This window comes from Cryptomeria japonica, chromosome 5 (genome assembly GCF_030272615.1).
Source record: "Cryptomeria japonica chromosome 5, Sugi_1.0, whole genome shotgun sequence".
In the NCBI taxonomy this organism is placed as follows: domain Eukaryota; kingdom Viridiplantae; phylum Streptophyta; class Pinopsida; order Cupressales; family Cupressaceae; genus Cryptomeria; species Cryptomeria japonica.
In genome coordinates, this window is record NC_081409.1 from 67,482,828 (window position 1) to 67,554,916 (window position 72,089).

A 72,089-nucleotide genomic window follows, 5' to 3' on the forward strand; every position below is an offset into this window, starting at 1 on the left:
TAAGTATGTGAATTAGAATTGAGGGGCCTCGACTTACAGGAAGGCCAACAACCTAGAGCGCACTGCTCATTACAAAAGGAGCCTCACTGACTACATAGAAATCTAGACTACAATCCATAGAAGTGTTGAACTGCAAAAGATAGCATCTCCTATGCTTGATTATAGTTCTGGTTAAGCTCAATACCAGAGGACTAAATCCTCTTACATAAACCCAATTTTATCTCCAATGATCAATCAAATCCTCTACTTAAATGATATTACATTATTCCCACATTACATCCCTAGACCATGACCTCTAACATAACCATGATGATCTACAATGAGATCTTCAATATATATATACAAACCCTCGACTATAAATAATTAGGCCGACCACTAGATAATAAACCAATTACATAGCTACAAACCATGTCAGCCTTAGACCAAACAAATAATATCCAACACATAAGTCATCCTGGAAACACATCAAGAGGTCCAATTCATACACTTCATTAAGGTCGATCCATAGCCTAGATCAATTGGGACCCAGTATAGGTCCACACGCTATAGCTATGATCTCCATCCGCCAAGTCTCGAACATGATCACCAACAACATCCTGAAACTCCACCAGAAGCTGCACCAACACCACTTATGTAATTCATCAAAGATCTTCATCAAAAGATCTGCCGGTGAAACTCTCGACGGAACTAGAAACCAAGCTTCTAAGCAAACAGGATATCATCCTATCACCAGACCAAAACCAACTTACTGAATATGAGCATGAGTATCATGAACAAGCTAATTCCATAACCAAACTATACCGGAGCCTACCGGATCATGCCGGATCCAAATCAGCCAGAAACCACTCAACCTACCGGGACTAGAAGGGTGTCAGTAAAGCATCCAAACAGTTATTGTTTGCATCAATGACAAAGCATCAATGCAACACATAATCAATTCCACCAAATGCCCAACAACTCACAACCCCTTAAGATGTCAACATAGCCCTATGTTGATGTCTTAAGGAAGATTAGAAATAAGGTTACCAACCTTCAACACCAAGGAGATATCCTTTAGGCAAAAATATCATAAATCCAAGCTAAAGAGGGAATACTCTTCAAGAAAGGATAAGATAGTTGAAAAAGAGATATCTTGCAACAAGTGTAAATAATATTCTTGGAGGAGAAGAGATCTTTTCTCAAAAGACATCTACCTCCAAGAGGAGTTTCTTGAACAAATATAACATCTTCTACCAAAAGAAAGGAAGGAGAACATGAATTTATATCTTCCTTCTATTGCTAGGTGAAAGAGATTCTTGATGAAGGATGACACACTTTTGACCCAATGAGAGGGGTAAGTTTATAATAGATATACATTGCCAAGTGAAGAAGAGGTTATAGCCAAGGACTTACACCTCTTACATAAGAGAGAATCCTTGAGAAAACAACAACTTCACACAAGGACTGACATCAAATCATAAGCAAACACTGCTCAATAAAGGAAAAATAGATCATCCTTGAAAAAGAGAGAGAGAGAGGGAAATCATTTCCCCCAAAGTTAAAGGACAATGAGAAGAATTACACAACCTCCAAGGAGAAATTAAACATAAGCAAATGCACAATGTACTCACATGAATAAATATCCAATGTAAGAAAAGACATTATTATATATAAAATACAACTCTAAAGAAGTGGTAATATTCAAAGAGAGAGAGAGAGAGAGAGAGAGAGAGAGAGAGATCATTGATCCCCCAAAAGAGGGATTAGTCATAAGAGACATACCTTTCCATGTAAGAAAGGATATCAACACATGAAAAATGCAACCCTTAAAAGGAATAGTGATACTTTAGATAGCAAGGGAGAAAGGGGAAAAAAAAATCCATCCTTGCCCCCCAAAGCAAGAAGACAAGAATAGATTATGAGGAAGAATCATGCATTTCCTTAGGAGAAATTACTCATAAGAGATGTGTCATTTCAAACAAAGAATAGGTCCTAACAAGGAACACATGTGTACTCACATGAAGGATAATTCTATGAAAGAAAGGACATCAAGTTATGAAGAATGCAATCCATAAAGCAAACGGTAAAACTTTTAAATAAAAGAGATGGGATATAGGTAAGAGATAATCATGTTGCTACCCCAAGATGTTTGAAATTGAAAAAGCACCACCTCTAATGACAAAGACCCCCCAATTAAGTGAACTACTTGTGCCATAGGGTGGGGAGCAACATGAGGGTTAAAGGAGTGCTAAGGCACTACCTTTTCATCAAGAAAGAAATCAAAATTTGTTGAAAGACATATACGAGCAAGATCGTATTGTTCTTGAACAAATTCTTTACACTTTCTAAGAGAATGAGAACCACCATGATGAAAAAAGACAATATCCACTTCCTTCTTTATGCTTAGTGCTAAAATTTACAAAAGGAACAACAACATTCTTGTCATACTTCAGTTTCCAAAAAAAATTAGTTGCTAATTGTTCTTGATAACCAATAGGTGTAGGCTTATTAGTTTGAGATTTAGGAAAAGGGTTGTTACTAGAAGAAGAAGGATTGTCATCAATGATTTTAACTTAACCACTTTAAATGTCCTTTCATTGCATACTGAAAAGGGAAACAATCATTAGCATGATGATCATGAGTTTGATGAAATGAACCAAAAGGAGTTCTAAAAAGAAGAAGCACTTTTACGAGAACGAATGGCTTGTTGTCTTGCAAGATGGTCTTTGAAATCTTGAACCCTAAGGAGGTCATCCATAGGATATTTATTATAATTTCCTAGGTCTTCTATGGTAATTTGTGTAGAAGGATTTATAGGGACTAAATACTAATTGGATGCCAAGTGGTGAATTTGTTTGCCCTATTTTGTGAGTTGAATTGTTGAAATTAGGGTAAAGTGTTAAAAAATGAAGGTAAAAATTCAAAAACAATCAACTACAATCGTTAGAGTGAGGCATGCACCTGGATCTAAGTAGTATAAGCATATTTAGTTCTGATCCTTGAAAAAGCTCCAAAAATGTCAAGATCGGAATTCTTGTCGCTCTAGTCCTCGGAACTTTTTGCAACCAAAGGGGGATGGATTCATCATTGTAAATAATGCATATTTTGAAGATCGCAGCTCCATACCTATTTCCTACACACAAAAAGAAAGGGAAATAGGTTGGGAATAGGGGTTTTCCTAAGTCAAACCCCAGTTTAGGAATTAACCTTGATTGAAATATTGCAAATAGTAAAATATATAATGGAAAGATGTACCTCAAATCTGCAATGACTGATAATGATGCTTTTCTTCTTAAATGTAATCACATATGTTGTATGAAATGACATGCACATGACAATACCCTAATCACATGCATATTCTTTCATATGAATGATGTAATGTTGCTCCACAATTGATGAATGACGAATGTAGCTTTGACGACCTCTAGAAATTCTTGATGATGAACACTTCAATGCTTGAATGCTTGATGATTATAATTTCACCCTTATATGCTTATGATGTCCTCCTCAAATGACAGGGGAAAACCTCCTTATATACTTGCCCATCAAAAAATGTATTAATTTTCTGACATAAGCCAACACGGGGAGGGGTTTCCCGCCCAAATTTGAGAATGCAAGAGGGGATCAAAGAGGGGCCCAATTAAGGGGGACCAAAGTGCCAAGCTCTAGTCCCACCCTATTTTGGGGCCAACACAAGGGGCTATGCAGTGAATGAAGTGAATACAAGGACAAATTTGCATGGTATAAGCATAATCAGACCTTAATTAAGCATTGGGGGATGCACACTAAGGTGAGGGCCCAAAATGTGGACTAAATTGTAATGGAGTAAAATTTAGGATGCTACACCAAATAGTCAAATATTATTGAATGAAGATACAATTAATATAAATAATTAATTTATAATACTCATGCCATGAATACACAAAATAAATATCTATTTTGTTACACCTAATATTAATATTTTTCAATTATAATTATATACTTTAAATTATTTAATACCATCTCATTTTTATTCTCATAAAAAATATAAAATAGATAACATAAACTATATTAATGACCATAATCTCCATGAACATTAGACTAAACAAAAACTTATTGCCATGACCCTTAAATTATTGTAATATGGAAAACATAAAAGACATATCAATAAACTTAGGAGCATACTAAAGGTAAACCATAAAATACAGATAAGTATGCTATAACTCTCGTCGCAATAAACAAATATGATAGAAATAATGTTGTTTAAATAGACGGCTCTTGTAACTCATTTGTTAGAATACATGCCACTTGTGGAGGAAGGTGTCATCCATCAATTTTATTTTTTATTCTAATTTCATTATTAAGAGTGTTTGAGTAGAAGAAGTTTGAGGTGAATGACTTTTTTTTTATAGGTAAAGGCAGGGCCAGATTTATATTAATTATGCAAAAAATTACAGAGCTGACATAGCTAGTAGATAATTAACAAAATTCATGTTGGAAGCATCTATGTGCCTTCTGAGAAATCAAGAAGGAAAGCAACCAGGCAAGCAGACCATAGTAAACATATAGTGTCCTTCCGAGTATAACATATGAAGTCTTAAGATTTTTTTAAAAAACTATAAGAGTCTGAATGGCAGATTTTTTACTGCCCTATTAGCATAGATTATACTTATTAAAGCCAAAATTACTCGCTCGAGAGTCTAAAACAGTAAAAAACTTTATACAGAACTCAGTGAGGAACCTAGCTTGCAGTTTCATTGTTGGCATCAGATTGAATGGTCGCATTCCTCGCTCTCCCATGACCTCTGCTCAGAGGGCAGCCCCTACCACGGCCACATCTAGACCCACAATGACCCCTGCTAGCTCTGCCCCTGCATGCCTACTCTGCCTGAGGATTCTCATCTTCTTCTTTCATAGGCAGAATGTCGTTGAGTCTAGAAAATTGAATTAGGTCATCCTCTCTGCCATGGTCTTCTGAATTTTCCCCCAGAAACCGCCATTTAAGGTAACCAAGGCCAACTCTAGCAAATACCCTATGCCTATCCAGATCCTTTCCTTTCAAGTCAAGCAAGAAAGGATAGTAGTTAATTAGTTCGCCATGAGAATTAAATAAGATTTTGTTGCCTGGTCGGGGAACCCCTGAATCATGCATTTCCTTGTTTAGGATTTCTTGGAGCTCTTGGGTAACCTCTTGTGGGAATAGCTTCTTCGTAAGGCTCCAAACTGCTTGCTTTGCAAGTTTTAAATCCAGCAATGAGGCAACAAACCTGGAGAAAATGCTAGTGTTGTCTCATGGATACTCATCTCTATTCAGATGCCCACTACCCAAGATCATCTTAACTGCCAATATGACAGGGAAATCCGAGTAAAGGAGAAGGTGCTTGAGTCTCAGGTCTGTTATTTTTCTAAATGAGACTTGGCACGTCGAGGCCGAGAGAGAAATTGGATTATTTGCACCAAAACAGGAGGTGGGCCTAGGATAAACGCTCATTATGAATCTAAAAGGAGGCTCTATCGACATGATTGGCAATGCAGGCTAGCAAACAAAAAAGGAAATGAAAACCAGAGCTCTGAGATTAACTGGCAAGAGATTGATATTCAATATGCAGAAGGCAATACAGAGAAATAGGCAGGCACACTCTTTTACACCAAATGATGGACAGATTTGCATTTAATTCGCCAGCTAAGGTGGCGAGGGATTTTTGTCCTCAACATGCCAAATCTCCCATTCGGGCCACGCGAACCATAATTGGATTTGACAGTTTGCCAACTAGGTCTCATAAAATGATTCAGGGAAGGCTTAGTTTATATCTGTGATTTGGATGACATCACTGAATACGGGCCCACTCTACCCAAAATAGTTAAGTTTTGAATTTGAAATTGAGGTAGCTATTTCACTTGACTGCCAAAGTTAAAATTTAATGTTTGCCCTGTTAATGAAATATTTTTAACTAGCTTTCGCACTTTCCTGAGAGTGTCTCTTGCATTTGAACTTGGTATCCTTTAGGGCCTTTACCTGTCAAGTGAAATGGTATGTTAGGGTAGTAGGCAGATTTCCCTGATCCCACCTGTAAATGTAGGTTCCTTGAGCAACAATTTTCGAAAGAGCATCTACCTCTGAGTTTGATTCTCTATATATGTGCTTTGCTTCATAGTTTTCAATTCTATCTAGGCTTGCAATTATATTATCTAAGATTCCCTGCAATCTCCAATTTGGAGTTTTTTTCCTCTTGATTGCATTTATTGCTAGCTCTGAATCACCCTCCACTAATTTTTTTTTAAGCCATGCTTTATGCAATCTATCAATCCAAATTGCAATGCTTTGAACTCTGCTATGTTGTTTTTGTCCAGAGGGATCGGCTTTGCCATTTTCCCTAGAATTTCTCTTGTGTGATCTCTAATTATATATCCTATGCCTGAAGGACCCAGATTGCCTCTAGAAGCACCATCAAAATTTAGTTTTAACCAGCCAGGATTTGGTGGGGACTAGGTAGCAGCCTTCCTCATGTTGTCTTTTTGCCCAAAGGAGGGAGGAATCATGATTCCATGCCAATTTTTCCTGATGCTTTCATCCCATGAGGAGAAAGCTTTAGGCGGTTCCAAAGAAAAGGATGTCTTGCAATTGACTGTATCCACTATAACCGATTCAATTGAATTTAGGATTGTTTCTAACCTTCTAGATTTGTCATCAAATAACCTGCAGTTCCTCTCCTTCCAAATTTCCTAGACTACACATGATGGGGATACTTCCATAATTATGCTCAAGGTGTTCTCCTTACTTGGAAAAGGCCAACTTTGAAAAAGGGATTTAATATCATTTGGTAGGGTTGTGATCAGCCCAAGTTTAGCAGAGAGTCATCGCCAACATTTAGATGCAAAGGGGCAGTTGAGTAGTAGATGGTCCACTGTCTCTGACTAAGCTTTACACATGATGCACCTAGAAGGTCCTGCATACCCCATTTTTGTGAACTTTTCTGCAGTTAAGATCTTCCTTTGATAGGCTAGCCATGAAAATATCTTTGTCTTAGGAATGACTTTAGAGCTCCAAACAACTTCTTCGGAATATCTAGTTGATCTTGAACAGTGTTGCTAACTAGCACTCTATAACCATCTTTAAGATTATAGTGCCCTGTTTTAGAAGATGCCCATATTAAAGAATCATTCCCTCTTCTCAGATTGATATTTCTTGCTTTTAAGGGCTCTAACAATTGATCTATTTCATCCCTCGAGGTTGGAATTCCTTCCAATGATTTCCACCTCTAGCTTTGAGAATTGGGTGAGCCATCATCAATCAGATAATCTCTCACTCTGACACCCCAATGATTCTTAAGCTAGTTCTCTGTTATAGGTATGTTAAGGGAACTCGCAATAGATGGGTAGCCTCCCCAAGAATCCTCCCAAAAAAGGCTTGATAATCCATTTTGGATGTCCCATGTGATATGTTCTGAAATCAGATTTATACAAGAGATTATAAAATTCCAGGTTCTCGATCCCTTAGGGAATATGTCTGCTCTTAGAAGATTGAGAGAATCTTGATCAAGTAAATACCTGGTTGCTAGCATTCTAGCCCATGTGATGTTGGGATTCTTAATGAACTTCCATACTAGTTTGGCCCCTAAAGCTTTGTTTTGCAATTTGAGATCCTTAATGCCTAAACCCCCTAGGATCTTAGGATTGATTATTTTTTCCCATGCAATTAAAGCAATTTTATGTTTCTCCTCAGTATTTTGCCAAAAATCTTTCTCATCTTCTTAATTAAAAAAGAATTGGCACTTGCTGAGAGGGATAGGATGGATAATAGATAAATGGGCAAAGTCGTGATCACTGCTTGAATCATCACTAGTCTGCCCTCCCAATACAACCATTTCCCTTTCCAAGAATTTGAGGTTTGTTCCACTTTTAGCTTAAGAGGATCCCACGATTTAGTATTCCCTATGCCTTGTTCTATTGGGATACCCAAATGGATACAAGGAAGGGATCCTTTACTACAATCCAGAATTCTAAGTATTTTAGACGGCAAGAGTTTAGAGGTAGAGAAGAAATAGACCTTTGAATTATCCTTATTTCTTATTTGGCCTGAAGCTTTCCCGAAGGTATCTAGAATCTGTTTTAGATGGGTTGCTTCTTTGATTTTTCCTGCCCCCAGAAGGAGATTATCATCTGCAAACTGTTGGTGTGTGACTACAAAGTTTCTAGTTACTTTGATTCCCTCTAAAAAATTGTTCATATGGCTTCTTTTAATTGTCCTTCTCAATACCTCCCCCATTATAATGTAGAGAAAAGGAGAGATAGGATCTCCTTGTCTGATTCCCCTTGAAAAGGAGAAAAAACCTTCTGGTTTCCCATTTACCAAGATTGAAAATTTTGGAGTGGAATGCATTCAAATACCCAGTCAATCCAATGTTTTGCAAAGCCAAAAGCTTGCATAACCTTGCAAAGGAAGAACCAATCTACACTATCATAAGCTTTTGATATATCTACTTGAATCATCATACCTGGTCTTTTTGTGCTTTGGAGAGTGTGGATTGCTTCTTGTGCTATTATAGCTCCATCAAGAATTGAGCGACTTGCTACAAACCTTGTTTGTTCGTCTGATATAATAGATTCCATGGGGGGCTTCATTCTGTTCATCATGACTTTTGAAATAATTTTATAAACTGTATTGCAAAGAGAAATAGGTCTGAAATCTCCTAGGTTTAATGCATTCTCCTTCTTTGGGATGAGGGCAATAAACGTGTTGTTTACTTCCTCAAGAATTCTTCCTGATATTCTTGAGCATTCCAGAGCTTCCACAAGATCCTGACCTAAAATATGCCAACACTTCTTAAAGAAGTCCGCAAGGAAACCATCTGGGCCAGGAGCTTTACCCGAGGGCAGTTGATTAAGGGCTTGAAATACTTCATCCAACTTTATTCTCTCATTAAGATGTTGATTCTGCTCATCTGTGATAATCTTGGGGATCACTTCCAACGTCTTTCTTTGTTTTGACAATTGAGATCCATCTAGATTATTTAAAAGATTAAAGAAGAAAGTGGTAATTTCCTTCTTAATCTCATCAAGGTCCTCTGTGGTTTGGTTATCCTTAGACTCTAGTTTTGGTATCCAATTCTTACCCCTTCTAATCTTTGTTACATTGTGAAAGAACTTGGTATTTTTGTCTCCCATTCTAATCCAATTCTCTCTAGATTTATGTTTCCAAAATATTTCTTCTTTAAATAAAATATCCTCATATTCCAATAGGAGCATCTTTTCTTGTTGGAAGGATTCCTAGTCCATTCCTTCCATGATGATCTTATCATTTAGTGTTGCCATTCTTTCTTCTATCGATCTTTTTGTTGAGAAGATATTTTTGAAGTGTTGGGAGTTCCATTGAAGCAATTTCTACTTAACAATTTTTAACTTAGCAGTAAAGCAAAAGAGTTTTGAGCCTTCAACTAATGCTTCCTTCCACCAGTTTTCTATCAAAGTGAGAAATTTTGGGTCCTTCATCCACATGTTCTCAAACCTAAATGGGGCTCTGTAGCTTTCCTTGTTGGCAAGCAAGGAGAGCAATATGGGATAATGATCTGATCCTGAGCAGGGAATAATAGAGTAGGAGGGGGAGAATGGAAAGCGCCTCAGATCTCCTTGCCAAAAGAATCTATCTATTTTTTTCGCTATGTTGCTAAATCCTTTCCTTCTATTTGTCTAAGTGAATAAGTCACCTGAGTCTATTTCTATCAGACCATTCCTATCAATCAAGTCATTGAAGTCCTGCTGAGATCCACCTAAGAAGATTGATCCTCCCCTTTTATCAGAAGCTCTTCTAATAGCATTGAAGTCTCCTATAAAGAGTTGTTCCTTAGTTAATGAAGACAAGACTTCGTCTAAGGAAGACCATAAGATTCATTTTTTGATGGGGGAAATTGGGCCATAAGTGTTTATAACAAAGAAGGTTGTATTAGACTAAAGATGGAAAACTTTAGCCAGGATCCAGTTTCTATTTGAAGCAATACTGTCAACTTTAACTTAGGAAGGCTTCCAAATTATCATTAAGCCTCTTGAAGCCCCTTCTGAATCCACTATCACTTGTGAGGACGTATGAAATAGGGAGCTAATTCCACTTCCAAATGCGACTGCTTGCATACTATCCAGTTTAGTTTCTTGCAAAAAAATAATATCTGCACTGACCAAAAGAATCCTCCTTTTGATCACCCTTTGTTTGTTAGGGGCATGGCCTTCCAGGATAAGATTTTCATTGATGTTTAGGAAGGGGATTCCCCTTCCCTACTTTCCAAAGATCTTGAAGTTTTGAATGGTTCTCCACAGCACCATCTAAAGATCTGGCTTCAATAAGATATTTGCGACCCTTCTTAGGAGGGGAAGAGCCAAAGTTTGGTTTTACCAATCCCTCTTGATTCTGATGCAGGCCTAGTTTCCTTTTTTCCTTGAATTGATAGTACAGGACTGCTAGGGGGGCATCTAAAATTGTGTCTGGATCTTCATCCCAAACCATTAGATCCTGAAGAAGTTTCTTAGCATTCTTGTCTAAAGAGAAGCCCAGATCTTGAGGAGCTAAAGTCGGGGATAACATGAATGGGTTTGGACTATCCGTCGATAGATTAAGAAACTTTTCTACAGAGGATAATTCTGAGGGAGAGTAAATCTCACCATCAGATAGAAGAGGCTCGTGGTCCTCTTCTTGTAGGATTTTAGCAATTTGCATGGGTTTTTTGTTAGGTTTAATTTGCTGAAGGGAACCTTTATGCTTGTGTGAATCATTTTTGTTAGTACTAAGTGGATCATTTTTATTTTCAATGAAAGATGTGTTTGTGTGAACCATTATTCATGAAATATGGGTCAACAAGTTTAACTAAAAAATTATACACTTTAATCCTTATTTAATAAAGCATCATAATCTAATGCACTATGTGAGATATACTTCCTATTCATGAAACTATTAATGATGACATCATTAATATTTATGTAAAATTATATTTTCACTTTAATCAAGCATTTCATCTATACAAGGACTTGTCTTTGTATTCTCAACTAGCTTTGACGATTATGTCAAACTCTAAATCTTTATAGACACAATGAGTCTTTGGTCTATTCGTAAAGTTGAAAGGTTCTTAATGAGCTCGCCAAGAATTAAGTATTAACGATGAGGTCTAAATTGTGTCACGGACAAATTATGTGCTTCCATATCAGATATATGTTCTGTCAAAATTGCATTTTTTAAACCAAGCATTTTCTGTTTTTTTTTTCTTTATCATAAAGTTATTTTTATGATATCGATTTTAGTAATTGGATTCATTTCTAAAATCTGATAGTAGAAATATAGGCTAAATTGAAACAAACTTGAACTATTATTCATGCATTAATTAAGCGAAGGGGTCATGTTGCAATACAAGACAATTTTACTCGCAATCTTTTCTAAGGTCCAAACCAAAACTAGGCCAGATCTTTCGAGGGTCCGAATCTTTTCTAGGGTCCAAACATCTATACAAGTCAGATCTATGGCCACTCAAAACAAAAGCAAAAATTCTACTACTGTAAAGAATCGGGACAATGGAGAACAAAACTTAGGCAAGCTTGACCAAAGGAGGCCCATTAGCTATATTCTTAGAACAGTTATATATATGATGGGTGTAAAAAGACCAAAAAGAGGAAAAGAACACTCTGACAAGATAACTTGCAGACATTTTTATTACAGCAATGGTGATACATGAGCCCATCTTTCTCACATTATTGAAAATGAATCATGTCTGATATCACTCTCTAAGGGAATATACAATGAGAAAGCGGGGCAGAAAAGCTCTAACATTTGAATAATATGCTTCTTCTGTCATACAATGTGAATAAATCCCCACCTGCATCCAACATGACTCTTGGTTATGTAAGTGCCCTGCTATCACTCTACAAACCAGCATAACCCTCCTTTTCACAGCAATGGTGGAACCTGCATCATCATGACTGTGGATATGAATACAATCATGAGCTAGTCTACTACTAGCTGTAGTGTATAAAACACTTAAACTTGTTCTACGCTTGTAGTAGAACAGAGTTCTAAGAATTTTGCAGACATTGCAACCCTTTAATGAACAAAGCTCCACTACTCCATTGATAACATTCAGAGAACACATGATGGAGAAGCCATGAAATCTCAGCATTTCATTCCCATCAGCCATACAACGGCTACATTCCTTACCAGCTTTTCTCTTGGTCATTTCTCTGTATTCTTCAAATCTGCATAGAATATCTTCTCTGTGATTTATCTTGACAACTCTTTCAACTTTCACATTCTTCATTTGAGGCTTGAACCAGCTTGATTTGAATATCGTCTCTACTATTTTGCGAGATGAATTGCCATGAGGAAGCTCTTTCGACATCACTGCGAATGACCCACATATTTATTGGTTTACAAATCCTATTGTACTGTTAATTTTAAACCATACCAATATTATTATGAACTCTGGAAATGATATATGTGAAAATATATAGATATATTGAAGAATGAATTGTTTCTATATTTGTTCTTTTTCTAACATATTTAACTGTGGAAATTATACATATGCGATAAAAAAATGTTGAATAGAAGCATAAAATACAAACCATACCAGAATAATTGAGAGATCTGTGGCAAACATTGAGACTAGATTTTGCTTCAACTACATCCTTATCCGCTGGTCTGCAGAAACTTGGATATAATTTGCACAGAGAAAAGGAGGAACTCTTCTGTTTTAATGCCTTCTTAGCCATAGAGCTTGTTACCCAATTCAGAACTCTTATAAAAACAAACAGAATTGCTATAAAGAGATAAAATCCGAGCAAATTCTTGACGAGCTTGATGTTAATCAAATAAGGCCAAAAAAACTAAGGGCACGTGTTTATCAGACATGAGAATTGAAGAGCTAAGGATAGTTTTGAAAGGCTGGCTTGCAGAGAGAGTAAATGGGAGTGGGAGAAAGTTTAGGGCAAAAGACAAGGGTAATTTGAAGTCATGCAGATCCAGAATATTACTCAACAACGAGAGTATTTAATGGTGACGCCGAGATATCGGGAAGCGACAATAGGAATTTAAGTCATGTCACAATGTTTGCCGCATATCTCTATCACATATCTTTCCATAAAATACAAATTAGTAATTGTATCAAGGTCGAATAGGTGTGGAAGGTTAATTAAAAAAAAATAGTCTGTTTTATCATTTGTGCAGTAAATGAGGTCAATTGATTGGCTATTTAGCAAATAATGTCATTTCTGCAGCAAATGTATCAATAGAGAAGTGATAGTTTCAAATCAATATGGATCAAAACACAAGTAAAATAAAACCTCTGGACCAAGAAGATAATTAGGCTCCATTACTAACAGCCTCATGTTATGTTTGCAATAGGGAGAGCGAGAGAATGAGGGGATGGTGAGATAGAAAGATAAAGATATAGATAGGAAGTAATATAGGGAAGTGAGATGAAGAGATAACAAAATAGAAATAAAGGGGGAGATGAAACAAGAAATATGGAGAGATAGTGATAGAGAGGGAAAGAGATTGATATAGAGGTATAGGAAGCGGGTGAGGGAGAGAGAGAGGGAGACATGTCAAGAGATAGAGGGGGAGAGAGGAAGATATAGGTAGAGATGAAGATACAGAAAAATAAGAAGAGGGAGAGAAATAGATAGAGTATAGAGAGAAGTAGACGGGGAGGTAAAGATAGAGAGATAGGGAGATGGAGAAGAAGAGATAGAGAGAGATGGCAGAAGAGATAGAGGGTGACAGATGGTGAGATGGTGTGAGAGAAATAGAGATATAGAAAGATGTAAAAGGATGAGGGAGAGGGAGAGATGAGGGAGAGGGAGAGATAGGGAGAAAGATAGAGGAAGAGAGAAAGAGGGAGAGATAGAGATATGTGTGAGAGAGAGAGAGATAGGGGGGTCGAGGGGGAGAGAGATATGTAGAGAGGGAGAGAGAAGAAGAGGGTGGAGACAAAGGTAGCTCAATATATCTCTCTTTCTATCTTTCTATATCTATTTATCTCCCTCTATATCTCTCTATTTCTCTTTCTCTACCCCTATCTTTACCCCTCTTCCTCTCTCCACATCTCTCTGTCTTTCTTTCTCTTTTGTCTCATTTGCTTGAACCCCTCTCTCCCTCTTCCTTTCTCTCTTTTTGCCTCTCTATATCTTATCTCTATCTCCCTCTCTCTTATCTCTTCACGTCTCTTCTCTTTTTTTGTGTGTATCGATCTCTCTATAGATTATAAACAAAATTAATATTAATTAAATGATAAACTCAATATATAAATTAAAAAATTATTATAAAACTAAACATAAATATAATTAAATTCTTAAATAAATTAAAGTTTAAAAATTAAAACGATACAATTATTGAAAATAAAAATAAACTATATCAAAATTGTTAATGCTGAAATTTCAACTTCTATATTCAAAGTCAAAATAAAAACCAAATTCAAAAAGTTCAAAATAAAATGAAACCTTTTAGAAAGTAAAGTATAATTTTTTTATTTTGATTATTTAATTTTTTTATCATCTTTGAATATAATAGACTTTGAAGTTTCATGTTTTTAATGTAAAATATTATTGAAATTGTTTTAAATAAAAATTAATCAATTTTTAAAGAAAAAATTATAAATAAAAATATTAATTATAATAATAATAAATTAATGCTATTTAAATTAATATAATTTTTAAATATTATTACCTTTTTTAATCAAAGATCAAATTTTAAAAAAATTTAAAAAAATCATTTATTGAAACCAAGAGAAATAAAATTATTTAATATTTTATCTTTTCTCAATGATCTAAATTATTTTATATAAATTAAAAATTATTTTTAAAATTGATTTTAATATATTATTTTGTGTAAATAATTTTATAATAAAAATACAATATAAAATATGAAACAAAATAAAAATAAAATAAATATCTTTAAATATCTTTAGTTGAAATCAAATTTAAAATCAATAATGATAGAAACAAAAAAAAAATAGAGAATAATAGGCCACCAATTTTTGTACTTTGAATAGCAAGAGAGTGCATTAGTGGAGGACAAAAGGAAAAAAGAATCATTGAAAAAATACATATTTCAATCACCCTTAGTTTTTTTTGGCATTTCATCTACGGGCCTGCGGCAATAAAATTAAACGGAGTAACAACTAGCAGTTGCACGCTATTGTGCGCACAACAGGAAGCCGATAGGCAAAGGTTTGCTAAATTGGTCAGCTAAAAATAATTCTCCCCTGAAATTTGAAAAAATCCTTTAGAATGTAATTGAAAGCATCCTTGTTGAGCAAAACCATTGGAAGAGCAGAAATTGAAAGAGCCAAACAGCTCTGAAATATTACATCATACAAAAATAAACGACTTTTGCCAATTGAATGAAAATTTCGATTGGATAGCTATTTACTGAAAATAACAAGAATGGACAAAAATCAGCAATATTTGTGTCAATAAACAACACGAAAGAGAAGAATATTAGAACTTTAAAATTGGAGGACTGGAAAGCGGTAAATGAATCGGACTTGAAGCAGAAATATCTGTAGAAATTTTCACACTACGGTTAATCAAATTGAGCTGTCAATATTTAAGAAGCATTTAGAAGGATCAATTTGTTAAATTTATTTTACCCGTGTTTGACCAAAATTGCTTAAAAATGCATTGTAGAACAATTAATAAGAATGTATACAAAATAATAAAAATTTAATGAAAAATTTGAGAAACGGCTAGGAGAAAGCACCAAATTTTTTAAATTTAATAAGATTTATAACTTAATGGTTAATTATTGCTCAAATTGAACCCAATTAATTGAGAGCACAACTAAAATTGAACAACATTGGGGAAGTTTTTTGCACAAGAGCTAAAATTTCATAAATTATACAACATGCTCACCCAAATAGAAAAAGCTTCAACAATCTATGAAATTGAGCACATCAATCTTAAGAACATAGCTAAGCTTGTATTAAATTTGCAGCTTGAAAAGGAAACAAGATTTAAAAGAGAAAGCTTTATATGCCTTTCTTTTACACACAATGGCCATTCATTGGGTCCAGCTGTTAAACACAGTGCAGTTCAGCGAAGCATAACAGTGACTTGTGTGAAGTTGATGGTCTCTTTTTGTAGTTAAAAGACCATATCAAGATGAAGACCATATGTTCATATATATAGTTAAAAGACTATACGAAGTTAAAGACTATACCAAGTTAAAGGCCATACCAAGTGAAGTTAGTGATATAGATGAATTAAATGTAGAAAGAATGGAAGAGAGAAACAGAACTAAAAAAAAGTGAGTGTCACAACCTTAATAATTGTAAATAGTAGTTGATTGAGTCTAGATTTAAACAACTCCTCTAAAACAAATTGAATGTTAATGACCAGATGATTATCAACACCTTCATGTATCAGAACAACCTGTTCTTACATGTTAAAAAACATTTCTTAAAGAATCAAATATTTAGAGAGCTGCTAAAAGCCATAAGATATGTAATGGCTTATGTCCAAGTAATTTGCACTGCAAGGAAAGCAACCAACTACATTTGTCATCAATAGTAAAAGTTATGGTCAACCAAATATGGAAGGGTTAAACCAAAATTAGAACAACTTACTTCTTGATGAGTAACAACATGAAACTAACACAATCAATTTTGTTTAAATTACAACCCTTGCTCAGTTTTAAAGCCTGCATATTTCAGAATGTGGTAAATTTAGAAGTTAACACAAACTATTGCACTATGGAAATGAAAATATCTTGCAAATCTGAAATTTATAACTTTAGGATATAGATGGAGATTTAAATCAGCAACATAGGATATTCACACAACACAATGTGCAGAAAAACGCGTTTGGGCAAAAACTTCCCAAGAAAAGAGGTCAAGTATGTATTATCTTGATAGAACGTTACAATAGATTCACTTCCTTCAATTTGAGAGCAGTTGTGTATTCATGCAACTTCTCATAATGTTTCCATCTTAAGCCCGCAACTCATGAAGGCGTAAAATACCATCATAAAATATTCGCGTGAGTGAAAACAAGTTTCCAAAATACTATGGTAAAAATCCATATAATGCTTGCATGCTAAACATGTCTGTTAATTTGTTTCACCTTATGAAGATAAACACATGCTGGATTTCTTCACATAAATACATTCGAATGCATGCATAAATCACCAAAGTATTACAATTTCCAACATGGTATCAGAGCCATGGGCTTTTTCTTTGTGGTTTATTTTTCAAGATTTTGTGATCAACATGTTTTGTTTTGTATTTTGTGTTTGTGTTTTTGATCCCATTTTGGTGATTGCATGCCATTCAAAAGAACGAGTTGCAACTTGGACAGAAAGTTTGGAGGCAGAATTTTTAAACAGATATTGCCAAAGCACTGGTTAGTTATTTTTAAATTTGAGATTTGATCTTAAAACCCATTTGGGCCAAAATAAATCTCTGACAAATGTATTTCGACTGCGACAACCTTGAAAGAGTTCAGGATTGAGGGTTTGAAGCTCCTCCAATGGCAAAAGCAGGTCGTTGTACTAATAAATTTTACCAGAATTTAATAATTTTGGTGTGGTATTTTGGTCCTCTTTAATTTCAGATAATGATTGATGCCTATTGTCTAAATCTATATGCATCATGCATGGCATCTTTTTGAGCAGATGGCCTTTTTGAGGTGGTAGGGGTGTTTAGTTTACATACAGTGATCTTCAAATCTATTGGATCTGTGGCATCTTCCTGAGAAAAATGCATTTTATGGTTAGATTTTACCTTAGAGCTAGTTTATGTTCACAAGGTTGAGCCTTTGACCAAACAGCCAAGGCGTTTCGCTCTTACTCCAAATGTTAAAGGTTCAAATCTTAGCAGTGTATTTTTATACAAGAGCATTTTGATGTTTTTATCACCTTAGTGCATAGTTATAGGTATGCTTTTGAGTCGTGTGGTGTTTTTCCAAAAAAAAAAAAAAAAGGTCTGGGATCATGAAATAAAACTTTCTCAAGTCAAATTATTTATTTGTTGAAATGTCTAGAGGTCCTTGTGAAAAGTGTTATTTGTTGAACTTACACCCATCGAAATTGCAGAATTGTGTATAACCCATAATACATGGATCAACAAAAGTGAGCACAAAAATTAAAATGAATGAAGAGTTAAATCTATTTCTTACCTCTTGTTCAGTACTACAAAGTGAACAGATGACTTGCCAAAGTAGAATAAATACAGATTAAAATTGCACTGTAGAAGGAGTTTTAAAACTTGCAACATAGAAATATTTCAAGTGTTACTTCTACTCGATACTATAATACTATAATCTATAAAATAATTTAATAAATACAAAAAACATTTGGCATGCGAAAATTGGAGTAACAAGTAATATCTGACAAGAAAGGGCAAAAGATAATATACATTTTGCACATCATGGTGAGGAATGTCATCCCTGCCAAGTACATCAACCTTCATAGAATTCTAAGAGGCAATTTGTAATTATTGTAGTGTGTATGACATGCAATCCTGTAGAGAAGAGTATGTAATATGAAAAGGTGCGAAAAACATGGAGCTGTAAGAAATGCTAATTGTAGAGATTAGGTGGTGGAAAAATAGCAAAAAATAGAAAAGAGGAACCTTAGAAAATGCACAGGAAGAATTGAATGCAGGAAAGAATTATCGTGGAGGGCGCATTAAGAAAATTTCCCAAGGACAATTGTTCCTGCAGTGAGAAGCGAAAATAAATTAATGTTAGCATTTAAAATGGAGGAAAGGAATTGGAAAGCAATTAATTGTTTGAGTGAAATGGGAAAGATAACAAGAGAGAAAATGAGAGCAATGTAAAATATTTAATTGAAATTTGTAACACACATAATTAGTGTGATAAATCTGGAATGCAGCGAAGTTTCAAAACATCTTGAAGTTGTTTTTTTGTTGCCTGCAAATTTTGTAAGGACAACATAGTCATAGGTTTGTGATATAGATGGACGAAGTACATGTTGCAAACAAAGTGTTTTGAAATGTAATGATGATTAAAAAGGTGTAAGCAATAGAGTTGAAAATAAGAGTGTCTACTGTAAAAGTATTATGTTGACGGAGGTGGCCAGTGAAGTTTGGATACGTGTGAAATGCAAAGTACCTATTTTGTGTATTTCAGTGATAGAAAAACAAATTGTATAAGGATGAGAATGTAGGCAATTGATAATCAATGAGAAGAGGAGTATAGTATCATAACGAGACAAGAGAAATAATGATGCAAGAGGAAAGAAGGTGCGAGGAAAACTTACAATGCATGAGAGCTGAGGCTTGAAAGTGCAAGGTAACCAATGGAATATATTAGCAATCCTGTCTATGAGATTTTTGGTATAGCAACGTATAGGGCATGCAAAAAAAGTGGATATAGATGTTAGTGTTGAAGATGCAAGCTAATATATTTAAAAATAGAATATTATAAAATGAAATGCACAGAATAAGAATCCAAGTAAATTAAGTAAAAGATATATAATAAGGAATTCACAGTAAAATTTAATTATATGTCTAAACTGTGAATGTTTGATACGTATGTATACCTGCATTGTGTAGGAAGAAACTGCATTGAACGGTTGATTGACAGTGATTGAAGTGGACAGGCAATAGGTTGCAGCTATCTTATAAAGAGGTAACTAAGATTAAAGCAAGACAAAGTAGTTAGTGAGTGAAGTGGATGGTAATGTGTTGCAAGTGTGTTATACCTGAGATAGTTTTATACTTACAGGTGTAGAGGCCTAGAGAATAGGAGACTTTTAAAACTGTATGTCGCCATGTAATGCTTTTTGAATTTGATGAAGAATTGAACAATGTCAATGGAAGGGATAAAATAAAGTGCAGAGGGCGAAATAGGAACAGTGCAGAATTAAGGAAATGTTGAAGGAAAACAAAAATTAAATCTATTTGTAATGGGGAGATAAAACACTAGAATAAAGAATGCTAAAAGTGGTAAATAACTATAATGAGCAATTTTAAAATATTTTAAGAAAGTAAAACGAATACGACCTAAAATATGTGGAACAAAATGAAAGGATATTGGTGAAATAGAAAAACTCATTTAGTTTGGTTGGTCAAAAGATTTTGCCTGCATTGAAGGAGGGGGGCATTAGAAGGATTAATTTTGTAAAGTTGCAAAGAACATATGAAGTATGAATTTGGAAATGACTTGAAACTGTTTGCGTGTAATTGGTACCGAATGGAAGCATGGGTATGTTGTTTTCTATTAATAGCTATCTCTGCAAGAAAAAGAAGATATATGTTTAGTATCTCAAATTCAACATATATACAACTCATGTGCTAAAACAACTATAAGTGGTGTGGCAAATGTAACTATGATTATTAATTAATGTAGACAGAAAAACTGAAAAGAAATTTTCTAGTGAGCATTGAATATGCCTTGAAAGAATTACATGGCCACATAAAACGAAGAGAATGCAAATTTTGTATGTTTGATAGGTATGTATACTTGCATTTTGCAACAGAAATGTGCATTGAACAGTTGATTGACAATGAGTACAGTGGAGAGGCAATGTATTGTAGCTGGCATACAAAGAGGCAAGTTAGATAAAACTGAGATAAAGCAATGTTAGAGTATAAAAATTTGTCAACAGAGTATATTCGAGGAAATAAAAGTAAATATCATACCTGAGATAGTTGTTTATGTTGGAGCAATGAGTTTTGAATGTAACAGACACTTTTGTAACAAAACTTATCACAAGTATAATACACAGTTCCTCTAACAATGGCATTAATAAAAGCTCTTAAAGTTCGCATAGATGTATAATGTTGGAGCAGCAGCACAACCACGATGATGTTTCAAATTAGATTGTATCACAAATGTTTGATTAGTATAAAGTTTAAAATTGATTAGAAATATATTCATTTTAGTGTCAAAAGAGTTACAAAGTTAATTGAGGGTTGAGGAAGACATGTTTTGTAGACAAAAAGAACAAACTAAGCATATTACTGATTTTTTTGTGTATAACTTTGTATAATTTATATTGACAACACATTTCAGCTACAACCAATGATAAGTTCAAAAGTGAGAACGAGAACATGAAACTAGGCCTCTATGATTTAATATGTACCAAGGGTACATTTAAAAAACATATGTTTCAGTAACCTCAAAACAAATGACAGATAACAGGGTAAAAGTAGTTTTGGAGCATAGAAAATCATGAACAGAGTATATTTGAAGGAATAAAAGTAAAATATTATACCTGTGATAGTTGTATATGTTCGAGCAGTGAATAATTGATGTTGTAAAAAGCTATTGGAAAGGGTTTGTAATTTTTTTTTTGCATATTTCTCCGTATTTTTTGTACTAGGTATTAATGTATATAGAGAAACTGAAAAGAAATGTTGAAGTGAACATTGAATATGTCTTCAAAGAATTACATGGCCACATAAAAAGAATTACATGTAAACTTTGTATGTTTAATAGGTATGTATACCTGCATTGTGCAGGAGAAAACTACATTGAACGGTTGATTGACAATGAGTGAAGTGGACAGGCAATGTATTGTAACTATCTTACAAAGGGGCAAGTTAGATAAAAGTGACATAAAGTAATGTTGGAGCATAAAAATTTGTTAACAAAGTATATTTGAAGCAATAAAAGTTACATACCATACCTGAGATAGTTGTTTATGTTGGAGCAGTGAGTGATGTGAATAGGCAATATGTTGTAGTTGTGTTATACCTGATTTAGCTTTAGACAATCATTGCAGCCTGTATAGATAGGAACACTTATATGTAGTGCTCAATGCAACATGGAGGATGTCTTAGAATGAATGCAATCTAAAATGAACAGTGAGGTCAAAAGAATTAGTACCAGGGATGATTAAGAATGCACATGTTTTGAAGAGATAAGACCATGTAAAACTATAATTACCTTGTTGAAAGCAGAGGAATGTAACAAAGATGGTTCTGGACTAGAAGATTTTAAGTTGAATAGATATTTGTTTGTGTAGAGAGCAGCTGCAAACGAGTTTCCTCTTTCTTTCTAATGGTTGTATAAGCATTATTTTGCAGTTTGGAATACCTTTCAAAAGAGAATGGTGGTTCAATCCATATCCCATCAATTGTCTTCACTCTTGAAATAGCTGTGAATGTGAGTCCTTGCTTTTCAGTATTACCTATGTCTATTGTAGCTTTGTCTAATGTAAGTCCTTGAGATTTGTGAATAGTGATGGCCCAAGACATAGTCAAAGGTACTTGCGTATGCCTGCCTCGTGTTATTGGCAAAATGGGTATGTCTTTTGGATGAGCTATATCCCATGGAGGTCCATTATAATCCTTGAATTGCACGGCCACATATTTTGGCAAGTCTAGTGGTTTTGTATTGTTTTCATATACAATTGTTTTTATGAGACCAATAGCACCATTGACAAGGCCAACTTAAATCCACAAATTAGCTATTAACATCACTACCTGATTTATAGAAAGTAATACTTCTAATGGTAGTTGTTCATCATTGTCATATTCAATATTTGTTTGCTTACCAACTTTAGCTAAACTTAGAGCGACAGGAAAATTCAATTCTTTGAGCATTTTCCTGTTATGCAACCGTGCAGATTCATTTGTTGCAAATAAATGGATTGATGAGTTGAAATCCTTCTTTTGTTGAATAGTTAATGTTGCATTTTTCTGGCACATCAGAAACTACCAATCATGTTGCAGTGCTTGAGCATTTCTTAAGTTCTGAAGGATTGTTCTAAATTGTTGTTGTCTTATAGATGCACCTTGTTGGTGGAAAATAGTGTCCAATGTTACGACAATAGTAAAAGAATGCCATAAACTAAGGGCTGTAGAGTGTGATGCATATATAGGTTTATCCATTACAAGGGGAAGCTGAGCAAAATCACCCTACAAGAATTATGGACACCCCACCAAAGCTTTCATGTTGATTGTTAGGGAATGCTTGGCGCAAACGACTATCTATCTTTAGCAGTAATTTTGGGCCTAAAAAGCTCATTTCGTCTATCAGAATATATTTAATATGTTTCAATTGTTCTTGTAATGTCATTAATGACTGCCCTGTCAAAGGATGCATTTCTCATATAGGTATGCGCAACCCTGCATGGATTGTTGTTGCTTGTATATTAAATGCAGCAACACCTGTTGGTGCTAAAACAAGTAATGGGTTTGTCGTGACAGCTAGAGATATGTTCAATTGTTTCCTAATGCAATCAATTAAAAATGATTTACCAGTGCCAGTGGTGCCTTGAACAATCATTCGTAGAGGTGTTGTTGTAGATTGATTATTATGATGCTGTAGAATAATGTCAAGCGCAACTTTTTGTTTAGGCGATAGCTGAATTTTTTGTGTGTCCTAAGTTGAGATTTTCATGCTAGTGTGTCTGAATTGTATCTTGCTTGCAGCTATGAATTGAAGAGCAGTACAGTCTAATTGATCATCCACAATAGTTGCTCCCCACAAGTAGTTAATATCGTAATCACCACGACCTAGCATTTGCAGATCATTTTGGGCAAAGTTATTTGTAGCTCTCATTTGTGAGATTAATTCCCACTCATATAGATTTGTATCATCTTGATGTTGAGAACCATTATTGTCACTGACATCTTCATGTGGAGGGTTGCAATCATCTATAATTTGTTGATTGTGCAAACAGTTGTAATTAGTCTTTTTAAAGTTTTTCCAATTTTCTATAATTTGTTCCTTTGAAGTTCCTACTTCTGTTGGGATGTCCCAAAACGGTTTGTATAGCAGCAGTTCAAACCAACAGAAAACCTCGAACTCATTGGTATCTTCATCTGGAGGCTCTCTAAACTGAGGATATACAGTCACAATTGCTTTTTTATCCCTGATGTGCCATTTTGATTTTTTGCATTGAGAATTATATGAGAACCCTTGTGCTGATTCTAGCAGACTTGTTGCATTTTTCAAAAGGGCGCTGCATATAAGCATGGACATAAGTTGTGGAAAGGTCAGTTCCATTATTTGATTTTATGACACGATGCAGTATTTTTCTGCCAACAAATTGTCGGCTACAACTTAAAAGAGGCAATTTCTGTAACATATGGCAAGTTTCTTGTGCACTGATATCACGGTCTACTACCATGCCCATCATAAATTTCTGATATGTTAGTAAGATGGTATCTTCAGATTTAGTTGTATTCACTATCGTTTTTAGCATTTCAATATAGGATTGCGATTTGTTTTCTGATTTGGAAGCATACTTTGAAATGTATTGGAGGACAACTTTTTTTGAAGTGACTGGTTGACAATCAATATTAGCTCTCCATAGTGAAAGCATCCAAGGATTATGAATATTCAAACGATCATCATTTCTTGTAGGTTTATAGCATGGGTTGTTGTCATTGTCAACTGTCAACGTAGACATCTCTTGTTGAACCCATGGAGCTTTGTAACGACATTCAAATGTGGGACCCTTTTTCTTGAGGCATGTATGTTCTGTGCATTTTGTGTGTCTCTGTAAAGTATTAAGTAATGCGTCATAATCCAATGCAGGGTCTATGGTGAAGATTTTTTTTGTATCAGCTAGGCATGGATCATCCAATGTAGTGTAGTGTATTGCATTCATCCGGTCTGCTGCGTTGCGAGGATTCCAAGCAGAAACATATTTGTCAAAGAAAGCTTTTGCCATTTGGACCTCATTATCATCTGTCCAATCAATGGTTTCCATATTTGGTGCTCCAGGGAGCCATAAGAAGCCATGAATATGCCCTGAGCCATGGTGTTGCCATTCATACCTATACCAATGATCCTTTGCTTGGAACAACTTTTGAATAACTTCTTGACGAAATATTGTAAATCTATTGTGAAGGTATAATGATGTTATATGTGGATTGCAAATCACATGGTCTATAAGTTGTTTTCTTGTAAACTGTGTGTTTTGGCCATCATTTCCAGAGAAAAGCCTATGCAAATTAGGCCATTTAGTATCAGTTGAGGTCAATGTAAAGAACAATGTTGGGATCCCCAATTGGAAGATCATTGCAGTAAGCTCTTTTCTAGATTTACTCCAATATGCACGAGTGCCTCGAAGTGTTGCACCAAATCGCAACAATTGATTTGGCAACTGATCATCAAGAGTGTTTTGCAAGCGTTCATGCAGCGCTTCCATAGTGGTTGGGATAGGTTCTCCCAAATTAGTTCTAATGAAGATAGCTGCAGATTGTTGCAAACGATGTCTCATAATTAGATTGTAAATGTAATATCGAAATCTAACATGTTGTCCAAATCTTTGATTAGCATATCTCATTAAGTGGAGAGCATATTCATGTAAATGAACATGTTTGATATGTGGCTGAAGTGGAAGTGCAACTCCAAATGGGAAAAGCATTGGGAATGCCATGCTTAACAAGCCTATTGTATTATATTCATTTATCGGAGACAAGTTTATTTCAGGCCAAGGCACATTATTATTAGTATCAACATCTAACTACAAGGTTCTCTTAATTGTATCTAGTTCACGGGTTGGAGCAAGTAGTTTTGGAATAAAAGATGATGAAATTTCTGCATCATATTCATTGCAATTGTCAAGAAGGTCTTCTGTTGGTGGAATAACTGTCACATCAGTATCTTCTTCTAAAGAGTGCAGCATATTTGATATATCTGTTGTAGTATCAGGAAGCAAGTTGACAGCATCAAAGTCTATGACAACATCATTATAGTACTGGTCATGTTGAATTTTATAGCTCAATGCATCCATAACATGGAATTTATTTACATAACAATCATATTTTTTGCCTTGTATATTACTTCGATGGACAATAAGAACTTCAAGGTCTTTTAGTTTTCATGGCAAAAGCTTTGCTATTTCTGAAATATCTTGGGGAAAACTTATAGTGTGACCAGTGTATTTGTATTGGCCACCTCTTGCATGTCTAACTTGCAAAACAAGAGCAACCCTAGCTATAAGCATCTCCTCTACTTGGGTAAGTTTTTTTAACACAACGGGTTGCTCGCCTGGGTCTAAGTTATTTGCCAAAGAGAAACGATGAACGCCATTTTCAGAAAAGCATCCGGAACAGATAATATGCTATTGGTTCCTACCTATTACTATTCCAATAGATCTTTCCTTACAAATAGTACATGTTTGAAGCATGGACAATGAATCAATGCGATGGCGGAAGGTTTGCAATGTTTGAATGTACTCTATAGAAGATAAATAATTTGTTGTGCATTGTTGTGTTGTTGTAGTCTGTAATATTGTCTGATGGTATAGAGGTTGCCTATTTTGTGCTGGATGTTTCTCTTGTAGTTTGCCACTATTCAAGGAAGGTTGTTGTATTTGTTGCGATACAATGTTGGTCTGGTCACATGATAAAGGAAGGTTCTGATTTAGAATAAGTGAATCTGAATCCATCATCTGTGGGGGGTTGCATGGTGCAGGCACAGGCACAGGTAAGAGCATTTTGTGTTTCATTCACTCCAGGCGACGCTTTTTAGATATTTCTTCTCTATGTTCTGCATAATAGCGACAATTTTGTTCTCTCTTTTTTGCTTTCCTAAGATTGCATTCTTGCATTGTGGTTTGCATTAATATTTTAGACAATTTAAATGAACAGAGCATATAAGATTCTTAGTGTGCAAGAAACAACTGTTAAAAATAGTGTCTATGTTCTAATCTATGTAGTTTTATTTGAAACTTCTGTTTGATGCAATCTGTGAATTGCATATGTTAAATATTTTTGCACAAAATTTAAGCACATACCCATACATATAACTCTACATGCATTGAGGAATGCATGCACATAAAAGAATATGGATAGAGACAAGTTTACTTACATATGTAGGCACACAACTTTCAAGATATACAATGTTGTGCATGTGCATATATATCTACCGTGAGTGCTTGCCTTTGTATGTACATGTTTATAGGTGCGTGGAAGTTTGTAGCTATGTAAAAATATATGTATGCATGTATGTGTATGGATTTTTTTATAAATGTATATACCAATTTCCATGATATACACATACATGTGTACGTATTTCTATACAGAAGCACAAACACATACATATAATCATTTATGCATTGATACATGCATGCAGATAAAAAATATGTTACACAGAGATTTACTTACATATGCAGACACACAACTTTCAAGATATATAAGATTATTGATGTGCATATATATCTATTGTGAATGCCTTCCTTTGCATGTACATGTATACAAGTGAATATGTGGTTGTATGTATGCGAGTATGCAGTTGTGCAGGACCATACGTATGCATGTATGTGTATGGAAATATATGTAAATGTATATAGCAATTTATATGTATCTTTTTATATCGTGATACATAAATGGAGATGTATATGTTTATGCATACCAGTAGACGCTGGAGAGAACAAATAAGGCAACAGACATTTGCATAAATTGAATGAATACAAAGAAGAATATGAAACCTATTGTTTTCAAAAGAGGAAAAGGCCAATGAATCTAAATTTTAACTATATGTCAATTGGCAAGGATGCTCAAAATATCCATTTGAATTTATAGTTCAACAATAATGAGAAGCAGAAGTGTGTCTGGGCCAAGCATTAGAACATATCTAAAAGGATTCAAAATATTACAATAAAAAAAACAGACAGGTCAACCAAATGCTTTGAATATTAAATAACAGTAAACATAAACAACATTGTACAAGTCATTGACATTGCAGATTATAATTTGAATTGGGCAGAGATAGTGTGGTGGAATAACACAATTTAGAAATCATGATTTCGAGGTCAGGAAATTTATTAAAACAACATAGATTGAAGCTATTGGTTGTTGTTTTAATATTTGCCCCAATGTGTAATCTGTATGGTTTCTTTCTTATTATGTTTTTACAGCATAGTATAAATAAAGATATACAAATTAAGAATATTTGGAAAACATGGATGTTCAATAATAACACAACAGGAAAAGGTACAAAAGGATACAAGACAAGAAGTTGCAAAGAAGCAAAATTGCATTCGATATATTTTAGATGCATGGAAGCATGGCAGAACAAAACAAGAATTGGATTGACCAGGTAAAATCAACAATTTTGGCAAACATGGACAACTTGAAGTAGAAGCAACTTTTGGAGAATTTTACAACAAAAGCAATGTCAAAAACCAAAAGTTTTGGACAGCCAAGGAAAACACGAGTTTAGATAGTGCTGAAATACATAACCATCAATAGTTTAGTTATGTTTGTTGATTACCACCAAAAACCAATAACAAGCTATATATTCTATGAAGATCAAAAGACCCATGAAAAGCATCACTATCTAATTGGTCTTGAACTGTGTAGCTGCACTCATCCGAGCAATGTCTGCAATCAGAAGAGTACATTCAGCTTGGAAATCAATTTTCGCAACTTTGGTAATTGTTGCTTTGAGCCTGGGCTCTGAATTGTACATGTCTGTTGTAACAGAGAGTGTGAAAACAAAGCAAGATAAAAGGATATCCTTGATAATGGTCTGAGATGTTTTCTCTATAGTCAAATCGTACTGCAGCATGTAAAGGTCCTTGGCAGATATTTGCAGTAGATTTGTGCCAACCTCATCAAAGGCAGTAGCCCAAAGAGTGCCTGTATGATCTTGGAGCTTCATCTGCAATAAGTATTTGTAATTGCATTCTGGCATGAGTTTGACATCTTGAACAAAACCATACATTATCATTTTGCTGGATGCATTTCTTTTTACACTCTTTGCCATTAATTTTCAAAGGGCGGGCTGGATAGCAAAAAGAATCAGTTTTAATGATTCTCACAACAACCCTAATAGTAGTTTCAATTGTTTCAGAGAGAACACTTGTACGTTCTAAAACAGATATGATTGTCATCCTACTATATTGTGAGTTAAGTTGTCCAGCAACACATGACAGTGGTAAAAGGTCATTTGGAATCTTTCCTCTTGACATAAGTGTCTCTGTTTCAGGGATAGAAGGGTTTATATTTACAATTGTTGTTGTGGTTGTGTTGATCAACTTTCCATTGAAATAACCAGCACGAGCATTTCTGACTGCAAGGACAACAGTTGTTTGGGTTGCATGCATGTTCTTCAAATCTTCACCTACCCCTTACCATGTTGCTCCCCATAAGTTAACATCAACAATAAAAGTTGAGACATCATTTATTTTGACAGTTCTCTTTGTTACTTCGCTTCCATCTTTTCTGCGAATTAATGAGGGTTCTCCAACAACAACTACAATACCAATAACATCAACTAAAGTGTTGTTGGTCCAGTATGTAATTTCATTGATCGGTGTGAATTGAGAATTGTTTCCTTTGCTATCAACAACAGCATCACAATGCTTCAATATTGAATTATTGTCCAAAGTTATCTCAAGATGACTGTTAAGCTTATTCCATTTTGTGTCAGCTTCTTTAATGCAACCTTTTGATACAGTATAATATGTTCCTGCTTCAACCCTATGATAATGCATCTCTGCTACATCGCCAAAGCAAGTTATTCTAATTTCAGTACCTTCATCATCTATCATGTCAAAGCTAAAGACTTGGCCAGTGGACTTTGGTGTACTATACTGATGCATCTTCCTCTTGTTTGTCATATGCCCCTTTATCGTCCATTTATTTTGATAGGGGTTCAAGGCTTTAATCAGGCTGATATTAACAGAAGATTCATGTTGCACGGGTGGGAGGTGTATTCCAAATTTAAGGGAATGTTTAGTTGTGGGAGGTGTGTCTCGACCCAACATTTGTTGTTCTTGCTCTTTAAATAGGTATCTAGGTTTTCCAAGCAATGGAGAATTTGTAAATTTGACAGCAAGGCTGAATATTACTATAGTCCTGTAAAACGAACAAAACAAGAGGTTGAATAATCTGGATAGTGTGCAAAGGGAGATTTGAAAAGCCAAGAACAAATCAGCAGAACATATAGAGGGCCCTACCTCGAGTTCCAAATATTTCTACAAGCATAAGCTGTCAATGATAGGATAGAGCCTATCTTTAATGTCTCTGAAAGCAGCAAATCACTGTACGTAGGTGGGAGGATCGCCAATTGCATGTGCGTGTCATCAGACAAAACAACCCTAAATTAGGCACTATCTTCTTCATCGACTGTCAATTTTTCAAAAGACAAAAGCTGAAGCACTGGAGAGGGGACATCATCCCCAGCATTGATACAGAGGATTGTATGTGGGGTCAATTGTAATTGTGGTTCCACTTCCTACAAGGATAATAGAAGACAACCAAATAGATACACAAGGTCATGTACATTCGTATGCATAGGCATGGGTATGGCAGCCTCTTTTTTTTTTTTTGGAGCTTCCAATTTGTATTACTATCTATGTGTGCTTCTCTTTATAGATGTTATTTTGTGTGCATGGACAGATTCTAGATTGATGTATTCAGACATGCAAATGCACAAGGACAATGCAGAGAACACCTCTATCAATTTATTTATATATATAAATACATAAACAGATCTAAAAAAGTACTTGAAACAGTGACATATGTTGGTATATGCACTTGCATTGATGGATGAGAATGCTTTGCAAAAGAAAATAACAAATAGAGATATAATGTTTGTGAATAAGATGAATATGAGAAAACATATGAATAAATAAGCTCACTGAAGTTTTTGCAGAAGGTTGTTCAGAGGCATCAGGAGGGGCTGTCAGAGACGACATAATGGTAACTGTTCTCGAGAGATGAGGAATGGGGTTTTGTATGGAGAAACAGTAAGTCTATGTCACAACAATAAACATAAGTGAATGTATTTTAACGATAAGCACAACTCATATTGCACTTGGGGCCAAGAGCAAATCTTCAGTCGAACCAAATCGCAATGAAAATTTAAAGTTAGAATCACCAATGTATATGTAGAGTTAGAAGACAACTACTTATCAAGAACACTTTGAACACCCCCCTCTGCATTTAAAGAGTTTTAGAAAAACTAAAAACAAAAAATCGCTCCAATCAACGGTAAAACAAGTGTTGCATATAGATACAACAAATGCCTCCTAGACTCAAGTAAATTTCTAATTACTTATATATGCATAGATGTTTGATATTTAGGTTCAGTTGTATATAATATGTAGTTACAGCTATTGGAGCAATGAATCTAGTTTGGCTCTCTTACTGCAATCGACCATAAACAATTGGCACATAGATGCAACAAATGGTTCCTAGAATCAAGTACTTTTCTAATCACAGGAAACTCTACAAATGAAATCTGGCACCTGTCTGTATTTCTGACAACCATTCACATATTACAAGTTTTGCAAGGGCCAAAGCGCAAAAGAATGCAGGATTTGAAGGGGTTAAACCAGATATGTTCCTCAATTGCAGAACAGAAAAAGAAATATAAGGCAGTGCATTAGAAGAGGAATAGAGTCACTCGATGGGATCCATTTGAACAAACATTGCAGAATAACATCTCAACTACAAGAAAATAATTTCTCAAATACAATATGTTGTGTACTTGGTAAAATGTATAAATTCCGCAGACATGACAATGGTGAAAGTCAATGATTCAACGATATGTTTTTTTTGTCCAATGTTACACTAATTGTTGGGGGTTGATGTGAAACTTTTGTTTCACATTTTGATACTGATTTACTTGTCAGTTCTTAGTTTAGGCACTAAATTGGGTGGGTATGTGCAGACTCGATTGCTGTTAGTGATGCCATAAAGGGCTAATCTGTGTTTTGAATGCTGAGCCTATTTACAAATTTAGTACACAACGTTTGGCATTGAGACATCCTACAGAGGGGCACACCCATTTAACTACCTACCCTTTTCGTTTGAAACTTTTGATGAATCTGCAGAGCAAATTGAGCCTTTTGTGTTTCACATTATGATACTGATTCACTTGCCAGTTTTAGTTTAGATGCTAAATTGGGTGGGTATGTACAGACTCGGTTCCTGTTAGTCATGTTATAAATGGCTAATGTGTCTTTTGAATTCTAGGCCTATTTTCTTTTGCTTTAATGTTTCTAACATTGCCCCTTCATCTGGAACAAGGTAGGATTAACAACAGAAATTAGTCTCCAAGAAGATGTATTTGAACAGTGAAGCTTGCATGAGCAAAGAGTTGTTGTGCATGAGAGTGAGAGTTATTTTCTTGTCTAATTGCCATTAAAGTACACAAGGCAATATGTAATATCAAACAAGCAATGCAATGCACATTAGGAATGAACACCGCAAAACATATCTCTAGTTTTTTTATAAAATCTGTGCTTAAATAGGAACATTTCTTTTTCATCAGTTAAAAGAACTGCCAATTTTTTTGTTAGTGGAAAATTAATTATTTGTTGCAGGAAATCCCATGGAAGGTTGCAAGTGGAATGCATGATGGAAACTGCACATATATCCTTGCCATCGTAGTAAATGGCCGCTTGTGGCCCAGAAACTGTGTGTTAGCAATGGCCTTGCAAATCCCAGAAATGGATGGGAGAGTTTTATTTCCGGTAGCTATCTCAATGGTGGACATATTGTTGTTTTTAGACATGCCATACTGATTTTGCCATGCAAAATTTTACAACCAATGGCTATGGAAAACAATATGCTAAAGAGGAAATTAGACTGCATGCTAGTCTTAGGAAGATTTAGTAGACTAGTCATTCCTTACGTCTCAAACAGTACAATTCTGTGTATTTATCTGTGACTTTAATAGCAATTCAAATTATTATTATTATTGCAGTGAAAGTTATGGGTTTGTCTATCTGAACTTGGAGCTCTGTTTTGGAAACACTAATGCTTTTAAACTAGGGCATGCAGATTTTCTGCATCACATTGAGGGAGAGTGAATAACCTTTCCACTCATGTATTTGGATGAGGGGAAATTTTAGTTTAAGCAACTGGCAATCATGGATGAGTTCAGAAGTCTACAAAATATTGAAATTTTTTTATTGAAAGTTTGTTTTTTGACTGAAAATTTGGATGCAGAAGAGGAAAATGTAAATTGAATTGTGTATTGCCTCCATCATGTAACCATGAGGTTTAGATTGAAACTCATATGGGGATATTTTGAGGATTTTTACAGAATAACTACATAACTCCAACTTTCCTTTTTTCTCTGAGATACTAGGCAAACACTACCCCTTATTAATGAAGAGACATGGCACGTTGTTAAAGTAGTCTCCTTTTACTGTAGCTAGTTGGAGGCCATTTCCTATGTTATCAAATTGAATCGACATAGCTAAGCATCTTTGTCATCTCACTCATACGTATGGCCAACATTATGTTACAAGCATTGAATTTATCCTACACATTGTTAACTTTTATCCAGCAAATTTCAAAACATTTGTTACAATTTATTCATTTATTAGGATTTCCCTATGCTGGACTCTAGCTTTTTAGAGCATTCCAAGTTTCTAATGTCGAATCTAGGAGTTTCCAATATTTTTAATATCGTTTCTAAGAGTTTTAAGATGTTCTTGCCATTTCTGAGACCTGCTTTTGGAAGTTTACAAGTACATTGTTTCTGATTCTTGGTGCAACATGGCACAATCGGGAACAATCTGAGCAAGGTTTTAACACGTATCATTGTTTCTAGTTGTACAGTTTCACCATCTCATTTCTAAACTATAACACATATTGTTTCTAGTTGTGAAAGTAGTCTCCTTTTGTTGTAGCTAGTTGGAGGCCATTTCCTATGTTATCAAATTGAATCGACATAGCTAAGAATCTTTGTCATCTCACTCATACGTATGGCCAACAATATGTTACAAGCATTGAATTTATCCTACACATTGTTAACTTCTATCCAGCAAATTTCAAAACATTTGTTACAATTTATTCATTTATCAGGATTTCCCTATGCTGGACTCTAGCTTTCTGGAGCATTCCAAGTTTCTAATGCTGAATCTAGGAGTTTCCAATATTTTTAATATCGTTTCTAAGAGTTTTAAGATGTTCTTGCCATTTCTGAGACCTGCTTTTGGAAGTTTACAAGTACATTGTTTCTGATTCTTGGTGCAACATGGCACAACCGGGAACAATCTGAGCAAGGTTTTAACACGTATCATTGTTTCTAGTTGTACAGTTTCGCCATCTCATTGCTAAACTATAACACATAGATTGCATCTTTGTATCTAATGCAATTCTTTTTAGCCTTTGTTTTTTTTCTCTAGGTAGATGCTCCTTTTATGTGCTTCTGTTGGCTATTGTTCCTGACTAATGTCATTACTGAGGAAAGTGAAAGTGCTATATTAAAAAGCAAACCGAAAACAAACCCTAATTTTGATTAATAGCAATTCAAATTATTATTATTATTGCAGTAAAATTTATGGGTTTCTCTATCATAGCATATAAACCATTTTTATGAAGTCAAACATGACCCAGATTTTGATTTCAAGGATGCTCCACATTGTTTTGCACGGAGTTAAAACCAGCTAGCGGGGAAAGCGAAAGTGCTATATTAAAAACCAAACCAAAAACAAACCCTAATTTTGAATTCAATGAGTTCAAATTGTAGATATTGTTATGCTCACCACCGCTGAACTAAACCACAGAAACGTAAGGACGAGGGTAAAAACTTTAAATAAAAATACCTGAAACTTCAATAAGTTCAAATTGCAGATATTGTTCTACTTGCCGTTGAAATAAACCTTGGCAGATATTGTTATCGCCGTTGCTAAGCTAAACCTTGGTAGATTGGTATTATCTCACCTCGCAAAGAAAACCCCAAAACAACTTAATTACTTCAAGTTGTGTGCCCAAGATCTCTCACAATAAAAACACCACGAAAACATAAGGATGAGGGTAAAAAATTTAAATAAAAATACCTAAAACTTCAATGAGTTCAAATTGTAGACATTGTTGTGCTCGCCATTGAAATAAACCTTGCAAGATATTCTTAGCATTGCTGCTGAACAAAACCTTGGCAGATTGGTATTATCTTGAGCATTAGAAGTACCAAATGCGAATGTTAATGCTATTGAAGCACATTTACTCTCTTCTACCTCCAATGTATGCCATCGCATGCAAGTTGCAACGCGCGTTTTCAACCGCCTTTTTTTTCGATTTAATGCTATTAAAGCACATTAACGACCCTCTACCTCCAATGTATGCCATCGCATGCAAGTTGCAATTTTCTGACAAGCATGTTTTCAATCGCCTTTTTTTCCGATACCTTTTTCCGAATGGCTGACACTTTCCCAGCAAACAAAACCTCATACTAAAATCCTATCGTCTTAATAAAGAAACAATGGGGAAAATTTACATACAAAATCAGACAGTTCAACTAATTTGAATCGTCTTGCATGTTTCACCCATAGCTTTCAACCGTTAATTTTTAAAACGAGGTTAGCCACTTCATATTAGGAAACGCCATCAACGTAATTAAATATAGAAATATTATATATCAATCTAAAACAAAATGAATATTATTGTCAACACTTTAATATATATGATAAGAATAAATAAGAATAAAATTTGTGTGTTTGTGTATGTAGGTAGTAAATAAAATAGTTCTAAAGTAAATTGGCAATCTTAATGATTGGAAACTAATTGATGATGGTTCCATCCCATTAATAAATAGAGTAAACTAGATGATCAAGAACTTCTCTCTCATAGCATTACTCTTGTCGCTTAGCAAATGTATCGTTTCTCGATGTTTGGACTTGACCTTGTTTATACTTTTCTCATTTTTTGTTTTGGACTTGGGTTCCTCTTAGACTTTGGGTGTGTGCCTATTATTTTTATCTTTTTAGTTTGCAAATAGTAAGGTCTTATTCATTAAAAAAATCTCAAACAAATAAGATAGTATACTTTTTAGGTAATGTATTTGAGTTTAATTAATAATAGCACTTATAGATTTTTATGAAGCATTACTAAGCATTTATGGTCATTTTAAATAATAACAAATCATGGCATTTATAATATTACCACAAGATATCTTATAAATGAATCCAAGATAAAATAATATTAATATTTTTGAATTTTAAAAACATAATTTATTTAAATGTTGTCATAATATAAAAAAATACTTTAATAATAAAAATGTTATAAATAAGAGTATACTGCAATGGTGAAATCTGCATACTTATCATGTTTCCCATTTGGTTTGGGGTCCATATTTATAGAGTGGTTTGGAATAACTCATAATTGACAAATGATGCACTATTGTATAAAGTTCTTCTCTTCTACAATCTATTACCCCCCCACCCCCCGCACCCCCGCAAACACCCCCCCCCCCCCCGCTTTTTACACATCCTCCCATATATTTTTTAGTTGTATATTATCTATAATCACATATATTCGTATACATTTGACTTTTACTATGTTGTCTATGTAAATATATATCCACTATCCACATCAATATTACTACACCTTTTTCCCCAATCAATTTTGTGTTATGGAAAATCTCACAGTGCATAGAACTAGTCCTTGATATTTGAAAAATTAAATAAAATTTATCACTTTTATCCCCACTCACATGATTTATTGTTATGTACCTATTTTTAAAGGCATTCAATTCTCATTCAAAAATCATTGAAAATTTTATGCATTAAAAAGGATAACCATTATAGGTATCTTTTGATTTTGAGCAACATAAAGAATACAAATCTACATCCTCATTCTAGAGCATCTATAACACTAAAAATTTATCTTCAATCATTTCAACAACTATCTATTATTTGTGTCATTACATGGCTAATCTTACAACATCCTAGGATTTCACTTAGAGTTTAAATATTCACTATTTTAGAGTTTTAGATCTATTATATGATTGCATCATCATTTTTTTTTATTTTGTGTTATTACATTGTTACAACTTTACTCCCTATGGATTGTGCTTTATTACAAATATCTTCACAAATATATCCACTCACCCACATGATTATGGAATTCATACTAGCAAAGTGTCAATTCTTCTTATAGCATATCGCATAATTATCTTTGATAAATACTTCACAAATTTTGTACTCAATCAATGAAATCCTAATGAGAAAATTGTATGATCTCTCCAACAATCAACTAGGGTATAATCTTGCACTACCAAAACTTTAGCACCCTTGGGGTTTTTTTTCTAGGGTTTCCAAGTCATCAAGAAGCTCACCAAATCACCAATTAGAAGAAAAAAGTCCAAGCATACCAAATCAGCTCCAAAAATATTCTTTTATTATAATGTAGGAATCCTCTAGAAATACCTTTTGAATTCCCATACTTTTTAATATTTCGTTTAAATCCCAAAAATAAAATAACTTTATTAATTTCCTTTTAAATATTTTAATTAAGTCACTTATAATATTTTATTGAATTAATTAAATAACATTACCTTGAAAATGCACTTTATCGAGTAATATTAAATAATTAATTTAAATTATTCCCTTTCTCACAACTTTAGCCAACAAGAATAAGATAGGATAAATGTTCTCCTAGATTACTCCTCCAAAGGGGAGATTACATAAATGATGATATAATGAATCCTTATAAAAGAAAATAAAAAGCTAAAAAAAGCAACCCTAAGGATTATGTGAGAATAGAATTAGATCATGATATGTGTCATCATCATATGACTTGAGACACCTAAAAGGTGAACATAAATTCAGTAATCTTAAGTTATAGAGTAGTAAATTACTCTACTACACCTTCTTAAGTACAACTTAGGGAGTAGCTAAAGCCTCTAAATGTGAATGCAAAAAATGGGTTCTAACAACTAAAGGCATGATAAGGCACCCATCTACAAATGAAAAAGACCCTGTTAGAAATTAGGATCTTAGAATACTAATCATTATAAACTATATATATATATATATATATGAGAATCATACTAGCATATATTTAACACATTGCACAAGATATACATGCCCGAGGGAAGACCCTTTTCGATAGGAAAAACCCCATAAAGCATCATTTTACTAAAACACTTATAAAATATAGTCTATTTAAAATAGACTAAACTTGCAGACACTTCTTCTTACTTCCACATGGCCAAAAATACCTTTTGTGCATAATGGTATAACTAGGTATATTGCTCCAAATTCGCATCCTCTTAAATGAGAAAGAACCTCCTTTAATATAGGATAAAGGGTGACATAATACCTAAAAGGCTATTACTCACACCTATTCAATAATGGATTCATTCATAAATAATTAATAATCTAATAGTTTTTAAATCATAATTATTTTAAATGGGATATGCTTAATAAAGCATTTAATGTATAAGGTCATATAACCTTATATTAGAACAATATAAATGTTATAAGGGTATTAACCCCTAATAACATCATGTTCTAACAATCTCTCACAACCAAAGAAAGGGAAAAAATCACATGGCAAAAAAAAATCCTCTACAAAAGAGAGAAATATAAGTGAAGGACTAAAAGGCCTCCAAAATAATGTCCCAAAAAGAATAGGAACTTTTTAAACAACTCTAAAGGACAAAAAAGCTACAACTAGCTACCGACTAATGACTGTTGTATTGTTGACATGAAGAAGATCTTCTAAAAATAGGATGATGAATAGGATCAAGAGGATAATAATTTGCATGAGTGCCTCCTGTAATGGTACTTTTCCTCTATTGTTAATTAAATATTAGTAGTGGATTAAATAAATCAAATATTAAAGTTAAACCTAATGTAATTTAACCTTTTCACCTAAAATAAATAATCTTGACAGTAAGGCAATTTAATTTATTATTTATTATAATGCTTTAATACCACATTTAATACATTTAGAAAAGCAAGTGTAATAATAGATGAATTCATTATAAATTTATATCAAATAAACATTTAAAACATAACCATATAGCTTTTTTTTACAACAAATACATTCAGGGAGGAAATCTTTTATCAACATTAATATATATATCAATAAATCAATAATAAAACATTGAGATAATAATTTGCAGCAGTGAAACATTAGGGCAATGACTAAATGAAATTGATTAATATATATATATATATATATATATATATATATATATATGTAAATCACGGAGAGGCTCCTTTCCCGCACACAGAGTATTAGTTATAGGCCTAGGGTTTTCAGGTAAGGAGGCATTCCAGGAGGACACGGTTCCTACATAGAACCCCACATGCCTTCACAACATGAAATAAACACAGCTATGGCCAGGACACTCCCGGGTGTACGTTGTACCCCGAGTTGGACACACATTGTATGCCCCTTATCCAATGCCCAATTCCCAACCACCAAACCTTAACTATCCCCTCTCTTGTGCTTCTTTCAATTTATCCTTCTCTTGTATTATTCTATGTGTATCATCTTCACACCTCTATTTTCCAATTCTCACATAATTGAATTATATAAGCCATAAGGGTTGGTTTTTCAAACCATCACACCCTTTCATGAAGGTTTTAATTATCATTTAAAATATATAATTGTTTTGTTCTTTTTTTAAAATGCTATTTATATTTGCTTTGGGGAAAGAGTCCCATAACACCTCCAATGATACTACTAAAATAATTATCAAATGAAAAAAAAAGGTAAAACATATATGTTGGTCAAATATACTAATAGCATATGAATCTACATGAGTGACCCCAACAACACTACTCAACCATGCAAACAATCGAGTCAAAAATATAAGTGCTAATAGTTTGAGCAACACTAATCAAATAAGGATGGAAGGTAACCTCTACAAAAATGGAATGCAAAATCTTCTATATGGTAAATGTTTCATCTGATTGAAATGCATGGGTAATCAACCCTGTTGCGTCCATCTAGTACATAGAAACAAAAAATATATACATAGTTTACTCCACAGAAAAAATAAAAGAAGCATTAGCAGCAACTATGAGAAAAACCCATAATATTGGAAAGGGAGATACATGACAGGTCCATTGAAACTGTGAGTGACCATATAATGCATGAAGAATAATAAACATCTAAACATATACAAGAAAGTAATCACAATTAACATTGGGTGTGAAAACCAAGGAACACATGCATGAGGAAAGAATCACTAAGATTCGTGGTTGTCATGGTGGCACACTCATTTGACAAAGGTGTAAAGGAAAAAATTAAGGCACTATAGAAACCAATATAGCACTTCATAATATTTAATGCAAGTATAAAATAGGTCACAACAGGATGTGCAAGAACCAAATGAAAAAAGTGTATTCAAAATATGCCCGCAATGCCCAAAAAAGATAAAAATATTAAAAATACATTAAGAGCCCAAATGAAGTCATCTCATGCAAACAAAAACTTTTCAAATGCTAATACAACAAAGTAATCAACTAGAATGTAAAAAGATAAAAATATGAATAAATTGTCCTAGAGTCAAAATATGAAAAAAGATCATGGATAGTTTTGAAGAGTTACTAAAATAATTTTCCAACACTATAACAATCATGATAAATAGAGAAACTAGTAAAGATACAAGTTTAGGAGCTAAATATGCACATGTTTGACTTTAAGAGGTGATAAATTGAACTAATAATAAAATATTACAAAAGAAAGTTCTTAGAACTAGCTTGCTAATGATATCTTGTCCATAAAAGATCCATAATGTATGCCCAAATTATGGCAAAAATTAAAAAACTATTCCTTCAAAGCAAATGAGAGCTAGGAGGGCAGGTACAAAGGGGTTCATTCAGACTGATCATGCCACCAGATGGAATATTCTTCCTTATAGCTGAGATATTCCTTTTGTGACTATCAAAAAATCTAGTGGCCAAAATACTCAATTTGCTAGAGAACTAATACAATGGCTAGGAAATTTCCCAATGCACTCGTAGCATCATAAAATTGCGACCCTTACAATTTTGACTGCGTTTTAGGTCCTCACTCTAGCGACTGCATCTCCCTACTCAATTGGTACCCCTCTCTACATCACTCTTTCAGATCTCCTCCTATTTCAGCCCTTGTATCACCTCATGACCTTGTCCAAGCCCCAAAATAGGGTAGGATAGGGGCGTGGCACCCCTATTCTCCCTCTTTGGGTGGCCCTAAAATGGGTCCATCCAACCCTTAGACCTAATTTTGTAATTGGGATTTAATTTCCCCTATGTCGGCCTTTGGTGCGAGGAGAATTAAATCCTCCAAGGAAACTATAAAAGGGGATCTAGTCCTCTCATAGCAAAAATTGGGTAAACAAGCGGAAGGTCTCTATTATTGTCATCAAGCGTTCAAGTGTTCAAGCCTTCAAGCATTCATCAAGTCCTCTTCTCCTTCATGTGTCTTCTTCACTCATCCATTGGAGCAACATTACAACATTCATTTGCAAGCATGTGTATGTGTTAGGGTTTTGTCATGTTGCATGTCATTTCATGCAACACTTGTGATTACATTCAAGAAGCAAAGCAACCATCATCAATAATTGCAGATCTACAAGGTATACATTTCCATTATTCACATTTAAGTATTTGCAATTACTTTCTTTCAAGGTTGATTCTTCAACCGAGTTTTGACTAAGGAAAACCCCTATGCACAACCCTTATTCCCTTCTTTTATGTGTGTAGGTTGCAGGTGCACGAATGTAATTGCAGATTTGGGCTTCATTTGCAGAGATGGAAAAACCCTTTTCGAATCGTGGATGTAATTATAGATTTGGGCTTCATTTGTAGAGACGGAAAAACCCTTTTCAAATCATAGATGTAATTACAGATTTGGGCTTCATTTGCAGAGATGGAAAAACCCTTTTCGAATCGCGGATTTTTTGGAGGACCGTGCATAACTTACACACGGTCCCGATGACTTTTCTCCAAATTTGCAAGGTAGATCTGTATCATTCTCAACATCTCAAATCCAAAGTTACAGTGTAATCCTGAATCGGTAGCTCTTTATTTAATCCATTTTGTCTTCCTTTTCTACATAGTCAACATATCTATTTACAAAAGAGGGCAAATTACATTCCAACACTTGCAATCCACTTAGCATTCACATCCTTATTTCCCTTGGATTTGGATCTAGTGGATTCAATCCCTCTTTTGAATGTAAAGTGCATTTTTGCATCAAGTGAAAATCATCCTAGTGGTTTCCTTTCTCTATCCTAGGTGGGGAACCACTAGGGTCCAATTTTTCACTTTACATTTTGGTGAACCCCACGTCTTACATCTTAATTATGATTTCTTATTGTTAGATCTAAATAATTGCAATTTTAATTTTAAAATTTCATTTCCAAGTTTGATCTTTTTGCAAATTTTAGAGGTTAATTGCATAAAAACCCTAATTTTTCATTTTGAGGAAATTAAGCTTGTGAAGTATAGCATTTTAATTGTTTGTTTCAGATCTAATTTCTATTTCAAAATTGCAATTCAAATCTGCCTTTTCATTCTGAAAAATTAAGTGGTTAAACAACACAACCCTAATTTTTAAGATTCTCTTATTTCTACCTTTGACTGCTAATTTGGCCTATCTTGACTGTTGCCATTTGGCATAACTGATGTAGATCAGGTCATGTAGTTGAAGTTGGATGACTATACCGGTAAAGGATAGAATTCTATTTGTGATGAAGAGATTGAGATTCTACGAATAGATGACAAGATCAATTATTTGTGTTTGTCATTGCTGGCAACCAATGTTCTTGATGTTCCTAATGATTTGTTTTATCATCTAAGTGATTTGGTTTATCAGAAGATAAGGTTTACCGGCAGTGATCTAAAGTCTATGAATTAGGACTCTAACTGGTAAAGCATAATTTTTTTGATTGGATCGGTCGATTGGCAATGATTGGTGATTTCCGGCTTGGATGGTGAACTTGTATCATGGAAAGATGTATGTGATCAGAAGCGAAACCTGTGATGATTACCGGAAGGCGTGTTTCAATTTCAGATGAAGTTTTGCTAAGGTTTTAGTAGGGTTTAAGGACCGGTGAAGAAATCTTCAAACCGGTAATGATTTATGTTATGGTGGTGATCGACGACAAGTCTACTTAAAGTTGGTAACATGACACAACCCGCATGAAAGATTTAATAGTTGTTTTAGTGTGATTCAAGAAAGATTTTCTTGGAAACCAACGAAATGCTTTGGAGAGTGTTTTGAGGATACAAATCGGATTTCTGTGATGAGTTATGATCAATCAATAATTGATATTGCATTGTAATTTATTGGTATGATCTGGATAGCGATCTACGATGATCTTTTGTGATCTTATTGTAAATTCTTGATGTAATTAGGTTTTATGGCCGACCTAGTTGAGATGGATATTTATGTAAACACAATTGATGTTTATTGAGTCAGTGGTCTTAGAGAATGTGTTAAGCCATCCAAGTGAAGTGTGTAATATACCTGAGAGTTGCAAAGTGATGTGTATAACTGGATTTGATCAAGCAAGTAGAGAATGCAAGAAAACAAATCATTTTCTTACTATTGTTCTCTAACAGTTGCAGCAGGTTAAATCCCTTCACCGGGTAGGTTCTAACAGGCCTTAATCATTTAAGTCCCCTAACATGGCATCTCTCAATAGAGTGTTAAATCCTCTCACGAGGTTAATCCTAACAGATCATCAAGTTCCTAATTGAGTTACAAGTCAAATCCCCTAACCGGGTGACTCCTGACAGGGTCTTCTCTTAACCGGGTGTATTGTAAGCTTCTAACAAGGCTAAGCTCTTAATAGGGTGTACTTTGAAAGAGTACAAATATTTGTGGGTGCCAACTCCCACTGTGGTTTTTTCCCTATTTTGGTTTCCACATCAAAAACTTATGGTGTTCATGTGTGGAATGTTTTTCATGTGATGTTCTTGTTTATATTTCATTTCATGCATTATTTCTGAGAAACCGGTTATGATGTTTTATCATAAGTTTATTAGAGGTTACCGGTACTGATAAGTTGTTTGAGAAATTTTTTTATCTTATTGTTAAGGTTAATGAATTGGTAATTGATCAAGTTTATATGATTACTTTGGTGGTGAAAGTATTGGTAAATGATTTGATTAATGTGTTAAGAAAATCTGGTAAAGAGGTTATTAGATCTGATTACAAAAGTTGAGATATTTTCAGATTTGAGATAAGCTAAAATAAGTTTGATTTTGAGTTTAAGTTGAATTGGTCTTAATACCGATTCACCCCCCCTCTCAGTATTAACTAGATCCTCATAGGATTAACATTGACATCTCCAAATCAGCTATTTTTTTGGATTCTGCAATAAAATCATAATTTCTATCATCCCTGAAAATTTTGAAAAAAGTTGGTCGAATCGTGAATAGCTTACGCACGGTCCCTATCTTTTTTCCCGAAATTTTGAGAGTCAGAATTAACTGTATTTTTCTACCTAAATCTAGGAAATTGGCATACTTTATCAATTTTAACACCTCTTAAGGTCGCAAACAAATTCAAATTTCAACACTCTCAACTCTTAAATTAATTTTCATAAAAGGGTCCTAATTTTAGATCTTTTTCAGCAAATTAAGATTTTAATTAAGAGACTTTCAATGGTAATGAATGGATTAGACTTATTTGCTATTTCAGATATGATTACATTATTTTTAACATATATTTATTACAATCATGTGTTGTGTAATGGCTTCTTTTATTTCATGTTGCTTATTTTCATTCATAGCACTTGGTCATATTGTGTTGTTATGATTTCAAAGTCATTTCCTTTTCAATTTGATCTCAAAGCCTTGATGTATCATTTATGTTGTAATATGGTGATGTTATTAACAAAATGCATTTCATATGTTAATCACCTTAAGGATTTTGTAGATCCCAATCTTAGAAATCATAATCCTTGTACCTCTCTTAGGGTATCTTGTGTGAACAAGATGAGAGCTAATACTTCAACCAATGATCTTTCTAAAAGAGAGCAAGCATTGGAAAGCAACATGGGCCCATCTTTTTCTCATACACATACCCTTGAGAAAGGGGGGAAAAATCAAGATATTAACATTCTTACATCTTTAAACGATGGAGTGGCAAGGGGAGCGATGAGCGGGAAATTCAAATTTCAAACCTGAGAATGGTGGATTTCTTGGGGATGGTAGTCTTTATGTGGGTGGAGCTGGTAATTAGCCTGGTTTGCCAATCCTCTCAAGGTATTGAAGGGGACAAGGCGACATTCAAATCAGTGGAAGACAAAGATTCCAAAAACGGGAACCCACATGATAGAGGTAAGGAAAACAAATGGTCATCGCTTTTTGGAGTGAGGCAGCTGGTGAAATCTAGGCTTTCGGAAGTTAAAAATATATCTAATCTCATGACAAGGATTGTTGCTATTTCTTTTACAGATAAGCTGGTTGATCTCTTTGTTCCATTTAGGCTCGTTTTTCTGAGCCTAACTGAAGCTAAACTGCGTACGGGGTTTAAAGTATACTAACCATGTACGTGATTTAGAAACTAAAACCCCGTATGTGGTTTAGAAACTAAACCACATACGTGTTTTTCTATCAATAATATTTAAATTAGTAATTGGACTTATATGCAATTCATTTAGCATTCCATTAGGTTTTTCGGCAGGATATTTCTCTTTGTCTTTTATCTTTCTTATACTTTAAGTTATATTTTATGTATATATTGTCAAGATGTTTGAGAGTGGTTCCAAATCTCTAAGAGTTATAATGCAGATTCTAGTTTTTTGAGTATTCTTATAAATTTCAGACTTAGTCAAATTTCATTAATCAACATGCTCGTATCAGCATTATATCTCTCGTCTCTTCCTTAACCCCTACCTTTTTGTTTCTTAAGCCTCTCCCTCTCTAATTTCTTCCCTCTCTTAGGTATCTCTCCCTCTCTTTCTCATCTCCTTCACCCTCTTTCTCTCTTTCATCTATCCCTCTTTCTCTCCCTCTCTCAAATATCTCAATCTCTCACTCTCTGACCCTCTCTTCGGTGTCTCTCTCCCATTCTCTCCCTCTCCCTCTCCCTCCCTTTCTCTTCCTCTATCAAGTATTTATCTCCCTCTAACTCTCTTTCTCTCTCCCCCTCTCGCTCCATTTCTATTTCTCTCAAGTCTCTCTCCTTCTCTCTATCAATTCTCTGGCTATCAACCTTTATATATATATATCCTCTTTTATCAGGTATCTCTCTCTCTCTCTCTCTCTCTCTCTCTCTCTCTCTCTCTCTCTCTCTCTCTCTCTCTCTCTCTCTCTCTCTCTCTCTCTCTCTCTATTTCCCTCTCTTTCTTTCTCATTCTTTCTCTCTTAAGTCTCTCTCCCTCTCAGCCTCTATCTCTCTATCTCACTCTCCTCCTTTGTCAAGTGTATCTCTTTCCCACTCTCTCCCTACCTCCCCTCCTTTCTCTTTTTCACTTAAGTCTCTCTCTCTCTCTCTCTCTCTGAAGTCTCTCCCTCTCATCCTCTATCTCTCTATATCACTCTCCCCTTCTCTGAGGTCTCTCTCTCTCTCTCTCTCTCTCTCTCTCTCTCTCTCTCTCTCTCTCTCTCTCTCTCTCTCTCTCTCTCTCTCTCTCACACACACACACACACACACATTACCTATCTTTCTCACTCTCTCCATCTCTAGTCTCTTGTACTCTCCTTCCATCCCTTCCTCCCTCTCACTTAGACTCTCTCTATCTCTCACCCTCTCTTTCTCTCTCTCTCACCTTCCCTCCCTCCACCTATTAGGTCTCTCTTTCTCTCTCAATCCCTCCATCCACTTCTTAGATCTCTCTATATATCCCCCTCTCTCTCTCTCTCTCTCTCTCTCTCTCTCTCTCTCTCTCTCTCTCTCTCTCTCTCTCTCTCTCTCTCTCTCTCTCTCACACACACACACACACACACACATTTATCTCTCGTATCTCCCTCTCAGTATCTATCTATCTCACTCTCCTCCTCTCTTAGGTGTATCTCTCTCTCACATTCCCTCCCTCTCCTCCCCCTCCCTCCCTCTCTAGGGTCATATGGTATTCTTAGGGTCATATGGTATCCTAAGGATCCATGCATGTGTCCTAAGGGGTCATATGGTGTCCTAAGGGGTCATAGGACACCATAGACCCCTTAGGATACCATATGACCCATAACAACACATAAGGGGTCATATGGAGTCCTAAGGGGTCATAGGACACCATATGACCCCTTAGAACCCCATACGACCCATAATGACATCAAATGGTGTCCTAAGGGGTCATAGAACACCATATGACCTCTTAGGAAACCATAGGACCCATAACGACATCATATGGAGTCCTAAAGGGTCATATGGTGTCCTAAGGGGTCGTAGGAAACCATATGACCCCTTAGGACACCATATGACACTATATGGTGTCCTAAGCGATTATATGGTGTCATAGGGGTCATAGGACACCATACAACACAAAATGACACCATATGACCCTTAGGACACAATATGACCCCTAACGATACCTAAGGGGTCATAAGACACCATATGATCCCTTAGCACACCGTAGGACCTATAACCACACCAAATAGTGTCCTAAGGGGTCATAGAATATCATATGACCCCTTAAGGCACCATATGGTGTTGTTATGGGTCATATGGCATAGGACACCATATGACCTCTTAGGAAACAATATGACACATAACGACACCTAAGGGGTCATAGGACAATATATGACCCCTTAGGACACCATACGACCCATAACGACACCATATGGAGTCCTAAGGGGTCATATAACACCATAATACCCCTTAGGACACCATATGACCCATAACGACACCTAAGGGGTCATAGGACACCATATGACCCCTTAGCACTTCACATGACCCATAACGACACCAAATGGTGTCCTAAGAGGTCATAGAACACCATATGACCTCTTAGGACATCATACAACCCATAATGACACCATATGGAGTCCTAAGGGGTCATATGGTGTCCTAAGGAGTCGTATGAGACCATATGACCCTAACAACACATAAGGGGTCATATGGTGTCCGAAGGGGTCATAAGACACCATATGAACCCTTAAGACACCATACAACCCATAACAACACCATATGGTGTCCTAAGGGGTCATATGGTCTCCTAAGGGGTCATACAACACCATTTGACCACTTAGGACACCATATAATGACACCAAATGGTGTCCTAAGGGGTCATAGAACACCATATGACCTCTTAGGACATCATACAACCCATAACGACACCATATGGAGTCCTAAGGGGTCATATGGTGTCCTAAGGGGTCGTAGGACATCATATGACCCTTTAGGACACCATACAACCTCTAAAAACACCACATGGTGTCCTAAGAGATCATAGGACCCCATATGATCCCTTGGAACACCATACAACATATAATGACACTATATGGTGTCCTAAGGGATCATAGGACACCATATGACCCCTAACGACACCTAAGGGGTCATATTGTGTTCTAAGGGGTCATAGGACACCATATGACCCATAACGACACCATATGGAGTCCTAAGGGGTCATATGGTCTCCTAAGGGGTCATAGAACACCATATGACACCTTATGACCCATAATGACACCTTATGACCCATAATGACACCTAATGGGTCATATGGAGCCCTAAGGGATCATATGAAACCATATGACACCTTAGCACACCATACGACCTATAACGACACCAAATGGTGTCTAAGGGGTCATAGAATGCCATATGACCTCTTAGGACACCATACTACCCATTACGACACCATATGGAGTCCTAAGGAGTCATATGGTGTCCTAAGGGGTTGTAGGAGACCATATGACCCTAATGACACATAAGGGGTCATATGGTATCCGAAAGGGTCATAGGACACCATATGAACCCTTACGACACCATACAACCCATAACGACACCATATGGTGTCCTAAGGGGTCATATGGTTTCCTAAAGGGTTATAGAACACCATATGACCACTTAGGACACCATACAACCCATAAGGACACCATATAATGACATCAAATGGTGTCCTAAGGGGCCATAGAAAACAATATAACCTCTTAGGACACCATACGACCCATATGGAGTCCTAAGGGGTCATATGGTGTCCTAAGGGGTCGTAGGACACCATATGACCCTTTAGGACACCATACGACCCCTAACAACACCACATGGTGTCCTAAGGGGTCATAGGACACCATATGACCCCTTAGGACACAATATGACCCCTAAAAACACCTAAGGCGTCATATGGTGTCCTAAGGGATCATAGAACACCATATGACCCCTTAGAACATAATACGACCCATAACGATACTATATGGTTTCCTAAGGGGTCATATGGTGTCCTGAGGGGTCGTAGGACACCATATGACCCCTTAGGATACCATATGGTCGCTATATCTTTCCCTCTAACTCTTTTTACCTCTCTCCCTCCCAACCCCCTTCTCCCTCTCACCCTCTATCTCTATCTCTCTCTCACTCCCCCTCTCTTATGTGTGTCTCTCTCTCATTATCTCCCTCCCTCTCTCTCTCCATCTCTCCCTACCCCTCTCTTTCCCTTTCTATATCTCTCTCTCCCTCTCTCTTAGGTTTCTCTCTCCCATCATCTCCATTCTTTCCCTCTCTCCCTCCCTCCCCATCCCTCTCTCTCCCCTCTCTCCCTCTCCCCCTCCTCTCTCTCTCTCTCTCTCTCTCTCTCTCTCTCTCTCTCCCTCTCTCCCTCTCTCCCCCTCTAACTCTCTTTCCCTCTAACTCTCTTTCCCTCTCTCCCTCCCACTCCCCCCTCTCTCTTGTGTCTCTCTCTCCCTCTTTTTCCCTCTTTCCCTCTCTCCCTCCCCCATCCTCTATCTTCCCTCTCTCTCTCTCCCTCCCATTCTTTCCCTCTCTACCCTTCTCTCCCTCTATCTTTCCTATTCTCTTCATCTTTCCCTCTCTCCCTCCCCCATCCTATCTCTTCCCTCTCCCCCTCTCATTCCCATTATTTCCCTCCCTCTCTCTCAAGTGTCTCTCTCTCACATTCTTCCCACTCTCCCTCTCTCCCTTTCTCTTTCTCTCTCAAGTCTCTCTCTCTTTCCCTCTAACAATCTTTCTTTCTCTCCTATTCCCTTTCTCTTTCTCTCTCAAGTATCTCTCCCTCTCACCCTCTCTTTCCCTCTCACCCTCTCTTTCCCTCTCTCCCTCCCAAGCCTAACCTAAGAGAGAGATAGAGACTAAGTGAGAGGGAGGAAGGGATGTAAAATGAGTATGAGACTAGAGAAAGAGCCTAGGTGAGAGAGAGGGGTGGAGGAAGGGAAGGGTTGAGAGAGAGAGAGAGAGGTTGATGGAAAGAGAAGAAGAGACTAGACATAGAGAGAGCCCATGTGAGAGAAAGGGAGGGAGGAAGGGAGGGGTTGAGAGAAGGAAAGGGGGAGAAAGAGATATCAAGTGAGAGAGAGGGAGGGAGGAAGGTAGGGTTCTCTACTTTTGTCTTTCTCACTTCATCCCTCCTTCCTTCCCTATCTATTTTTCTTTATCTCACACTCTTAAAAATCCCTCTCCTTCTCTCTACCTACCACTCTTTTTCATCCATGACTACTTTTAACTCCACTAACTCTCTACATCCTTCCCTTCATGCTCTCTCTCTCTCTCTCTCTCTCTCTCTCTCTCTCTCTCTCTCTCTCTCTCTCTCTCTCTCTCTCTCTAAATATTACATCCACTTCTATCTATCTAACCTATCTATATATCCCTCCTTCTCTTTGCACCTCTCTCTCTCTCTCTATCTATCTAGGTATTTAGATAAATATTTTAAGGGGCGGTGCAAAAAGGTAGGTAGACCATATAGATCATAGCTTAGTGATTACTAAAATTTGATTATGTTTGAGAAATTATAATATCTAAAGCTTGGGGAGAGAGGAGAGAATGAGATAGAGAGAGGTGAAGAGAGGATGAGAGAGATAGGAAAACATATAGGTTTAGAGCTTGGGGGAAAGATGCAGGAGCACCAGTGTAGTTCTTATCGGTTGAGCAGTTAGCAATGGAATTTCTTGGAGATCATGGAATTTCTTCATGTTTGAGAGTTTAGTGTTGTGGATTTGGATTTATTCCCTTGAGTTTGTGGTCTTTATCGTGTTCGATATTCATGGCATTTGGATTTGATTCCGGTGAGATATCGATTCTAGTATTGGCCCGGTTGATATGTTCTTATCGGTTAGTTTTGCAGAGTGTTGAGCGAAGTTGAATCAGGTTGTGGTTGATCTCCATGACTTGCGGTTTATCTCTGTGACTTGCAAGTCGTTGATTTATGTTTCTTGAGTCTTTTCCAATGTTCCCAGAGAACCGTGTGATGTTTTATGCTTTTTGTGATGTTTTAGTGATTTGAGCCGACATCTTACCATTAGCACGTTTCATTATGAATCGGTTGGTCTTAGACCGACTTGATCAAGTTATTATTATTTGCGGACAATATAAATAGAAGTCTTGTGAATCATTTGAGAAGACAGAGGACAGAGGACAAATTTTAGAGATCGAGCGAAGATGTAGAACCAGCGAGATTTTGGTCCGATAAGACTGAAGCCGGAAGGGCCGAAGTCTGGATTAGGGTTGAACCGACAAACTGTTTTGAGAGGCCAATTTAATGTGTAGATGATCTACGGATCTTATATCTATGTTGTAAGCATTGTTTGTATCCTGGACTGCGATCCAGCATGTAGCATATGTAATTCTTCAAACTATTATATGAATTGTTCATACTGTTTACCGATTATGTATTTTGTGTTGTTGCTGGTTGTTCTTTCTGCTTTATCTAGTGTTGTATTACTAGTTACTGGTATATCTTGCATGGTGTTTGTGTTAGGCTACAAGGATGGGACGTCCTTCATTGGATCTCCCTACCTTGACTACAGCAAATGGTATCAAAGTTGGTTCGTGAACCTGTTGTTGGAGGAGGGCCCAATTATGTACCGGTTGGTTGGAAAGGAAGTTGAGGCAACTTGTGGAATTGTCCAAATTACTGAACGTGAGTTAGAGCAAGGCTTGTAGGTAGATCGCCGATCCTAGAGCTTGAGCTTGAGGCAGTTAGTGGGTAGAGACTTGAACAGATCGCCGATTGAGGTAGGCTGCAGGTTGGACTGGTAGATCGCTGAGGAGAGGCAACTGAAAGTTGTAGTCAAATCGTCAAATCTTGAGGCAATTGCAAGTACCTACTAGCAGATCGTCGAACCAGATCAAGTGATGGGACTCACTTTTCAATTAACCTCGAGAGTCTGATGCAGGAGCACCAGTGTAGTTCTTACCGGTTGAGCAGTTAGCAATGGAATTACTTGGAGATCATGACATTTCTTCATGTTTGAGAGTTTAGCATTCTTGATTTGCATTTATTCCCTTGAGTTCGTGGTCTTTATCATGTTCGAGATTCATGGCATTTGGATTTGATTCCGATGAGATATCGATTCTGGTATTGGCCCAGTTGATATGTTCTTACCGATTAGTCTTGCAGAGTGTTGAGCGAAGTTGAATCGGGTTGTGGTTGTCATGGATCTCCATGACTTGTGGGTCATTGATTTATGTTTCTTGAGTCTTTTTTGATGTTCCTGGAGAATTGCGTGATATTTTATGCATTTTGTGATGTTCTAGTGATTTGAGTCGACATGTTACTGTTAGCACGTTTCATTATGAACCGGTTGGTCTTAGGCCGACTTGATCAAGTTATTATTATTTGTGGACGGTATAAATAGAATTTTTACGAATCATTTGAGAAGACAAAGGATAGAGGATAGAGTTTAGAGATCGAGCGAAGATGTAGAACCAACGAGATTCTGGTCTGGTAGGACTGAAGCCGAAAGGGCTGAGGTCTGGATTAGGGTTGAACCGACAGACAGTTTTCGGAGGCTGATTTGATGTGTAGATGATCTGCGGATCTTATATCTGTGTTGTAAGCATTTTTTGTATCCTGAACTGCGATCCAACATGTGGCATATGTAATTCTTCAAACTGTTATATGGATTGTTCATACTGTTTACCAATTATGTATTTTGTGTGGTTACCGGTTGTTCTTTCTACTTTATCTAGTGTTGTGTTATCGGCTACCAGTATATCTTGCATGGTGTTTGTGTTAGGCTGCAAGAATGGGATGTCCTTCATTGGATCTCCCTACCTTGACTACACTAGGGAGACAAATAGTGTGAGATAGAGAGATGGAAAGTGAATGATGATACAAGCCTACTAATTACTGAAATTTGACTAAGTCTGAAAAATTAAAAGATCTCCTAAAATCTATAATCTGCATTATGACTCCTAGAGATGTGAAACCACTCTCAAACATCCTGACAATATATACATAAAATATAACTTAAAGTATAAGTGGCATTTCTCTTTGTCCACTTATACTTAAATGTTATATTTTATGTATATATCCTATTGAAAAACCTAATGGAATGCTAAATGAATTGCATACAAGTCCATATTACTAATCTAACTTTATTAATTTGACCCCATACGCGCTTTAGTTTATTTAGGCTTGTGAATAGGCTTGGATGAAAAAGTTGCGGGTTGGAAGTTTGATTTCCCTCCTTTTTGACATGTTTTGTTTTATCAACTTGGTTTTTCAACTTTTTCATCATCAGGTTTACACTTCATTAACTGGGTATTTCTAAAATTGCCACCATATTTCCACCCATCTCCTGAGCTTTCTAACCATATAATTTTTTAAAAATTTGAACAACAATTACATATTATTCTTGAATTTCTTTTACCAGTGTCTCCATAGTTGTCAAAGACATATGTGTACCATTTTTTTTAATAACTTTTGATCTACTTATCCAAATTTTAAATAAATTATATATTATTGTAGTGCACTTGATTCTTTACATTTTTTTAAAAAAAATTGCATTTTTCGATTATTTTGGTGTAAGTTATGGTTCGCACACAAACAGGTACTTGATTTTCAAGATGTGCTCAATTCGAAAAATTATAAAAAAACAAATACTAAACAATTTAAAAAAAAAAAATACACAACTTCTAGTGTTCACTCTTAACTATCTTTCTACCAAAGGATTTGTCAAAATACTAAATCTAACTATGACTTTTTTGATGCGCACGTTAGACACTATTATGTTTTTCAGAAAAAAATCAGGATCTGTTTTACGTGCGCGAAGGATTTGACCCCCTTAATCTTATCCAATTTTGAAAAAAATAGTTGTTTGGAAACTATATTCAGAGTACTACAATCTTTGGTCTTTGAGTATCTTCATATCTTGAGTGGACGACTCTCAACTTTCTCCTTCGAGTTCAGGTTTACCTGATTTTAGAAGAAAAAAAGTGTTCACTTATACCCCCTTTGGCACACCATCTTGGTGCACTTACTTAATTTACATTATCTCGAGACTTTATTTCATTTCACTTTTCAAATATACCACATTTTCATGGCTATTTGAACTGAAACACACTATACACGGTATGATCCGCATGGTACATGGGATGGGGAGCTCCATTTTTTTGTTTCGATAGCCAGTGCCTCACTTTTTAACCCTTGTCTACATAAGGGTGTGTTGTTACTACGTAGAAATCAGAACAATAACTATAAATAGTTGAGTAGCATACATGTAAAATTAGCTATAACAATTAAGGAAAGCGTACCAGTAGCCATTATAGCTAACTTTGCGCACCCACAAATTCTAAACAATACATTGAATTTTGATTAAAAAAAATTGTCGTCTTTGCATGCAACTTAACTGTTTATAGCTATTGTTTTGTCTTTTGGGCAGTAACGATGGACGTTGTGAGATCCGTTATGCACGCAAGGGTCAAAAAGTACACTTTTCAAAGTGTCGCCCAATGCCTGCTTAAAGATGCCCCAATAAGAGTGCACTTAAAATCGCCAATACTTATGCACAAATGCCCCAATAGTTGTGTGCTATGGGCACCAATATAAGTGCACAAATGAACCACTTATGATCTAAAAAACTAAAAAATAAATGACTATTAGTACATGTGTAATTTATTAATGAACTTTTAATTATTTATTTTTTTATTTTTTTAAAATTAATAACTGAATGAAAGATTATTAGAACATGCACGATGTAATGCTCTTCTCCTACTGGTACACTTCCCCTAAAACAAAATAACCCTAAGAGTTTGATCGTGGAAAAGGCCACCAAAACACCTGCGCCTCTTGCTGCATGGACCAGAAAATAATCGCAAATGGGTGAAAAAATTTGTCGAGAAGATAAACAATCCGCCATTGAAATGAAAAAAGCAGTATTGACAAAAAACCTTTAAACATTGCAAATCAAAAAAGGCCAATCAACAAACAAAGAACGGAGATCGTGCGGGTGAGTAGGGTGCAACAGAGAATCCAACACAGCCAGAGACAAATCGAAAAACAAAAAAATGTTGCCCAACAAGAAAAATGAATCTCTAGAATGGCCGCGGTCACATCAAATCGCCAGAGAAATTTCGCCAGACGATGTAGACTAAAAACCAAGGAAAAAATGTAATCGTTGGCCAGCAAACCAAACAAAAAAATCTCGCAGACCCTGCATCACTCAGCCAAACGTTGCAGACAGCAAAAGTCGCAAAACCCAAAAGCAATTGGCGATTTCCCCGAAAAATTTGTCGTTGCTAAAAATATGGAATGCCAAAACCAAATGCAACTGATAGTTATTAACACAACCTTTGTCATCATCCTCATGGCCTGTGCCAAACTGGGAGGCGTGGAACAGGGTATGGACATAAACCAAAGCATGATTTAAGGTGTATCAGATTTTGTTGTTATATCCACCCAGTAGGTGTGGAATCAGAGACTATGTTCGTGAACTGTTTGATAAAATGCCTGAAAAAGAAATGTTTACCTATAGATAGTGCACGGGAACTGTTTAACAAAATAGCCATGCGTGTATACTGAGTATGAGGTCAAAGATGGAAACTTTGAAGGTCTGATTGATCATAAGCTAGAAAATCATTTTGATAGGGCTATGATGTCCAGTATGCTGCAAGTTGCAGTTGCATTTATTTGTCACTCTGCTCAAGGGTGAACATGGATTGGACAGGTAATGCATCCATTGAATGATGGTTCTGTAGATAATGATCTGAATAATTGTATGATACCAGGCCATAATGGACAATATGGCTGTCTGAAATCCTCTTCATTTGTTAGACATTTTGCATGATTGCTTTTAGGGATCAAGAAGTTGATACTGGTTATGGTTTTAGCACCAGTGAATATATTCTCAATCCTTTTTTTTTTCAATCAGTGAGCTCCAAACAAGCAAAGGGAATGAAAGTGGGACCTCAAGATATAAAAAGACAGAATCTCTTTTGACATTATTTGGTCCATTTGATAAGCATTGGGAATCTCTTGAATGAGGCATATGAGCAGAGCATGGCAACTCTTATGAGGATCTGTCAGTTGGCAGTGGCAACTGACATCAATTATTTCCATGATTCCTTTGATGCTCCAATCAATGCACACATACTACACATCCCCAAAAGGTAACTTGACATGTCTATTCATCAATCTCAACTATCAATTTGGTAGATGGCAACAAAACATGTAATACTTCTGCATTCCACAAATAGATTTTCATAGAAGGGAGAAGAGCAAAGAATAATTTTAGTGGACTTGAAGATGCGAAGATTATAGGAAAAGTTAATAAAAATTTGAAGCCAGTGATTAGAACTCATAAAGGCAGTACCAAACTCTCCACTGAATCCTTCTCCATATCAGAAAGGTCCAAGAGGATGAAGAAGGATGTGAAGGCACGTCATCTTACAACTAAAGAAATTGGACAAGTCACAAAAGGGTTTTGAGTATATATATATATATATATATATATAGTGAATAGACACAAGAAAAGTGAAGTTTTATGTTTATATATTCTAAAATTTAGGTTTTTAGGAGGTATTTTTTAATTTTCTTATGGTATTTTATAAGGATCGAAATTGAGATTATATTTTTTTTAAATGAGAAAATGTTTATAGAAAAATTTATTTGATTTTTCGAGTTAAAATTTATCATATTTGATGGGCATCATGACGTGGGATCAGTTGCAATTTTTTAATATTTATGTGATAAAACGTTGGGATAATATCACGATGTATTATTTATAACATTTAAAGATTGTATTAACTTATAAAGCCTCAACTTTCTAAGTCTGCAACTTTCCCGCTCTGCTCTCTTTTGAATTCCTGCAATGGTTGTCATTTCTACTGGGGAGCGCTCATCCTCGAGCTCGTCCTCCCTGGATCTTGACCCCCCCTGCTCTCCTGCAGGTGTGTCCGGATCTGGCTCTTGTGCTGCATTCCCAGAGTGTTGGGTGGGCTCCCTCAGTTGGTGTCGTTGACGCTTGTAATGCGGTGCTGCACGAGGCCCCCTCCTTTGAGAGGATTCCTCTTGCGACCTCCAACTTGGATTCTCCTCACAAGGTTCCCAAGTCTAATGATGTGGGGCCTTTGTCTGGGGATGTTCAAGCGAGTACCTGGAAAGGTGCCCTTGTTGGAAATTCTAAGTCAGGGTCATCGACGTTGCTGCCTAAGGTAACTGCTGGAGAGGTTAGCCCCAAGATTTGTCTCCCCGACAGTATTATGGATAATATCGCTTCCTCCCTACACCTCTGCTTGGTGGGGAGATTTTTAGCCTTCAGACCCACTATTGATATGGTCAGAAGATGGGCAGGCTCCAGATGAAAACTAAAAGGTAGTGTCTCTGTCTCTGCTATGTCGGGGGGGCTCTTTCTTTTCAGATTCACTGCAGAAGAAGACTTCATTTATATTGTGTCTGGTTCATGGTCTTACAACAAACAATGCCTAACTCTCTCTAAGTGGAAGTCGAGGTTTGACCCTAGTGCAAACCTCCTCAGACTGGCACCGGTTTGGATCAGACTCCCTGGCCTCCCTCTGGAGTTTTGGGATGACACCATTTTTAGATGAATTGGTAACTCGTTTGGTCAGTTCATTGCTGCTGATAATGTGACAATGCAGAAGTCTAGACTTGTTTATGCTCGCCTTTGTGTGAATGTGGCTGTTAACAACCCCCTCCCTAATTTCATAGCTCTAAAATCCAAATGGGATAAATGGACGCAGGCTATTGTCTACGAGAACGCCTCCCTTTATTGTCAAAGGTGTGAAAAACACAGTCATGTTATTGCTGACTGCCCGACCCCTCAGCCTCTGGAGGAAAAGCTGAAGGAGAAGTTGTCGTCCCCGGGTATTGTCAATGTGGAGGAAGCTCAAATTGTTACCCCCACCCACCCCCCCAACCCCTCGGTTATTGACAATTTTGTGGGTCAAACCATGGACTTGAAGGAAAAAGAGGGTCCTCAAGATACTATTGAGTAGGGCTACCCTTTCTTGGAGGGTATTCTTAATATGATGCAAACCCCTAACCCCAAGACGACACCTCCCTCCTTGGGGAGATGCTTGGGCCCGAACCTAGAAGATGGAGAGATCTCCCAAACGAAGGTAGAACAAGAAGGTCTAAAGGTGGAAGTGTGTTTCAGAGAGAAGAAAGGACACAACGAGACCACTCAACCTATGCTCATGCAGCTGAATCCCAACACTATGGGAAATAGTGGGGGAAGCATTTGGAGCACTAGGATTGGGCCCACGCCTTCCAAAGGGATTGTTCTGGATCCGACCTCCTCCTCCTCTACTACTAGATCTATTGGGGAGATCACTTTTCTCTCTCATGGAAGTCGTTCTGCCCCATCTTCACCTGTGGATAAAGAGAAAGGGGAATGGCAGGAATCGAAAAGAAAAACTAGAGGAAATAAGAAGTTGGATGTGGGAAACGACTCTAAGCTAGGCAGACCCTCTGAGAGGACCCTCAGAATTGAGGTAATGGCTAGGGAAATTGCCAATGGAAGGCAATTAACTCTGGAGACATCTCAGAAAGGCGAGAAATGAAGTTCCTTTCATGGAACTTAAGGGGTTTAAATAACCCCCAGAAGCAGTATGCTCTTAAGCAAAACATAGTTACCAATAAGGTTGATATCATTCTAATCTAGGAGGTGAAAATGACTTATCAAAATTTTGCTACGCTCGTGGACAGTATATGGTCGGGTGTTGCTTTCCATTATGGCGAGGCGGAGGGTGCTTCAGGAGGAATTGCTACTCTATGGAATAAGAGCAAATTGGATGGGAACGCAGTTGACATTTCTCACAGCTTTCTTACTATCAGGTTCACTATGAACAATTTCTCTTGGTATTTTTTCAATATTTATGCTCCTAATACTAGACATGGTCAGGCTCAGGTCTGGGAAGAAATCACTACCTTCATGAATAATAATAGGGAGGATATGTTCATGTTAGCTGGTAACTTTAACACCCCTCTTTTTCCCTCTGAGAAGCTTGGAGGTCTAACTGACTACAGTGATAGTATGCTTGACTTTGCCGACTTCATTAGAAATAACGAGTTACTTGATCTTGACCTCCAAGGGAATCCTTTCACCTAGTCTAACAACAGAAAAGGCTCCAATCTGATTCAGGTCAGGTTGGATAGGTTTCCAATCTCGGCCAAGTGGAACCTTGGCAACAATTCCTCATTCTTGTCTCTCCCGCACACTATCTCTAACCATTCCCCGATCCTCCTTTCATGGGTTGACAAGCCGACCCTGGGCCCCATACCCTTTAGATATGAGATTATGTGGTACTCTCACCCAAATTTTAAACAGTGTATCCAAATTTGGTGGAACTCCCCTGTTCAAGGTTCTACTATGTTTAGAATAGCTAAAAAGTTGGAGATAATCAAAAGGGAGGTCAGAGCTTGGATCAAATCTTCCTTTGGCGATATCTTCAAGAGAAAGAAGGAGGTTGAAACCAATTTGGACCACCTCCAGAGAACTATTGTGGAGGGGACCACCTCTACGAATATCCACAAAGAGGAGGAAGGGTGGAGACAAAAATTGAAAGAAATCATGAACCTTGAAGAAATCTATTGGAAGCAAAGATCCAGAGTCCAGTGGTTAACTGAGAGGGACAAGAAGACCTCCTTCTTTCATAGATCTGCTTCTAAGCACAAGAGGCGGAACACTATTCGATCCATTTTCAATAATAGGAATGAGGAATTGGTGGAGAATAGCGAGATTGGCCAATGGGCTTCCCTACACTTTGCTAATGCCTACACGAATGACAAGGCCAACGAACCTACTGAGGTTAGTGAAAAGCTTCTCAGTCTTATCCCTCAAGTCTTGAATGATGCTGATAATGAGTTGTTGATGAGTCGTGTGTCTGAAGAAGAAGTTAAAGAGGTGGTTTTTGCAATGAAGGCCTTTAAGGCCCCTGGACCTGATGGCTTCCCCCCGACTTTCTTTCAGATGTTCTGGGAAACTGTAAAGTATGACCTAACCTAAGCTACCAGGGACTTCATTCGCACTGGGAACCTTCTGAAGAAGTTGAATAACACTTTCATTTTTTTGGTGCCCAAAGTTCCTGACCCAAAGTTTATGATTGATTACCACCCAATCAGCTTGTGTAAGTCAGTCTATAAGACCTTCTCTAAAGTTGTTGTCAACAGAATTAAACCCCTTCTTGAAAGATGCATTAGCCCCTCCCAGAGGGGTTTTGTTCCGAGCAGGCATATTCTCGATGCAGTCATTACAACCCATGAGGTCATCCACTCCATGGAGAAAAGTCGCAACCCAGGTATGGCTCTTAAAATTGACATCTCTAAGGCTTACAATAAAGTTAACTGGAAGTTCCTGTATGATATTCTTTCCAAGATGGGTTTCTAGGGAAGATTCATCAATATTATCAAGGTGGTAGTGGAAAGTGTTCCCTACTCGGTGATTGTCAACGACACCCATTGGGGTTTCTTTAAGGCTGGGAAGGGTCTAAGGCAAGGGGACCCTCTCTCACCTTATTTGTTTATTATGGTGGCTAAAGTTTTGAGCAAGAACTTCTCCCATTTAATCAGGACCAGAAAAATCTCGGGGGTGAAAGCTTCTTCTACCCTTCCCCCGATGGTTATGCAACAATTTGTTGATGACACCTTCCTGTTTGGCCAGTCGTCCATTATAGAAGCTAAAGAATGGAAACACCTACTGGAGGATTATGCCCTTGCCTCAAGACAACTCATCAACTATAATAAGAGCAAAATATATTTTTTCAACATTGATAGAAATCTCCAAGGTAAACTTATGCATACCCTTGGATGTTGTGTTGCTGATCTCCCCGATTCCTACTTGGGTCTTCCCCTCACAATTAAGGAGGTCACCTCCCATTTCTAGGAGTCAATCTTAGAAAGAATGCAAAAAAAACTTGCTGGCTGGACTAGAAAAACCCTAAGTAGTGCAAGTAAACTCCAACTTCTATCATCCTCTCTTCAAGGTGTCCTGATCTATTTTCTATCTCTATTCAAGATATTCATTGCTATGGCTGAGAAACATGAGAAAATCCAAAGAAGTTTGATATGGATGGGGATGGAGGAAAAGTCCAGAATCATCTTAGTCAATTGGGAGGTGGTGTGCAAACCTAAGTACATGGGAGGCCTTGGGATTAGAAAAATTTTAGACCTGAACAAGGCTTTGCTGACTAAAATCGCTTAGAATCTTATGAAGGACAAAGCTGAATGGTGCAAGATCATGAGGGCTAAGCATTTCAATCACACCCCCTTCTCTTCCCTTCTTTCTTCTAATGAGCTTCCACTTGGGTCTAAGATATGGAACAACATTGTCAAAAATAGGAAGTTGCTTAAACAAGGTCTAAAATGTCAGGTGGGCAATGGTGAGAAGATCATATTCTGGGAAGACAATTGGATTGGCGATAGACCCCTGGCCTCTTCCCGCTTCAGTTGCCTCATGGGAACTTTTAAGGACTCGTTTTGTCCTCTTATGATAAACTACATTTCTCCCTCTCGCTATTGGTTGAGGCTTGTTGATGGTCTGGGAAATAATACTCATTGGGATCATTTGGTTGGTGAGTTACAATCTCTTGTTGAGAAGGCCAGGATCCCCTGTCTCACTCATACTGATAAGTTTGTTTGGGCTATGAATTCCTCAGGGTCTTCCAGTGTTAAGTCGGCCTACAATCTCCTATTTGCCCCTATGAATAATTGCTACAGCTGGAGAGAAGTTTGGAACTCTCAGCTTATCCCTAAAATTAACTTCTTCTGGTGGACGACTCTGCATGGGAAGATCCTTACTATTGATAACCTTAAAAGGTGAGCCTTCCTGCTTGCCAACCAGTGTGTCATGTGTAACTATGCTAAGGAAAGCATAAATCATCTTTTTATCCATTGCCCCTTCGCTTCTACGATCTGGCACAATTTTTTTATAGAAATTTGATATTGCGTGAACCTTCTTAGAAGACTTGCAACAATTTATCAACAACTAGAAGTGCCCCTCTTCCCACCAGCTAATTAGACAGTTTTGGAAACTCATCCCTTCCCATATCTGTTGGCATATTTGGAAGGAAAGGAACAATCAGATCTTTCGTGAAACGAATAACTTTGTTGAAACGGTGGTTGGCACAACTGAAAAGCTCCTCAGGGAGAATGCTCTGGTCTGCAAATGGAGAACTCCACAATCAACCCCTTTGGTGATGGATTGCAATTGGATTAGAACATGGAATCTGCCAAACAACTTCTTTCAATATGACAACTTAGAAAAAATGGAGAGGCTTAACACTAGATGGTCGACTCCACCCCCCTCATGGCTCAAACTTAACTTCAATGGCGTCACTCGCAATGGTGTCGTGGTGAGAGGTGGAATTATTAGGGATAGCTTGGGCAACCTAATTCTGGCCTATGTGGGGAATTTTGACTTTGTCTCGAGTAACATGGCTAAATCCCTTGCTCTCATCTGGGGGCTTAAATTGGCCCTCGACATCAATGCTAAAAGACTGATCATTGAAGGGGACTCTAAGTTGATTATTGAGGCGGCTAAAGGAGTTTTAGGGCTTAGTTGGATGATCAACAACATTACCAAGGACATTTGGTCCATGATTATTTGGCTCAAGGAATTTCAAATTCAACACATTTACAGAGAGGGTAACTCGGTGGTGGACTCTCTGGCTGCGACGGGCCTTGAGTTAACTGGTATGAGGTGCTGGAGACACCTTGATTCTCTTTCTGACAGATAGAAGTCCCTAATTGGGAGAGACCAAAATTTCTCTACTTGCCAATGATGTGCTATGTCCTTTTTTACGAGGGGTCATTTTGGCCCATCTGTGATACCAAGATGCAAGAGGGAAATTCAAATTCAAATTGGGCGGGCTACGCTAAGGTGGCTTCCGGTGGTCCCCATCTTCTCCAACGCACCGGTCTGGTGATGACGTGGCCGACCATTGATAATTGTATCACTGAAGGATTGAAGTGCCAACTTTTAATCATTAACTTGACTAACCATAGCAAGTACATCATTTATTACTATAACTAGAACTTAAGATTTCTCCATAATGAAGATCTTTGCAAGCTGGCAGATGAATTAAGAGGTGTCCCTTTGCATGCTTACTAGAGCTGGCGAACGCATGCCTTGGGAAACACCGCAAAAGATAATGATCGCATCTCTCACCTCAATTTAGCTAATTCTCGGTTGATTTCTCTTATCTTCTGCTCTAGTTTTTCCCTCTGCATAACCATTTTCTAGTTTGCATTGCATCCCAACATCACTTTGGAGGAAGCTATTATGGGGGGAGATTTAGTCTGGGTTGAGCTGGACACTATTGATGACTACTTTCGCAATGACCCTTGTGTTTGGATGTACGCCAAGGAAGGGGGCATCATCCCGTTCATGGAAGCCATGACTGGGTTTAACAAAAACCTCTCCATGCAGTTTGTGAGCAACTGGAATGACAAGAGAGTTGTTATGGGGGATATATCGTTTGAAATCAGTGAGGACGTCATTGCCCAAGCCATGGGTCTTTCAACTGAGGGAAGGAAGTGGAAGAAAACCAGCAGGGTCGCGGATGAGACCAGTATGAACCGCTTCTACAAAAAAGGTGAGGCACCTATCAAGATGCGAGGGGGTTTCAACAGGGAATGCCTTCCATACTCGTGGGACCAGGTGTGAAAAATTATTACGAAATACTTTACCCTTGAGGGAAGGTATGGCGTTTTCTATTATTACCATTTCCTGTTGCTCAATCACTTTTGCAACCATGATAGTATTTCTTTCCCATTCTTTTTACTGGACGCCTTAGAGTCTATTGTTAAATATGTATGCCATTGCATGTCTCAAGATAGAAATTACACCATCCTCCACCAGGGTTTGATGTTTCGGCTCGATAACTTCCACAGGGCCCTGTGTCCCCCTAAACCCATCTCTGTTCAACCTGTTCCCTCCATCCAATGCCCCCCTGCTGGTTCTTAAAAAGGTCTCAAAAAGACCTTGAAAAAGCCTATTACGCCTTGTCAATCCCCTTACCACACCCCTCTCATTTCCCCCAAAATTGGGGAGAAAAACAAAGGCAACCCTTCCGCTGCTAAACCCACCACCAAGAAACCCAGGAAAGAACCTAAAATCCTATTAGTCAAGTCTGACACGGAGGATGGTGTGACCCTGTGAAGATCCCATAGGTTTGCTGGCAAAGCCCAGATGAAACAAATTATTGTTAGAAAGAACTATGTTAATGAGGAGGAGGAAGATTCTGAGAAGGCTGAAAGGTTGAGGATGAGATGGAGGCTACAGAAGGCTCAGATTCCTCTAAGCTGGGTACTAAGGCCCCTAACTCTGAGATAAACAAGGATGATAATAAGGCCACCTCCCCTTATTCTAACACTTTCCCCTCGCATATCTCTGAGGATGACGAAAGAAAGTCTGAGGGTGGGCAGACTGTTGTTGAAGGTGGGGACAAGGACGAGGTGGTGCAGTGTATGGGTTGTAATGATATCTCCGAGGACCTAAATGGTGTGAAGAAGAAGCTGGACTATATGGAGTCCCATGTCGACAAAATTGGGAAATTCGCCATAAAGGTCATGCACTCCTCGACTACTTCAATGTGTCTATTGCACGAGGCGAAATTGGATCAGGGTGGGCTAGAAGGCGAGACCACGAAGGAACTATTTGAGTTCCTTGCTGAAGATTGGACTGGGTTCATGCTCTCACAACACTTGGGAGTTGGAAAACATGTTTAATGGTGGAAGCTTTTCTTTTTTGTTATAGTTTTATTTTCTAGATCGGTTGGATCCCTGTTAAGTTTAAGACTCTTGCTACTTTCCTCACTTATTATACCATGAACAATATGTTGGTTATCTGTTGTTTAAAGTGCTATTTGGGCAAGATTGGTTTCAATCTTGGGTTATCCAATAGCTATAGGCGGTTTTTTTTTTTTATGTTTAAGGAAGGGATTGGCTGACTGTTGTTTGGCAGCTGTGTATGTGCTGATTTAGCTCTCTTTTGAGGCTTGTTGTTTTTTCCAGGTCAACCCCCCTGTTTTGGTTGCTTTATTATCAAAAACATTTAAAGATCATGGATATTCCAACACATGTCTATCATATTAAGCTATTTTAATTAATATATTTAATATTCTTCATATTAAAAAATTAAAAGTTTTTTCCCTTATGTATGTGCAACTTGCAAAGAATAAAGTTCATAGTATGATTGTAAAGGAGAAAAGTGCATACCTAAGTACACTTTTCCCTCATTTTTTGTCACTTACCCTATGACCATGGTACTTTTGAGATGCTTGAGTATATCACAAGTCTTTCATGTCTTGGTGGATCAAAGGCTTGTCTCTCAGTTCTCACTCCTTATATTGAGAAAAAATCTCAATATTCAATCTTCTATTGTTCCTAATCATATTGGCATTGGCTCATGCATGGCCCCCATTGATTCAATTCAACATGTTGATAGTTTTTTTCCAATTTCAACTTTGTGGGATGACTTCTTGCCAAATATTACAGGGTTATTTGTTGAGTCACACATTGCAGACATTGGGGACATATTTGAGGATCTTCACTTCCTCTTTGATGGCAGCTTGAGCATTCATATCATCCCATCTTCAATGCCTTTAGAGGTTGTTCATCAGGTATCTTCGTAGTTGTTTGGATTTGCTTTAGTTGATTTGGCATATCATGATTCCAACATGTGGATAGTTGAGCAATCTTTCATGGCACACATCATGAGACTATTCCACCCATCTCCTTTCATGGAGTTGCCTTCTACCTTATCCATTGTATTTATTTCTTCCCAAGAGAATGAATGTTGTTTGTCACTCTTGGATCATCTTCAGCATTCATCTTTAGCATTGGAGCTTCTTCATTATGGGAGGGATACATCATCTCTTCCTTTCTCTCCTATGGGGGAAATATTATTTGTAACTTACGTGATTGATTCAATACTCGAGGGACATTTAGATTCCTTCGTGCTTAGTAACATGTACTCTTTTTCATTTCTTTTTTTTCTCTTTTGGGTAGGAGTTTTTCTCCCACTAGGTTTTTCTCCTTTTCTCCGTTTGTGATAGTTGCACTGGTTTGTACATGGGTACCTAATCAAGCCTTTGTTGTCGAAACCCATTCATGCTTGCATATTTGCATTCTTTATTAGCTCTTTAGCTTATCCCTAAGTTAATCTTAAAGAGGGGTCTTAGAGTTTAATTGGGGCATTATATCTAATTAAATTAATTAATTAATTAATTAAGTAATTACTTCAATCTATCTATCAACTTAGTTGAATTTCATTAAAATTCATCGATAGGCATAACTATAATATAATGATGTATTGTTAATAGAGTGAGTGGATAAAAAAAATTTAAATCACATAAATTTTATGAATATTTACACATCAAACATTCATTACATCAAACTGTGTGTGTGACATACTACTAATATTGATATCCTAAATATATTTATAAAAGAAATTGAGAGATATCAATCTCAAGAAACTCATCTAATCTATCTTAGAAAATTAAATATAAATATATCAACATCCTTAAGATAAATAAATTTAAAACATCTAATTTATACACATTTAAATATATTTAAAAGATAGTTCTTTTATCATTACAATTCCTTATAATGATAGACTATTTTAAATGGTTGCTCAATTTATTTACTCTTATTTCACCTTTTTAAAAGTGAACCTTTCACTCTCATTGGTTCTTGCCTAAAAGAACTATAGTGATTGTGCTTTAAATTTATCTATCGACTTTCTAACAAAAAAGAATAATGGATTTTTCCATGTGAGACGATTCATTTTCAAAGTGTAATAGTTCTTTGCATGTTCATTGGTTGACAAGATTTGGTGTATTATCATGCTTATTATTGTGTTTGAGGCTTCTAAATTTATAAGATGAAGCTCATACTTTATTTATACCATTTGTAAAGTATAAAATTAACAAACCCACAAATGCACTGGGGAAGTATAACATGCATATGTAGGTGTACATTGACCTCTTTTGAAACTATTATTCAACTACTAATTTATTTTGTCAATTTTTTTTATATAAGATGTGTCCAATCATTTCCATTATTTTTAAGCCTTCGACAACTTTTTCTTCAAATCTATACATTTAATTTCTTATATAGTTTCATTATTTATTTACCATTATCTTTTAGCTTCTTCATCATTTCTTCCTCTTGTTAATTTAAGTTAGTAGGGAAAGTGAAGATTTGTTAGAAACTCAAAATAAAAGTATTTATATTTATTAAATATTATTGTATTTTTTTACTGATAACTATACTAGCAATAATACTATCAACAATATTAGGAGGTAAAATATTGTACCCAAGAAAATCAACAATTCAAAAAATTTCACTAAAAATTAATCATTCAAAATTGTAAAAAATATTGAATTTATGATGTTCAAATGTTTATGCAAATTTAACAATTGATTTAGATTTGATATCATTAGCGATTTCTATTAGACATAAGTTAGAATAAAGGCTAGTAACAATATAATGGCAATCCTAATGTTAAAGAAGCAGTTTATATTTATTTAAGATCAAATAAATGTGCATCATAAGCATCTAAAACTTTGAGGTGAGATTTCATTCTATCCGCCTTTTTTAAATATAACCTACAAGAAAATCATGAGGACCTATTTCCATATCGATAACCATGCTAGCAACAATATTATCAATAATAATATTAGTAGGTAAAATATTGTACCCAAGAAAATCAAGTAAATCATTAGGACCTCTTTCCATATTGATAATCATACTAGCAACAATACTACCGACAATATTAATAGGTAAAATATTGTACCCAAGAAAATCAACAACACAAAAATTCTCACTAAAATTAGTCATTCAAAATTGAAAAAGAAAAAAATATATTATGTTATTCCAATCTTTGTGCAAAATTAAAGATTAATTTATTTGATACCATTAGCAATTTCTATTAGACATGCGTTAGAATAAGGACTAATAAAAAAATTAGGACAATTCTAATTTTAAAGAAGCAATTATTATTTATTTATAAATACCTAGCTCTATGAATGAAGACTTCCAATGTTATTGACAAACAATGTTTTATAGTAGTAACATTACTAATATGCAAGATTTTAATATCTAGAAATAGACATGTATATAATTTACATATAAGATTGAATAGTGCATATAAATTGTATATAAAATGAAAAAGGTGATTTATAATAAAAATTTATTAAATAATAAATTACAAGTTGTAAGACAACACAAAAAGAAACTTGAACATTGTACAAAGTTCGACAATATCCATTAGTTACCCCTCCCTAACTACCAAGAGCTTTTATGTAATTATATTGACATAGAAAATTGGAACTTCGATGAAGTTGGCAAAGAAAGGTCAACTAAATATGTATCATAGGCATCCAAACTTCAAAGAGAGATTTCATTCTATCCATTTTGTTTAAATATAATTTAAAATATTAAAATTTTATTCATTAAACAAAATCTCCATTTAAAGTATTTTAATCCTCCTAACTCCTCTCTTGAGATTCTCTAGAAGTTCATCATCTCATGTAATTGATTTCAAATGTTTTTTTAAACTCAAGATTACCATCCTTGGTGTTTTCTTGTGCACCCTCTGATAATTTGTCTATTTTATCTATTGAGTTGCACTCTAAATCTACATCTTTTTTACCATGTTCGTTGATTGTAATGTTTGAAGAGTCAATGTCTTGAGAAAAAAGATAATTGCAAAAGTTTTCTAACAAATATATTGAGTAATTGATCGATAGATCTTGATAGAGAAAAAAAAAATTATAGTCAAGTCAAAGAAAAGAGTAGTAATGTAAGACAATTTTAGATTTTTCTAGAGAGCGACATCTATCTAAATATCAAAATTTATTTTCAATCATATCTATTAATTAATTGAAAATACGAAAAAACAAAATTTTGAAATATCTGATTTTTAATTAATAAATATATACAATTAAAAATACATTCTAGATATTCTGAATAACGGATAAAAGTATTAGAGATAGGGTGGCCCACCTCATTCTGCTATAGACAAATATTTCCCTGTTTTAATGGCAAATTCCATATAAACTTTTTAAATGATGGAGAATATGTTTCGTCATATTCCATGTGACGATAATGCCAGCTTTGACAGACTTGTTATAGAAATCATTATTGACTTTGTGGGATTCGAAACCGAGTCCTATAATGGACTCCAATGACGTCATCGCGTGCGCAACCTCGCCCTTTAGTTATTGTTAATTATAGCAGTGTTTGAAGGGCCAGCGACTAATTCCCCTTAATGTTTCTGTCATAGATTTGATGGGATTTTAAACAAGATTAATAAAAATTGAGTAATATTTTAAAAGTATTATTGGGTCGTTGATAGATGCATGTTGACTAAATATTATATATTTGTGTCTTTTGTTAAAGATATTTGGTAGGGTATTTAGTTGTCATGATTATTTATGCATATGTCTATTGACTATTGAATAGTAATTTTAGGTGTTTTATTAGTTTAAACAATCTCATAGATGGAGTAGTTCAAAAGATTTCATAATTATATTAAAAAAAATATGATTTTAAATTTGTCATGTTTTATTAATATAAATATTCATTTGCAAAGACGTCAAATATAGATTCAAGGAGTCTCAATCACAATAATTTTACTTTTATTGTTTTCTATTCAACAATGTATCTTTATAGTACAACACTATATTTATTTCAATACAATAGATATTTTAATTTTTATGTCATATTCATATAATTTATAATATCATATATATGGTGCTAACAAATGTTATAAAAAGGTTGACAATGACATTTGATTTCTATTCAACAATGTATCTTTATAGTACAACACTATATTTATTTCAATACAATAGATATTTTAATTTTTATGTCATATTTATATAATTTATAATATCATGTATATGGTGCTAACAAATGTTATAAAAAGGTTGACAAGGACATTTTAAAATAAGTATAGCTAAAAGAACAATTTCAATTTAAGCACCAAGACCACAATATTTTCTCATCACATACAAAACATAATGTTTTAGATGTTTTCATCAAAGACCAACTAAAAGACAAGGGACTCAATCAATTCTCTTTATCTTCTATGCTAACATAAGTGGCATTTATTTAGAGGGTCATTGAAATGAAAATGGAGTGATATTCTTAACTAGTTGAGAGATGAGATATTCCACACAATCATAGTATGGTTGTTCTTTTCTTATGACTATATTACTTATTGCATACAAATACATAATCACATCAAATATTGAACACTCTTCAACACTCAATGAGATTTATGTTCAGTGAATAAGTACAATTTATTAGTCCTCATATGTTACAAATGCATCTTTTGTACTTGTTAATATTTCTCTAAATCTAACTTATTTTAGATCATGTCCCTATAGTGTTGTAAATTGTACACCCTTATTAGTGTGTCCAATTTCACACTCTCCTAGCACCTATTTTAGTATTTCCCTTTCGTTTATACATTATGGGACCTTTATTGATTTAAATTAATATTATGGGTCTCATTCCATTTTATTACATCATCACACTCTTATTTGGGCCTTTATTCTAGGTGTGCCCTTTTATCATTTTATCCTAACTTATCCTTTACCCTACCCCAACTTCAACTCTCAAAGCATATTTCACATACCTATGCATTATGGTTTGAGTCATCGAGCTGGACTTGGCATTAGAACCCCATTATCTCGCATCCCTATAAATTTTAGAAAAAAGTTGATAGGACTAGGGCAAATCTCTACTACGTGGTCTCACATTTTTTTCCCCAAATTTTGGGAGGATAATTTGGCAGCCTTATCTAATTCATATCCCACTTCGTGTGAAAATATATCAAATCTAAGTTGGTCAATGGCGATTTTAATTGTTATATCCCTATATAAGGCATGGACCTCTCAATTCATTTTCATTGTGACATCTTATGCTAACATTATCATCAATTTAAGAGCGATTCTTCTTCCTCAAGAGCGGACTTGAATCAAGGAGAAGCAACCTACATCAAGGCATCTTCCATTTAAATTTAATCTATGATTTCAAGATGGATTTTATGTGACTTGTCATGTTATTGCATCAACACATGGAAGACATATCCTAAGAACATTGCATCACTTATAGAAGGTATAATCATCCACATTCAAGCATTTTAATTCCAAGTCTTGCCTCTGCCCTCAAAAGGAACACTTTCAATTCCAATTCTATTTCAATTAGGGTTAATTCCAAACCCAAGGTTTGACCTAAGGCAAACCCCTATCCACAACGCCCTTTATTTCCTCAAGTGTGTGTAACTACAAGTACCCAATGAAGCCAAGAAGAACAAAACAACACCAGGACCCAAGAAAAGAGCATCTAGCCAAATTTCATCAGAAAGTGCTTGGACCAAGGTTCTTTGGTGCCATGGTCTAGGAATAGAACACTTTGGCACCATGGTCCTCCAAGAACAGGTCCAAATTTGATAGGTGTCTTTCGAACTGCATCAAGATTTAGATTTTCAGATGACAACTCAAAAGACCAAGACGTTGGGCACCCTGGTCCTATCAATTCAGCTTCATATTTTGACTATAGTTGCACAATCAGATCCCTTATATGTTTTTGTACCTATTGTGAAGTTTCTATTTCACTATTTGTTAGCATAATCAATCCAAGTTGCTAGTTCATGCATGCACCTTCTTATCCAAGGTTTGGCATTCAATTTACATCTTTTCAATTACATTTTCAACTCAAACAAAAGGAAATGGGACCACAATCAGCATTCAACCCTCTTCTTAATACAATTGAGGTTGGATCTATTGACTTTTTTCTCCTTTTAATGTAATGCATGTGAAAGTTAGGTCATTTCCTAGTTTACAAAGCATAACTTGTGAAACCCTAATTTTCTATCCATTACATTTTGGTGAACCTGACTCTTCTTACACTTGCATATTTCTAATTTTGAGATTTAGATCTAGTTTTCAGATTTAGATACATTCATTTCATAGTTTTATATAAAAGAAAAATACAAAAAAATCTTGTTTTATGCATTTTGTGTGTTTGCATGCTTTATTACATTAGATCATTTCATTGCAATAGTTAGTACTATTTCTTTTCAAAAATGTCAGACTACTCTTTACAAGAATTGCATGTCTTTGATAATCCATTTTCTTATGATGACTATCCATTCGAAGAAGTATATACTAGAGAAGAAC

At 35.9% G+C, this 72,089-nt stretch overlaps 2 protein-coding genes and 1 long non-coding RNA gene across 5 annotated transcripts; all 3 read right to left on the reverse strand.

Moving 5' to 3' along the window:
* Positions 1-11,711: 11,711 nt before the first annotated feature.
* On the reverse strand, positions 11,712-12,329 carry LOC131032716 (uncharacterized). Its single transcript, XM_057963749.2, has one exon. It carries the CDS (start codon positions 12,327-12,329, stop codon positions 11,712-11,714), a length of 618 nt encoding a protein of 205 aa, XP_057819732.2.
* Positions 12,330-16,225: 3,896 nt separating this feature from the next.
* On the reverse strand, positions 16,226-34,881 carry LOC131032753 (uncharacterized). 3 transcript variants are annotated; one of them, XR_009103515.2, is made up of 10 exons: positions 34,661-34,881; positions 34,427-34,544; positions 19,953-20,182; positions 19,490-19,582; positions 19,208-19,269; positions 18,792-18,858; positions 18,558-18,642; positions 18,342-18,446; positions 16,554-16,627; positions 16,226-16,459 (listed from the first exon to the last, which is right to left on the reverse strand). It is a non-coding gene; the product is annotated as an uncharacterized LOC131032753 (long non-coding RNA). The 3 variants fall into 3 exon arrangements; XR_009103514.2 differs by lacking the exons at positions 16,554-16,627; positions 18,792-18,858; XR_009103513.2 differs by lacking the exons at positions 18,792-18,858; positions 19,953-20,182; positions 34,427-34,544; positions 34,661-34,881 and adding an exon at positions 19,673-19,932.
* On the reverse strand, positions 20,430-34,413 carry LOC131876308 (uncharacterized). The gene is made up of 2 exons (XM_059221244.1): positions 20,592-34,413; positions 20,430-20,486 (listed from the first exon to the last, which is right to left on the reverse strand). Exon 1 carries the CDS (start codon positions 25,286-25,288, stop codon positions 23,807-23,809), a length of 1,482 nt encoding a protein of 493 aa, XP_059077227.1. The 5' UTR covers positions 25,289-34,413; the 3' UTR covers positions 20,430-20,486; positions 20,592-23,806.
* Positions 34,882-72,089: the final 37,208 nt, after the last annotated feature.

What these genes read in the sequence shown, in the direction of transcription:
- LOC131032716 (XM_057963749.2), bottom strand. Translation starts at nt 12,329, where the DNA reads ATGTCGAAAGAGCTTCCTCATGGCAATTCATCTCGCAAAATAGTAGAG.
- LOC131876308 (XM_059221244.1), bottom strand. Translation starts at nt 25,288, where the DNA reads ATGGCATTCCCAATGCTTTTCCCATTTGGAGTTGCACTTCCACTTCAG.